Raw genomic sequence first — 61,374 nt, forward strand, 5'->3', positions numbered from 1 at the left:
TCGTACTATTAAATAATTTTGTTGGGGCTTTTAAATGAACATACTTCCTTAGAGCCTACGTGCAAGTATTGATTTAATCATACTATATAAGGGATCTGTGTGAAATAACAGAGAGTAGAGAGAAACTAAAATTCTCATTCACTGAATGAATGGTACAAATGAATTAATTGACATATAATTACTAACTAAGCTACTTATATACAATCCCAGAAAACAGGGCATTACTCCAGGCGCTAAACTAATTAACCGTTTTTCAACTAATCAACCAATTACAATTTGACAGCTAGCTTCCCTTCTATCTAAACTCTGTGTTCCTTTCACACGTGTGTCCTGTGTGACTTCATTAATCAAAACGCTCCGTTTCAAGTCTCCTCTTGCTTCTGTCATTCTGTTCTTTAGCCTTGCTTTTCTTATGTCGTTTTTAGTGCTGTTGTTTCTGTCATTTGTAATGCTTCTGTCTTCAACACTCCCCTCAAGTCCAGAGTATTAGGCTCTGTGACTTGAACTAAGGAAGCTATCTGTAATTGCTTAGATTGCTCCTTTAACAACTTTGGTTGAAAAATGTCTTTCAATCCTAGTTTCTCTGTCAATCTCACAAAAGATGAAAAACCCAAAGCTTTTGTGAAGATGTCTACAACCTGTGAATTTGTAGCAACATGGAAAGTCTTAATCATTCCCTCCAAAATATTATCTCTCACTAAGTGGTAGTCAACTTCTATGTGCTTGGTTCTTTCATGAAAGACCGGATTTGCTGCTATATACAGTGCAGCTTAGTTATCACCAAATGGCATAGCTGGTCTTGAATGCTTAATCCTCAAGTCCTTCAACAATTGCAAAACCTAAGTGATTTCACAAGCTACACTTGCCATAGCTCTATATTAGCTTCAGCTAAGGATCTGGACACGACTCCTTGTTTCTTTGATCTTCAAAAAATTAAGGAATCTCCCAAATATACTACATAACCAGTGAGGGACCTCATTGTGTCTGGGCATCCAGCCCAATCCGCATCACAGAAGGCCTTGATATGCAACTCTGTGTTGCTTGGGAAAAATATGCCTTTACCTGGTGACCCTTTAATGAACTGTAGCACCCTGTGAGCTGCCTGCAAGTGTGGTTCCCTTGGCTGTGAAACAAACTGACTCAACCTATGCACTGCATAAGTCAAGTCAGGTCTAAGGTAAGGTATAAGAGTCGTCCAATTAATCTTCTATACTGACCTGGTTCTTCCAACAGCTTGCCTTCATATTTGGACAACTTCAATTTTTGTTCCATGGGAAACTTAATAGGTTTGCTGCCAATAAACCCAGTGTCCTTGAGGATTTCTAAAGCATATTTTCTTTGGTTAAGACTGATTCCTTCATCAGTCCTATCAACTTCCAATCCTAGAAAATACCTCAATGAGCCTAGATCCTTCAAACCAAACTTATCATCAAGAACTTTCTTCAAATTATTAACACAAGCAACATTGTTTCCTGTCAAAAGTATATCATCAACATATACCAATAAAACTGTGAATGAAGCTCCTTGTGTATGAGTAAACAAGGAATAGTCAGACTTGGATTAGACAAACCCCATTTGTAGAATAGTTGAGGAAAACTTCTCAAACCATTGTCTGGATGCTTGTTTAAGACCATAGAGACTCTTATTCAGTTTGCAAACCAAATGATGCTCACCCTTGCTGTGAAAGCTAGGTGGTAAACACATGTAAACATCCTCAAGCAACTCCCCATGAAGAAAGGCATTATTTACATCCATTTGATGAAGAGACCACCTGTTCACAGCAGCCAATGACAAAACAATCCGAACTGAAACTGATTTTGCAACTAGAGAGAAAGTTTCTGAAATGTCTAGCCCATGCTTTTGAGTGAAACCCTTGGCTACAAGCCTAGCTTTGTACCTCTCAATAGTACCATCAGGTAAGTACTTAACTCTATAAACCCACTTACAGCCAATGGCTGACTTACCAGGAGGCAAAGGGGTTAAAGTCCAAGTATCATTCACCTCTAAAGCTTCAATTTCTTTGTCCATGGCAGCTCTCCACTCAGGAAATTGCACTGCCTACTGAAAAGAGACAGGCTCGGATGGAGTGGAAGAAATAGCCATGACAAAAGAACGAAAGGTAGGTCCAAGATGTGAGTAACTCAAATGATCTGAAAGAGCATAAGGCATACCTGAACTGGGTTTGGTACTGGCAAAGTTACAAGAGTAATCAGACAAGTATGAAGGAGGCTTGTGGGACCTAGTGGACCTTCGAAGGGGAACAATGGAACCAGAAGGACAAGGAGGAGGATCACAAGACTAGGAAGAAGTAGGAACATCAGAATCAATGGAATCAATAGAAGCAAGTTCTGTAGAAACAGGTTCCACAGAAACAAAACTAGGGTCAGGGAAAGGAATTGAAATGGAATGAGGAACGGAGGAAGAGCATGGAACAAGGACAGACTCAACAGAATCTATGGTGGTATGAGGAAAAACAAAATCATCCAAATAAGAAGTAGAGGGTTGAGAACATTCAGCATAAGGAAAGATAGTTTCATAAAAGATAATATCTCTAGAAATATAAACTAAATTGGACTCAATATCAAGAACCTTGTAGCCTTTAATGCCATGAGGATAACCAAGAAACACACATTTTCTGGCCCTAGGTGCAAACTTGTGCCTATTGTGAGATAAAGTAGAAATGAAACACAAGCAGCCAAAAGTCGTTAAATGGTGATAAGATGGAGAAGAATTGAAAAGCATTTCATAGGGACTCTTATTGCCTAATGCTCTAGAAGGAATTCTATTGATGAGATGAACAGCAGTCAAGATGCAGTCACCCCAAAAACATAAAGGAATGTGAGATTGAAATTTCAAAGCTCTTGCAACATTGAGGATGTGCTGATGCTTTCTTTCAGCAATACCATTCCATTGAGGAGTATCAACACAGGAAAGTTGATGTAAAATGCCATTAGAATGAAAAAAATGTTTCAAGAAAAACTCAGTACCATTGTCACTTTGAATGGTTTTGATCTTGCTATCAAATTGAGTTGAAACCATTGATGCAAATTTAGGAAACAGAAATTGAGTTTCAGATTTATGTTTAAGTAAGTAAACCCATGTGCATCTAGTAAAATCATCCACAATAGTCAAAAAATATTTGTAACCATCAATGGTATTAACAGAAAAGGGACCCCATAGGTCACAATGAATCAATTCAAAAGGCTTAGTGGTTACATGAGAGCTGGAGGGAAAAGAAAGCCTCTTTTGCTTTGAAAAATGGCATACATCACAGTAAGTAGCCTTATTTTGAACATCAATATCTACAAAGTGCTTCAACAATTGAAGTTTTGACAAAGAAAGGTGTCCTAATCGAGAATGCCACAAATCTGAAGAAGAAATGTGACTGACATTAGTGGCAAGAGCAGCTGATCTTGATGGAGGATTAGAAGCTTGAAGCAAATATAGACCATTGCTTTGCTTACCCAGACCAATCATGCTCCATTGAGTAAGGTCTTGTATGAAACACCAATCACCAAGAAATATAAGGCAACAAAATTTATGCTGAGTGAGTTTGCTAACTGAAATGAGATTGAAATTAAAGGATGAAACACACAATACATCTGTGAGTGTGAGTGTAGGAGAAATTTGCACAGTGCCAATGTGTGTTACTACAACCTTTTTCCCATTTGGCAAATAGACACAAGAATGGACTATAGAAGTGATTGTGGTTAATTGTGATACTGAGTGCACCATGTGATCAGTAGCCCCAATGTCAAGAATCCAAGAATTAGACTTAAAACAATGTCTATCAATGACTTGGGCTGAAAAAATAGAATGAGACAAATTGGGGGCAATCCAAAAGGGATTACCTAAGAAATTGAAAGAAGATGATGAAGCTGAAGCAGCTGTAGGAAATGAATTAGCTGTAGTAAGAGGAAGAGTAGGTGCCATCACTGAAGCAACCTGTGAAGCAGTCTAAGTACCAATGCTATTTGGAGTACCAAAACCTGAACTGGATGCAGAATGAGCCTTTAGAAAATTGAGAAGCTGTTCACATTGAACCTGAGAAATTGGGCATTGAGGCTGAGTGGTCTGTTGACAATTCTGAAGACCAAAACCACCAGGAAAACCTCCAAAATTTGGCTGTGAAACACCAAAAGGAGTCTGAAGACCAATGTTGAACTGATTAGCATCACAAGGTTGAACATTGGGAAGACCATCAAAACCAAAACTTCCTGTGATTTGATTAGCCATAGCCTTATTTCCACCTTTTGGCTTATACCCTGGAGGGTATCCATGAAGTTTGTAGCACTTATTTGCTATCTGACCAGTGAAGCCACAGTAAGTACAAACTGGTCTCTCCTTCTTGAAGTTACCTCCTTTACCTCCATTATTCCGAGCATGACCTTGATTACCAGCATGACCTTGATTACCTTGAAATGACTTACTACCATTCACATACATAGCAACAGGATCCAATTGCTGAACCACATTAACAGTGTTGCCAATGTTTCTCATTTTCTCTTCTTGTAAAACCAATGAGCACACCTTGCTAAGAGGGGGAAAGGGCTCAATGAGCAAGATTTGCCCAATCAAGGTCCCATAACTGTCATTCAAGCCCATTAAAAATCGAAAAACATGTTCTTTATGCTGTGCATCTAGCTGAGACGACTTAGAACCACAAACACAAGCACAATTGAACACTATGAAAGGTTGATTATTCACAAACTCATCCCATAGAGTCTTGAATTTGGTGAAGTAAGAACTCACCGAGAGTGATCCTTGAACCAAATGTGAAATCTCCTTTTGAAGCTCAAACAGTCTTGGAGTGTTGTCCTGAGATAACCTATTCTTGAGATCAATCCACAAATCTCTTGCTAAATTGATGTACATAACACTAGCCTTAAGATCAGGACTGAGTGAATTGGTCAGCCATGATAGGATCGTAGTGTTGCACCTATTCTAGGAATTGAACAAAGGTGAGGTTGGATCTGCTTCTGAAATTGAACCATTGACAAATCCAAACTTATTTCTGGAACTCAGAGCCAGAAACACAGATCTCACCCAGGTCATGTAGTTCTCAGGACCAACGAGAGGCTGTGATGTAAAAATCAAACCAGGATTTTCATTCGTTGGTAAGAAAAAGGGGTTATTAGCAGATTCATCTGCCATAGCTGCACTTCCAGTTGGTGCAGACGAGGAAGAAGGTGCACTTGATGAGTCTGAGCCATGAGAGACCAAGAAAATGAAGAAAATCAAGAGAAAGTTTCTGTTTGGCAAGAGAGAAAATGTGCTCTGATACCATATGAAATAACAGAGAGTAGAGAGAAACTAAAATTCTCATTCACTGAATGAATGGTACAAATGAATTAATTGACATATAATTACTAACTAAGCTGCTTATATACAATCCCAGAAAACAGAGCATTACTCCAGGCGCTAAACTAATTAACCGTTTTTCAACTAATCAACCAATTACAATTTGACAGCTGGCTTCCCTTCTATCTAAACTCTGTGTTCCTTTCACACGTGTGTCCTGTGTGACTTCATTAATCAAAACACTCCATTTCAAGTCTCCTTTTGCTTCTGTCGTTCTGTTCTTCAGCCTTGCTTTTCTTCTGTCATTTTTAGTGTTGTTGTTTCTGTGGTTTGTAATGCTTCTGTCTTCAACAATCTGCTATATAATTTGTTGTATAGAAACATTATGCTAGTGGTCACGGTTATTTTTGTAATTGTAGCCCCCAAGTTAGTGGTATTTATTTTGTGACCTCTTTAATGAGCTAAGAAAGAATTTTATATTGATTCATTAGAAATCCAATGCTCTCTAAACCGAGCCAGCATGCTTTAGATCTTAATTAACAATGCTTATGCGCAGAACATGATTTTCCAAATGTTACTATTCATTAGATATTCAATAGTAAATGTTTGTCTTAAATTATCACTTAGCATTTCATGATGTGGACCAATTGGAAAAAATTTATTTTCATACATCCTTTAAGTTATTTCATAATGGAAAGTCACATTTTATAAGTTACATTTTTTTTTTTTAATAAAAAACCCCAAAAACTAGATTTGGGTCAACTCTGGGATCTATGCGTAAAAATCCAAGTTGAAATTAGGTACGGCCCTTAACGAATATCGGGATCCAAGTATCCATAGGACAAGTTTTGGGTTGGGTTTGGATATACCCGACTCAAACCTGGTCCATGGCCATCCCTATTTCTCATCAATTGCTTTGCCACCAAGCCACTAATCCATCATCACAATCAAAGTAGCTCTTCTTTGCATTTGAAAAGAAGCAACTCTTGCAATGTACACAAGTCCTGAAAATTCTATGTTGACTAGAGTTTGTCATAACGACAAAATTTCAAGTGTGGTTTTCATAATTTTTATTGATGAACACATTTAAAATGTGAAGTGAATGATATGTATGGATGACATACAATAAGGAGATTAAGAGAATCAATGCTCTTATTGTTGTGGTGATAGAATAGTCTCTAGATCTGATTTTTACAAAACCCTCTTCTTCTCAACCCTTTTTCCTTCAAAAATTTAGAAAATGTTATTTTTTATAAAAAATAATAATAATAATAATAATAATAACAAAGAAATTTATAGTTTTGTCTTGAATTGATCCTCATTTATGATCGGTTTAGATTGAAAGGGAGGGAGGGAGAGTAGAATTGGCTAAAAATTAGTTTAATTTTTATTCAACTTTACTCCACTCTCCCTTGCTCCCCTCCCTCTCCTGAATCCAAACAAGGCCTTGTTGATTGGAGTTCCGCATTTGTTTTTGTATGGCTGAAACGATTCCTATATGGCTGTTATTTAAACCAACACAAAATAGAAGTATTTCTGTCCTAGGTTGGTCCTAAACGTAGGGATGCATATTGACCACTGTAACTTAATTCTAATATCAATTTTATTTCAGTCTTGTGACTGAATTATTTTCCCATAATATTATATATATATATATATATAAACAAATCAAGTGTCGTAATATGCCACATTTCCGTAATGTTGTCATAATGTTTGCAACATTTCAGCATTTCGCGAACCGAATCGCCCGACAAACTGCCTATATATGAAATAAAGGATATTCGGAACAGAACAGGAATAATCAATAATGATATTAGGATACATGTCATAGGATTCATTGTGAATTTGTGATAACAGAGGATCGAGCTTTATTTGCTAAAATACAGACTCTCCTGTCCATAATGTTTCCAAACGACATCGATCACAAACTTACCACATGATCGAATACATTTAGTAAACTAGGAGCAAAGCATTATTACAAAGTCTAGATGCAGCTAAAGCAACAAGAAGGAAAGCACTCCAAGTCTCCAACAAATTAACACTGAACCACCGATTTTCAACGGTGAGAGAAGACAAAAGGCCTAAGGAAATTCGTAAAGGCAATAAATAGGACCAAAATTCCAGCAACAGTTGCGGTGCCTCTCCAAAAATCACGGAAATAGAGACTTGTGAAGGATGCCATAAGTTTGTTCCAACAATTCTCATAGTGCCCATGAAGTTGTTCACTGAGATCATAGTAACGGGAACGATTACCTTCTACAATTTGTTGGGAAAGTCTGTTGATCAGAATTGCCACTGCCTTATTGCTGCCTAGCCAGTTAACAAGCACCTTTTTCTCAACAAGCAAATCCACATCTTCTGCAGTTTTATAAGATGATCTAATAGCACAATATAATTACAGATGTAAGCTTCCTCTAGATAATGACATTGTTCGAAGGCCATGAGATTTCTGTAAAAACGTTCAGTCACGTCCCCTACTGTAAAGGATGGGATTTCCAAGACAGGCTGCATGTTCTCCAAGCATTTGAAGCATGGAAAGCAACTCAAGAGCCAGGACAAATTTAAACATGGGCATTTCTGCAATAAGCGACTCTTCTGAAACTGAATGTCATGGAAGAGTCTATCTGGGACTTCTCTAAATTCCACTCCTGCCTCAGCCAACTTTGTTGCACAACGTAGACGTTTAATACTTTCTCCACATTTCCGATTGCATGGAAGGAGAAGATATCTCAGGAAATCAATAAAATGTCCAACTTGCTTCTCCTTACCGGGAAATATTTTCTCGTCATCATCGAAAGAGCAATTTAAACCGAAATCTTCCCAAAAATGTAAAAAGTAATCAAGGACAAGCTTATGAAAGGACTTATCTTTGTGACCATATTGCTGGTATGTTGTATGTTGATCAGGAAGGTCACCATAGGCAGAATTATACAGGTCCTCGAGAACAAAAAATGGAACCTGATTCTCAAGTAATATCAAGTCCTGAAAGATAGAGTAGCTTAGCCTTGGGTTTTGCTCGTCTAGGAAGCATTCTTCTATTTGAGAAGAGGAAGTGCCATTTGAGCTACAACTCTTTAGCGAGGTTCGCTTAGTCCTCCACAGGTGCTCAATGATAAAAATAGAATCCAAAAGAATCATAGCAATGAAATCTTTGGGGCTGATATCAAAGCTCTCCGCATAATAATGACGAATAGTTTCTTCGTTTTTTCCAATGCATCTGGCAAGCTCCTCCCGGCTTTTCTTGGTTCGATGACAGGCATCCTCAAAATATCTCAGTTTCAGTCTTTCCATGTTCTTCAAATTTTCGTCTTTGTGATGAAATGGGCCAATTGAAATTAGCATTGGAGTGTAGGCATCATGATTTACTTTGCGGAGTTCCGGTGGAACCTTGTAGATGAAACACTTGTGCTTGTCAGGCTCGTACGTTTGTGGAATGTCTATAATCAACTGATCAGGATCCATGTCAAGGACTAGTGGAAATTCTATAATCAAGTCCTTGCGTTCACAATTCAAATTCTTCAATTGAATACGTCAAGCTCTTTCTTCTAGTGACAAAAACAACATTGACTAGCCAGGGTAAGTCTCAAGTGAATAAGTAAAATAACTCTAGCAAAACTTATTTCAGTAGGCACAACTGCATATATAGGTTTCCATCCTTAACAATAATACTACTCCCAATAGGTTTGACAAACGTTCTACAAAACAATTATAAAATTTAATATCCACATACACAATAGAATATATATTCTCATCAAAGCCATAGTTAGCCGTCGACTCTCCCTACATATGCCATGAGCTATTTCAATCACTTTAATTCTTTAAGACAAGATGGTGGTCAAAAACGTTTTTTGGGTTAGAAGAAGGGTGACAGGAATATTCACTGGGCAAAATGGAGCATAGTATGTACCTCAAAATGGGGAGGTGGAATGGGGTTTAAGGAACTAAGAGCTTTGAACTCAACATTCATGCTTTGTAAAAGTTAAATCACCGATTCTCCCAAAAGTTTAAGCTTTAGAGATACGATAAATTTAATAATTTAACTGCATACTTCTAATACTTCCCTTACATGTGGATTCAAACTCCCTTTTAATAAGTGAGACCCAATATATGAGATTTTCAATGAGAGGTAGAGTAGAGGAGACATGATTTGAACTTAGAACCTCTTATTTTGATATCATGTTAAATAACTGATTTTCCCAATAGGTTAAGCTTTTGGGACAGGTGAATTCTATAAAACACCCATACCTTACTACACCAAGCACTCAAGGCTAGGTACTTTGCATTATACTCCTTCATGGTGGTGTAACAGAAACTAGATGCATCCTATGTGTGGAGAAGCATCCTTGAAGCTCAAGATATCATAGTCAAAAGATTGAGTTGCAGGAGAATTGGGAATGAAAATCATTTAAAATATAGGGGAGGGGGAGGGGACAACTGACTACCAACACCCACAACCTACAAAGTTGTTCAAGATGAAAGTTTTGTAACTTAATTGACACTTCTTTATACACAAAGTACTTGCGGTTTAGGAGGAAAATAATTCAAGTTACGGGATTAGTAATATATTGCAATTATCTCAACAACAAAAAAATTGTCACATCTAATGGTAGCTTTTTCTATCTTTTTCCCTACTAGATATACATACATACATACATACATATATATATATATATATATATATATATATTCACCACCACTGGCTTTGTTACAAGAAGCACAAGTCAGTGCCCTAATAGATGATGGAGCAAGGATAAGATCTAGTCATGAAATCCTTATCACATAAGGCAGAAACAATACTTAATACACCATAAACTCAAGATTTTCATGTCTACAATTAATTATAAATAGCTTAAGAAGTCATGTCTATAATTTTAAATATATGTTTTTAACTCAAGATTGGGGTCGGGTTAGCAAATTCTAACCTATTTTGTCGTGTTTATATGCTACCCGCCCCCACATGATGGAAAAAAAGTTCGAGCTCTATTTTTTTAAGCATAAAATATTTTCCATTAAAAAATATTTTCAATTGAAAATATACTCTAAGAAACTACTTATTTTCTAGTGTTAGATTGCATTCTTAAGAATGCTCATAAAAATATTTTCCGAAGCTTGACTTCAATAAAAAGTCACCGTAAATAAGGACATCAATGTTATGACAAATCCAGTTTAAATCAAATACCTTAATAGATGAGGTGGGTGGTGGTTGGGGAGGGGAGGGATCGTCCAAAAAAAGTAGAGACACTAGCTAAGCAACTGAGTGCCTGCCAGATTAGGGAGGGCTTGTGGGCTGGTGGAAGGGAGGGGTGGCTTGGACAAATTTTCTTGATAATTCAAAAATCTTTTTGGTTTTTATCAAATCAAGTTGATATTTGGAGTTTCTATATAATTCTTATCTAGTATTTTTCCTTCTTATATTCTAGGGTGTCATGTTAATCTATACTATTAATAATAGGATTCTTGGTTTGGTTTTCAACTTTTTGCTTACTAAAATATCCTCACACAAATTCTTACTCTCTAAAATACCTCTATCATATAGTTAAATAATTTTAAATTAAAGAATACAAACGGGTTAAAAGAGTAATTTACTTTTTCTAAGTTTTAGGTGTTTTTTTTTAACTTCTCAATTCAGTCAAAAACTTAGGATACTATCTCTATCTTATTTTTAAATATTACTTCATGTTACCTTATCTCTTTCTTCAAAAAAAAAAAAACCCAGTTATTAATATATCACTTTTAAACATTATAACACTAAACCCAAAAGAAAATTATTGCACGCGCAAAACGTGTGTAATGAGTTTAATATATTATATTAAAATGGCTGAACTAATCTTCATCTTAACTTGGAAAAAAAATGCATCTACTAAAACTTTTTTTTTCCAAAGATTAGCGTCTCCTAATATTTGTTAGAGGAGGTTAATTAGTTGAGAAAAAAAAAAAAAAAACACACATTAGAAAGTATAAACTATAAAGTATAATTAACCAACCTTAAAATGTATATTTTTTAATTAAAATTTTTAAATATGAACTCAATTAAATTACTAAATTATAAAAAATAAAAAATAAACTAGATTATCAGTTTTTGGCGAACTTTATATTGTAGAACAAAATTAAAGTGAGACGATGTACTAAAGAACCATGCAAATTCTATTTGAACAGAAAGGATGGAGAAAAGAACCTGCAAATTGTACTTGAAAGAAAAAGCTAGCTATTACAATATGATAGAGATCATGTCCAACGAAACAGGGCTAAGACTATTTGATTCTCTCTCCTCTCTCATAGCTTAAACTCAACCTTCTACTTCTGTACACTTCATAGCAATTCTCGAAACCTTCTTGCCCTCCTATTTATTGAGTGAACCCCCCAACCCTTCTTCTCTCTACGTCATAAGGATGACGTCTTTCTGACAAACACACAACTGTCTCACCTACTTTCATTAATCTATGCATTAATGGTAACAAGGACCATTGCCATTGTCTTTTTTTCCTCAAGGCAAGAATGATTAAGGCTGTCACTTTCAGCTTCATAAGCTGGCCGGTGAAAACAAACTGTCAAGATGAAGGGCCACACCTCATGAATGATTAACATTATCTTGACTTGTTTTTAGTCTTTGTGACGAGAAACATAATCCACACACATGACCTGATTTATTTTAGTAAACATCACATGACCTTATTTACTTACATCTTAATCACACAGAATGGTAGCTAGAAGCATGACCCGGGTGTGACCTATAAGAGAAATATACACGTGGCATTATAAATGCATTTGATTGGGGGCTAAAAATGGGTGATTAAAAATATGAAAGGAGATTAAAAAGTGGGTGATTGAAGAGATCTTAATTTTTTCTCATGATGTTTGGTTTCAGGTTGAAAAGTTGAGGAATAGTGTATATATATATATATATATATATTTTTTTTTTTTAATTGAGAAGAAAAATGAAATGATGGAAAAATGTAGTTTGCGAAAATTTATTTGCATACCCCTATTAGATTAAAATAAAGTAATAAAATATTTTTATTTAAAAATTATGTGTGGAGGCATTTCATTAACAAATAATCAAAGTATTGTGAAGTCGGTGGCCTGACTTATCCTAATCCATAATTTGTTTTGAAGTGGCATACAAGACTTGGAGTCTATTCCAAGTGCAACTCTATTTCCTAATTGTTTTAGGACTCTTGTTATTGGATTATTTTCAAACTGATTCCCAACCGACCTTAGATAAGTTCAACTTGGAATTGGTGTTTTGGACCTCACGTGCTCAAAATATATTGACCAGTTTGGAATAGTAGCAACCAGATATCCTTGAGATTTAGAGTTCCACTTGAAGTAGTCTTTGCTTGGATTAGTATTTGCATGCGGAAATAAGGAAGTTGCATGGAATAAAATTCTAGTGCTTGAAGGAATAGTATCTTTGCCGACTTAATATCCTATATAAGGAGAGGTGTTGTGGCAATTGTAGAGAAGGGAAAAGAGCGTGAAATAGAGAGAATTGTAGAGTGAAATTGGTTGTTGCATATTATTGTAAGAGTTCTCTAGTTTAGAATATGATGCAAGTTTTTTTTTTTTTTTTTTTTTTTTGAGAGATATTGGGCGTATTGGGGATTGGGTGTGTGTGATAATATTGATACACTAACTTGTATATCTTCATATTTGGTTAGTGGAATTTCTTCGTTATTGCCCGTGGATGCAGGCCAAAAGCCGAACTATATAAATCCTTGGTATTCTTTTGTTTGTGTGTGTTTGTTTATTTTCAGATTTTAGGTTTGCTTCATTCCTATTGTTTATTCTTGGAGATCTTTCTATAGTCATAATATTTTTACAATCAATATTGAGGTGGGAGTGCTATCCGAAAGCGCTTTCCTACAACAAATTGGTATCAGAGCCCAAGTTCGTTACCTAGGCAGTTTGGATTTGTTCTCTTTGGAGATTTTGGTGATTGATTTGTGAACTTAATTATTGAGGAGAAAGATGTCAGGTGATTCCTCTACAAAATCTTTGGCAGATTCCTCTAGAAAAGCTTTAGCAGAGTCTTTTGCAAAACCTTCGGCAAGTATTCCAGTATCGTGCAAGTATTTCTATGTCTGAGCACTTGAATGATTATAATAAAATACTTGCTGATTTGCAAAATTTAGAAGTTGAGATTAAAGACAAAGATAAGCAGGCCTATGTTGACATAGGTAGTGAAGCAATGATAGTTAGAGGTAGGTCTGAACATAAGAAGTCTAGTAGAAGAGGTAGTTTGCGCTCAAAGTCAAAAGGATCTACAAAGAGGAAAATTGGGAAAGATGAGTGTGCCTTCTGTCACAATAAGGGGCATTGGAAGAAAGATTGCCCACTTTTGAAGAATAAGGGCAAGAAAGATTCTAATGCTAATGTAGCACATAGTACTGATGAAGATTCTGATTTTGCATTGACTAGTTCATCATTTGTTTACCATTCAGATGAATGGATCATGGATTCTACTTGTACCTTTCATATGTGTCCGAAGAAGGAATGGTTTTACAATTTGGATGAGTCAATACATGGTTCAATCCTTATGGGTAATGATGAAGCCTGTGGTTCATCATTTGTTGCATGATGGAACATTTTGCAATTTGTCGAAAGTTCGATATATACCAGATTTGAAAAAGAATCTAATATCTGTTGGCTTCTTAGAATCCAAGGGATTTAAGATTACCATGGAGAATGGAATTTTGAAATTTTCATATGGTGCATTAGTAGCATTGATGGCCACTCGTAAAAGGAATATGTATTTCCTTGATGGGAGTGCTATTGTAGGTGGAGCAACCACAACTTCTAATATTACTAGGGAGGTTGCTTCAGATACTACTAGACTTTGGCACATGCGTTTAGGGCATGCCGATGAGAATGCATTGCAAAGTCTCGTAAAGCAAGGTTTGCTAAAGGGTGCCAAGACCTGCAAGTTGGAATTTTGTGAGCATTGTGTTTTGGGGAAGCAAGCTAGAGTCAAATTTGACACTGCAGTTTATCAGATAAAGGGTACACTTGACTATATACACATAGATGTGTGAGGGCCATCTAAGGTTGCTTCTCTTGGAGGTAAGTATTATTATGTTACCTTTGTTGATGATTACTCTCATTGGGTTTGGGTTTATACTATGAGGCACATGGATGAGATTCTTGATGTATTTTTTGAAGTGAAAGAAATTAATTGAAACTCAAATAGGTCATAAGATAAAACGACTCAAATCTAATAATGGTGGTGAGTACAAGTCTGATTCATTTTTGAAAGTTTTTCAAGATGAAGATATTGTTCGTAACTTCACTGTTAAAGGTACCCTACGACAAAATGGAGTGGATGAAAGAATAAACCATACTTTGCTGGAGAAGGTGCAGTGTATGTTGTTACAAGCAAAATTGGGTAAAAATTTTTGGGCTGAGGTAGATACGTATGCAAGTCATATCATCAACCGTTTGCCTACAACTGCGAATGAGGGGATAACTCCCCTAGAGGTATGGTTTGGATCTCTTGCTACTAATTATGATTCCCTGCGCATATTTGGTTGTCCTGCATATTATCATGTGAAGGATTCAAAATTGGATCCTAAAGCCAAGAAAGTTATTTTCTTGGGCTTTGGTTTAGGTGTGAAAGGATATAGGCTTTGGTGTACCGAGACAAAGAAGATAATTCATAGCTGAGATGTTACATTTAATGAATCTGAGTTTACAAGCCTATTAAGCAGGTGGAGGAAAGCACAGTTAAGAGTGATCCACAACAGGTGGAGTTTGAGACTCCTGTTGTTTCTTCAAAGTCTGTTAACACAAACAATAATATTGTGGTTGATGAAGGAAATAATCTAGATAAGAGTGAAGCTCCAGTTTTGACACCTTTACAGTTGACAAAGTCCATTGCAGTGAGAAGATCCAGATAGGAAATTTGAAAACCAGCTAGATATGTTGATACTGTAGCTTATGCACTTCCCATTGTTGAAGAAGACATTCCATCCACCTATAAGGAAGCTGTGTGCACATCTGAGAGTAGTGAATGGAAGAAGGCAATGGATGAGGAGATGCAATCTCTTCACAAGAATCAAACTTGGGATTTGGTACAGCTTCCTAAAGGCAAGAAAGAGATTAGGTGCAAATGGGTCTACATAAGGAAAGAGGGACCTACAAGAAAAGATAGTGTGCGGCTCAAAGCTAGATTCGTTGCTAAAGGATAAGCTCAAAAAGAAGGGATTGACTACAACGAGGTGTTCTCTCATGTTGTTAAACATTCATCTATCTGTATTTTGCTAGCTTTGGTGGCACAATTTGATCTTGAGTTAGCACAACTTGATGTGAAGACAACTTTCTTGCATGGAGATTTGGAGGAAGAGATTTACATCTCTCAACCTCATGGCTTTGGAGTTGCTAGTAAGGAAAATTGGGTCTGAAAATTGAAGAAATCATTGTATGGACTAAAACAGTCTCCTTAACAATGGTATAACCGGTTTAATCGCTTCATGATTGGGCAAATGTACACTAGGAGCCACTTTGATCATTGTGTATATCTTCGTAGGCATTTTGATGGATCCTATATCTACTTGCTTTTATACGTAGATGACATGTTGGTGGCATGTAAAAACAAGGCAGAAATTGAACGATTGAAGACTCAGTTGAGTTCAGAATTTGAGATGAATGATCTTAGTGAAGCAAAGAAGATACTTGGAATGGAGATTGCACGAGATAGAGTGAAGGGCACTGTTCATTTGACTCAGAAACAATATTTGACTAAAGCACTACAATGTTTTGGTATGAATTCTAATACCAAGCTTATGAGTACTCCTTTGGTGCATCATTTTAAGCTTAGTGCTTCATTCTCACCATGCAACGGTTAGGAGCGTGAGTACGTGGCTCATGTGTTCCATATGTGAGTTTGGTTGGTAGTCTCATGTATGCAATGATGTGTACTCAGCCGAACATTTCACAAGCTGTCAGTATGGATAGTCATTATATGCATGATCCCAGAAAAGGTCACTAGCAAGCGGCTAAATGGATTTTGAGATACATTTTGGGAACTATTGATTTGGGTTTGAAGTTCGAGAGAGATGATAACGTTGGAAGCCATTTAGTTGGTTATGTTGACTCAGATTTTGCTGGTGATCTAGATAAGGCCCGTTCTACTACAGGCTACATGTTTACACTTGCTAAAGCACTAATGAGTTGGAGGTCGACACTACAGGCCACTATTGCATTGTCAACCACTGAAGCTGAATACATGGTTGTGACTAAAGCCATCAATGAGGCTATTTGGCTACATGGTTTGGTTGAAGACTTGGGAATTTATCAAAAGCATGTCTCTATATTTTGTGATAGTGAAAGTGCTATTTATTTAGCGAAGAACCAAATCCATCACTCTCAAACTAAACATATTGATGTTTGCTTCCACTTTGTTTGTGAAATTATTGATGAAGGAGATATTCTTCTTAAGAAGATTAGGATTGCAGATAATCCAGTTGATATGATGATTAAACCAGTTCCTTTTCACAAGTTCAAGCATTTCTTGGACTTGACTAGCATTTGCAGTTTGTGATAGCCCTTAGGGGCTTTGGTGGTGATGATGGAGAAGTTCCGTTTTTGTGGTTTGATTGGATTCAAGCCAAGGTGGAGATTTGTGAAGTCGGTGGCTTGACTTATCCTAATCCATGATTTGTTTTGAAGTGGCATACAAGACTTGAAGTCTATTCCAAGTGCAACTCTATTTCCTAATTGTTTTAGGACTTTTGTTATTGGATTATTTTCATACTGATTCCCAACCGGCCTTAGATAAGTTCAACTTGGAATTGGTGTTTTGGACCTCACGTGCTTAAGGTATATTGACTAGTTTGGAATAGTAGCAACTCAATATCCTTGAGATATAGAGTTCCACTTGAAGTAGTCTTTGCTTTGATTAGTATTTGCTTGTGGACATAAGGAAGTTTCTTGGAATAAAATTCTAGTGCTTGAAGGAATAGTATTTTTGCCGACTTTTTTTATTTTTTTTTTTATTTTTTGTATAAACTTCAATAGCATTAAACATCAAAAGAAACAAAGGGTGGGCAATCCACCTTACAAACAAACTCTATAACTGGCGGAAGATTACTAGAACGGAAAGAAAAGGATCGAAGGGAGGTTAAAGCAAATTTAACAACCTCATGAGCTGCTATATTACATAACCTCCTAACCCAACAAAATTTAACAAAAATTAAAACAAGTAGAAATATGAAAGTTGTTGCAAATATAGGTACTGATACTTCAGTCTGGGGTGGAAGTAGGTGAAGATAGGGGGTCAAGACAGGCCTTAGTGTCTCCTTCAAAGATCACTTGAAGCCATTGCTCTCGACTAGCTAGCTCAACTGCCCAAAGGAGGGGTAGCAACTTTAGCTTGGAGTGAAGAGCAAATAGGAATGCACCTACCCCAGGTTCTAATCACATCTCCCTTGTGGTTCCTAGCAATGACTCCAAGAGCAGCATGAGAGTTGGAAATTGTTGTGTTTACATTGACTTTAATCCAGCCCAAAGGAGGGGGGGACCAAGCTGTGGGACATGCTGGAGCGAAGTTAGGCTGCTTGCCTGTGAGCACTACAACAAAATGTATTTTCAGTGACGAATTTTAGTGAGGAAAATTTTTTCGTCACAAAAAGGTACCATATAGTGACGGAATTTATATTTCGTCGCTATTTATAAAAAAATTAGTAACTTTTAGTGACGAAAATTAAATTTCGTTGCTATATGTTGTGTTGAACTAAAGGTGCCAAACAAAATTAATCTACAACGATAAATTATTTCGTCGCTAAAAGTTTAAGTTTTTTGTGACGAAAACTTTCGTCGCTAAAGGTATTGCTAAGAACACTATTAGTGACGAAACTCGTTTCATAGCTAAATGTGACAAATAGTGATGAAAATAAGTCGTCACTAAAAATAGGAACATAAAATCAGATGGGAGTATTAGCGATGAATCCAAATTTTCTTCGCTAAAGGTAGCCTATAGTGACAACATACAAGTCGTCACTAAAAGTTTAATACTTAAAACACTTCAACCCCCACCCCTTTTTTTTTTCCCCCCACTTTATTTTCCCTCCCTTACCCGATTCTCTCTTTCCCTTACTCTGTACCTCACAGCCGCTTCACCCGATCTCAGCCGTCGCTGCCGATCAAGCTTGCCGTGTCGCCGTTGGCACCGATCGCAATGCTTCAGCTTGCCGATAATTAGCTCACCAAATGTTCGCGACGTTTCAGCTTGCCGAACGTTTGCAACGTTTCAGCTTGTCGAATGTTTGCAACGCTTCAGTTCGCACCATCTGGCAATGCTTTTGGCGACCCTTCGCCTTCCACCCAGCCGGCGACCCTTCGCCTCCCAGCCCCAAGCGGCGACCCTTCACCTCCCACCATAACTGGCAACGCTTCAGTTCATGTAATGGGTGTTTTTTTTTCATTTTTTTTTTTTCTTTTGAGTTAATTTTTTTGTTAATTTTTGTTTAATGATCCAAATTTGAGTTTGTTTTTCCATGTTGGAAATACATAATTTGTTTTTTTTTTTTTTTTTTTTTTTTTAATTTTTTATTGTTCTAGTTGAAACAACAATGGGTGATTACTTATGTGTTTGCTGCAAAATAAGGGAAAGATTACTTGTTTATTGTATTGTGTTGCTTGATTGATTTAATTGAAAATGTTAAACAATTTCTTGTTTTTTAGTAGAAACTTAAGGTAGTGTTTTATAGGATTTGGATTCATTCTGAACTCTATGATATAATAATAATAATGTGTGTTACTCTTTTGCAAGTTTTAGTGATATAAATGTGGGATTTTTGGTGAAAGCTTTTGTATTAATAGTTGGTATGTTGATAATGGTTGTTGAACAGGGGGAAATCTCTAATTAAACAGTGTTAGTTGCACCATCATTATGTTGGTGTTGAATTGGGTGAATCTTCACAATTAGGTGAATGGTTGGTATTGTTTCTCTAAAGAGTTGTTCAGTTGAATGGTTGATTTTTGAATCTGATTTTTCCATTATAGTACAAGTAGTGTTGTTTCTGGATTTTGGCTTTTGTTTGCTAGTTTTCATGTGGGGTAGTGATTTTGAAGAATTAGATATTTGTGCTGACATTTGGTTGTTTACAAGCTTTTCATTCTCCTGTAAATATCTTTCTTCATTGGCGGCTCTAATTATTGTCTTATCTGCTTGTTTAACTTTTTTTTTAACTTTTGTACTTATAAATTTAACTTTTTTTTTTTTTTTTTGCAGACTAAATACACATTGTTTGCAGTAACTTTGGATTTTTTTTGAAAGTTGTAAACTTAGCTTGAGCAAAGTAAGTAAATTCTAGTTAAAAACTTATAAAACTCTATACTTGTGATGTTGGAAATTGGATTTGTGGTGGTATGTTGTGTTGGAGCAAGCGGGTGGCTTGCATGGTGTTATAAGGTGGTTTAAATACATATTAGGAGTGTTTTTCATTTATTACAAATGTGAATGAGTATTGTTGATTAGATGTGAAAAATTGTATTTTCTTTGATTTAAATACTTGTAAAACTCTATACTTGTGATGTTGGAAATTGGATTTGTGGTGGTATGTTGTGTTGGAGCAAGCAAGTGGCTTGCATGGTGTTATAAGGTGGTTTAAATACATATTGGGAGTGTTTTTCATTTCTTGCAAATGTGAATGAGTATTGTTGAATAGATGTGATGAATAGTATTTTATTTGATTTAAATACTTGTAAAACTCTACACTTGTGATGTTTGTGATTGGTTATGTGGTGGGTTGTTGTGTTGGAGCAAGCGCGTGGCTTGCATGGTGTTATAAGGTGGTTTAAATTCATATTGGGAGTGTTTTTAATTTTTTGCAAATGTGAATGGACCTTTTTAATTAGATGTGATGAATAGTACTTTAATTGATTTCAATACTTGCAAACACTCTATATTTGTGATGTTTGTGATTGGTTTTGTGGTGGGTTGTTGTGTTGGAGCAAGTGGGTGGCTTGCATGGTATTATAAGGTGGTTAAAATTCATATTGGAAGTATTTTTAATTTCTTGCAAATGTGAATGAAACTTGTTAATTAGATGTAATGAGTATCACTTTATTCGATTTCAATATTTGTAAGCATTGTACTTGTGATATTTGTGATTGGTTTTGTGGTGGGTTTTGTTGGATTTTTGAGATTGATGAAAATTGTATGAACCTTTTGAGGAGGGTTAAAGTGTGATGAGTAGATTAGGCACTACTTCATTCATTTCAATTAGTTTGTATATACATGATATGGGATGTGGATTTTTGAGATTGGTGAAAATTGTATGAACCTTTTGGGGAGGGTTAAAGTGTGATGAGTAGATTTTCACAAATGGGGTATTGGGTTTTACTTAGACTTTGATGTTTTGGCATTTGGGTGTTTGTTTCAAAGTGTGGTTCAATATTTACTTATAATTGTTTGGTTGTTAATTTCAAGAATTAAGGTTCAAAGATTATTAGTTGTTTATGGGGGATTCTTTGGTTTTACATTTTTTCAAGGTGATCTAATGTAAGGGCTATATACATAAAACTTGGATAGAATAGGTTAAAATGAGTAGGTAAAGAGGCGTGTTCTTGTTAAGTAATATTTTTTTTCCAGGAAAAGGGTCCTCTTCATTTGTCTTCAAAATGGAAAATGTCCATTTAATGGTGTGCATGGTGTCTTGTCCTCTAAAATAAGTATTCATTCCTTGGTGTAGTAAGAATAGAATTTTAAATGATGTGCCACCATGTACACCTTTACATCCGAACACTAAAATGGAAAGTATAAGGGAGTCCTATAATTTGAATGTATATGTCACCAAAAGCCTTGTACTTGGCAGCATTGGCACATTGTCCAGTTCTCTATAGAGGCAGGAGAACTTGAGTTTGAATCTCCCTCCCCAACTTAATGTTAGCAAAAAAAAAAAAAACTTGAACGTGTATGTCATAAATGTTAAACAATGTCAGTTTTGAGAATCTAGTTTCATATTTGATGGTAGATGCTAAGATTTTGTTTGTGGTAATATGTAGGTTTTTGGTCCCTCAACTCAACAAAGAGATCTTTATGATCAAGTAGTGATTCCAATATTACATGAAGTTTTAGAAGGCTTCAATTGTACCAAGAGGAACGAGCTAGGGACCAAGAGGCATGAGCTAAGTAAGAAGAGATCCCAAAAGAATATTCTTAACTTTTTAAGGAGCAAGGGTTATGATGATGCTCTTACCTATGGGGGTGGTACAACTTCAAGTTAAAACATTTTTTTGTTAGTACTTTATTTTAGCAATTGACCCACACTACATGGTGTGACTACTTTTTTTGATGCATTATTTGAAACTAATTGTATTATATTACACTTGAAAATCTATATTTGCTTTCTACAACTTATACATTAGGAGTTGTGATTTTAATTCATTGGTGTGACTACTCTTAATGCATTGTTAGAAATGTTTCTTATATTATAGTTAATATTTTTACTTTACAATTTTAATGTAGTATTGTTTTTATATTTGTGCAAATTTCTTATTGGTGACTTTTCGGGATTTACTTTTGGCATTACTTGAAGACATATAAGGACATCTTCCGTTAGTTCTAATTATATTATGCTATACTTTTTGTATTGTTATAAAACATCTTGAGTTATTGTATGTGTTGCAAACAATTATTGTATGGAAGGAGTTTGAATTGGATTCTTGTTTTATTTTTTACTTGTGGAATGTATGGATCTTTTTTTATAAATTTTTTGTTCAAATAAATGTGTTATTCAAATGTGAGGTTTTAATAATGTAATAACAGGTTATTGGTTAATATCAAAGCCATGAAAAAAAATAAAAACAAAAAATAAGTTTTAGCGACAAATTTTTTCGTCATAAATATAGCAACAAAAAATTGTTTTAGTGACAAAATATTTCATCGCTAAATGTAGCAAAATTTTGTAAGAAATGGTTTTAGTGAAGAAAATTTTTGTCACTATATGTGCCTGGATTTTCTTAAAAACAGTTTTAGTGACGAAACCCAAACATAGTTTTAGTGACGAAATTATTCGTCACTACATATGATTTAATAAACTAAAGTGTTTTTAGTGACAAAATATTTTTGTCGCTAAATAGTGTTTTAGCGAGGAAAACATTTAGTGACGAAACGTTTTCATCGCTAAAAGTTGTTTTTTTTTTTTTTTTTTAAATCAAATTGGACTTTTAGTGACAAAATTTTTCGTCGCTAGAACTTCTAGTGATGGGGTTTCAGTGACGAAATGAGTTTCGTCATTAAAAGTCCAATTTTTTTACTAAAGGTCCTTAGTAACGAAAAACTGGACTTTTAGTGACGAATTTTTTCATCACTGAAAATACAGCTGCATTAGGTTTAGGGTTTGGAGGTTGATTTTATAGAGTTAAAAACCATATAATAAACCAGTTAAAAAAAAATAATAAATGGGAAGGGAAGAGTTTAAGGGTTTTTGTTACTAACTGAAATTTGCAATAATAGTTTTGTTACTGATAGAAATAACCAAAAGTAGGCATATTTTTATTGGAATTGGAATAGAAAATAAATAAGGGTTAGAGTGTGTGATTGAGTTATCACGAATAAGGAGGTATAAAAACAACTTAAAAATTAATATAAAAAAACATTGTAACGATGTGGAAAATTGTAAGACCTCGGAAGTGACGTGATTGCTTAAAAAATTAAACAAACTTATGTTAGAATTTGTTTTGTATTTTCTTAAAAAAATTTGTTCATTGTATTTGATTGCTTTATTCCAATAAAACAACAAACACGTGTTGATACTTGGTAACTTTTTTTTTTTTTTTTGAGAAAAGATACTTGGTAACTTAAACAACCAAACTACTCTACATTGGGAAATTAATACCATATAAGATCCAAATCTGAAACCGGTAATATCACACTTAATAGTGCAAATATCTCACGCTACACTATATTTAGGTTTATTCACACGTTGACATCGCTTCAAAGATAAATTTACAATACTATTAAGACTAAAACTAAAGTATTTCACTGATTTAAATTATTACTAATTACTAGTTTCTAAGGTTATTCAAGTGAAGAACATATATACAATGTGTTAGGTTCATATTTTTAAGTAGTTGGCATATCTATTGATAAAATGCAATTTATTTGTATGTGAGTAGTCTTAAGTGAATTTAAGAATGTCATGAAGTATGTTCAATAAACTTTACAAGTTGTACTATTGAAAACATGAAGATTTCATAAAGAAGCAACTGTGAAAAGCTGAAAATTGTGAACCTTAACACGTAACTTAATACAAGCTGCTATCAAGAATTAATGAACCTCCATATCTCTCGATCTATTGAGCTTCACAGATATCCACAATCTCTAGATTTGATTTTCAACCCATGATGACTTGGTTTTCTAGGGTTCGTTCACTAACCTACTAGGTGATATAAAATGATTATTTTATAGCCATCATCACACACAAAATCTCACACAGAGGATATATACACTTATTATGAAGCAATTGCGTTCTTATGCACCTTAGGGTCTTGTGATCAAGTCGCTTCCTCTTCTTTAAGAGTATTGAAGAACTTTGCATCCAACAACAAGCTTCAATTTTTTGGAGTTTGTTACGTACAACAGGGATTCGTACAAGAGGGTAAGATTCCTTGTACTTATAATCTCTTGATTTTGATTAATGATTCTTAAGAGTGGTGACTTAAAAATCACCCAGTTGAATTTTTGCCTCATGAAAGTTTTCCCCATTAGTCAACAAATCATCGTATCAAATTTACTTTCGACTGCACTCTAGATTATTTGGTGATTTGTTGGTACATTCATGATATTGCATGTAAATGGACCTAATTAATTAATTTGGGTAATTGAATTAATTAATTGGAGTCAATCTACAACCTCACAATAGATAGAGTATACATGATTATAGTACTAAGTATTGGCTTCTAAGGATATTATTCAAACAAAGAACATAGGACATAATAGATGGAGTGAATACCTAATTGAGAAAGTTTGGATCCTCCTCCAGCCTTGTGCCTCTTCTTTAGCATACATGCATAATAAGGAATTATGTTAGTTTAAATAGCCCACCGAAAGAACTCCTACGATTTTTTTTTTTTTTTAAGTAATAGATTAGGAAAAAAAAAAAAAAAAACACTCCTAAATTGAGCACAGAATTCCAATGCTCTTTTATTTTTTTATTTTTATTTTTTATTGTAAAAGATAAGGAAAAGGAACCACTATATTAAACCTATTAAAAAAACCAAATAATAAACCAAATTAAAAAAGTTCTCCAAGTTGAACAAAGAACTCCTACGAATTTATTTATTTTTATATTAAAATATTAGAAAAAAGAACTCTTATGTTGAACCTATTAAAAAAACCAAATAAGGAATCCCATTGGCAGTCAGGTAATCATCAGATGCAACTTTTACTGTTTGGTAGTCATGAGCTTTCAATACAGTTTTTGCATCTTCTATTCCGCTAACAAATCAGCATAGACTTCAAGGCAAATTTCAAATTGCACTTTCAATTTGGGGTCTGCGGTCTTGTTGACGAGTGAGGCAATAAGTGTAAAGGTTTTATTTGCAACAACATCTGTTAAGTGAATTGAAATATTGGTAAGGACAACAAGGTTGACTGAGGCTATAAGAGGATCGGATTTGAAAGACTACAAGCAAAGAGGAGGATTTTCGTGCTAAGAGCAAATATAATTAAGCACATTCTTTTTTATCTTTACATTTAGAGCGTCTTCAACAGTCTAGTTAAACCCAAAATACTCTCTACTACAATAGAGTGAAACCATAAACCATTGCTCCAACAATCTCTCTATAACTCAAAAAGTTTTTTACTCATGAGCAGACCTCTCCAAGCGTGATGTATTACTATAAATTAGCAATAGAGTTTCTTTCATTTAAAAATTCCCACATCAGAATATTTTATTAATTTTTTCTCTTTCTTCTTCCTTTTTTTTTTTTTTGATAAGAAACTTGTAACTTTGTTAAAACGAAGATAAATTCAATATATCATGAGTAATAGTTGACTCAATCAACGATGAATTTTCTTCTATCCATATTACAAAATTATCACTATTGACTATATCTTTGGCATGCTTTGCCAATATATGTGCTGGCCTATTGCCTTCACGCCTAACATGAGACACTTAAGCTAATCAAAAATCCTGAAACCTAAGAGATACCCTGGCCAAGATATTTGAGATAATCATAAGTGGAGTACATAACCCCAAGAGAGCATCAGATACAATCTTGGAGTCACATTCAAAGATCACCTCCCTTATACCCACAACTCAAGCAAATGAAACCCCAACCTCCATAGCTTTTGCTTTTATTTCCAAAGGTCCCAATGGCTGGTGAATTTGTTTGTTTAAAGCTGCTATTACCTCTCCTTCATAGTCTCGGATCACAACACCCACCCCAGCTTGGCAAGATTGACTAAAAACCGCCCCATCCACATTTACCTTGTAGCTAAGTGCAATCAGAGCTGCTCAGAATTCTTACATGTCTTCCATCGGTTGGGAAATAGAGTGGTTTGTTGTTTGAAATTCATCCAGCAACACCCGAGCTTTTTACACTACCAAATTTGCAGATTATTGTGGGCTCCCATGTCGAGTTGCACTTTGATTATGCCACAACTCCATGCAATCATAAATAGCATCTCTAAAAAGTCAAACCCACATGTTGGATACAAATGAGATACTAGACCAGATCAACAAATTCATTGTACCTAACTCCTTGTGCTTTGAAGATAATCCAATACTGGACCCCTACTTTATGAGCTACCTCACACTCTCAAAACATATGCCCATTGGTTTCTTTACCCAACCCACATGCTTCACACATATCACCATCAATAACTTGCCTATGACATAAGTTCACCTTTGTAGGAATAATATTTTGATACACCCGCCAGGCAAAGGACTTAATTTTATTCGGTACAGTTAAGTTCCAAAGCCTCCTCCAAAATGTTTTGTGATCCTCACCATTCGAAGTTCCCTCCATGCATGTCACCATCGATTCAGCCACTGTAATCTTGTACGCACTACGAACTGTAAAGTTTCCCTTTAAGGTGTAAGCCCATACCAACTTGTCTCGTGGCATGCGAACACTCAAAGGGATGCTCAAGATGGACTGAACATCGACCGGGAGAAAAACCTATCTCACTAGTTCATCACACCATCCACTAGTCACCGAATCAATGAATAGGCTAACAGAGAATTGATCTGGTAAGGTATTTGGTCTAGTAAGCACACTTAAAGTGGCCAGACCATTGATCCATTTATCTACCTAAATATCAATTGAAGCTCCATTACCCACTTGCCATTTACACACTTTCCGAACAATATTCTGTGCCGCCTAAATGCTCCTCCATGCATAGGATAGACAAGACCCCAGTCCTACCCAAAGAAAATTGCTATCCAGAAAGTATCTAGCCTATAAAACTCTATAAACCAAAGATGACGTATTGGTTTGAAGCCTCCATCTTTGTTTGGCTAAAAGTGCAAGATTAAAAGTTTTAAGGTCACGAAAGCTTAAGCCATTACCCTCCTTTGGGGTACAAACTTTATCCCAACTAAGCCAAGACATCTTAGTCTTTTCATTTGTTTGTCCCCACCAAAATTTTCGAACCATACCAGTCATCTCATCTCATAGAGTATTTGGAAGTTTAAAAACACTTATAGTGTATGTACGAATTGCCTAAGCTACCACTTTAATAAGAATCTCCTTTCCTGCCTATGACAACATTTTTTGCTTCCACCCTGATAGCTTATTATCCAACCTCTCTTTTAGTTGCCGAAAGGTCTTACTCTTGGATTAACTTACTAAGGATGGTAAACCTAGGTAAGTCTCATGTTGATGGATCACCTCTGCCCCAAACTTGTGTTTGATGTCATCTTGAATATCCTGTGGTGTATTACTATTGAAGAATAAGGTTGTCTTCTCTAAGTTCAATTGTTGGCCTAATGTATTTTCATATACCACCAAAGTTTTCTCAAGACTAGAATAGTCCTCCCTCATGGCTCGGCAAAAAAATAAGGATATCGTCAACAAAGAATGAGTGTGAAATTTCCAGTCCCCTTGAACAAGCAGCTACTCCTTTCATTTGGCCATCCACCATAGATTTCTTTAACATTGGAGAAAGACCCTCTACATAGATTAAAAATAAATATGGCAATAGAGGGTCCCTTGGGTGCCAACCCCAAGTACATAGAAGCAATGTGCCCTATTAGCCTTCCATTAATTTTGATGGAATAAGAGATAGAGTGTACACACCTCATCATAATATCAACCCATTTTACAAGAAAACCCATCTTGAGCACAATTTTCTCCAAACAACCCCATTCCACCCGATCATAGGCCTTACTCATATCAAGTTTAACAACCATCTCACCCACCTTCCCAATCACTTTTGATTAATATGATGCAATGTTTCAAAAGCAATCAACATATTATCAGTAATAAGGTGCTTAGACATGAACACACTCTGATTCTCAGTAATGATTTTTGGAAACAAATGCTTCAATCTATTGGCCAAAACCTTGGATGTGATACGTGAGATAACATTACTAAGACAAATGGGCCGGAATTGGCTATTCTTTGTGGGATTTTTAATTTTCGAGATGAGCACCACTTGTATTTTGTTAAATTTTGGAGGAATAATACCATGATTAAGAAAATCAAGAATGGTGCTAGTAACACAATTACCAACTAAAGACTAATGACGTTGATAAAATAAAGGAGGCATACCATCGGGTTTAGAAGCCCTTTTGGGGTGCATCTGCTTCAAAGCTTTAACCACCTCTACTTCCTCGAAATCTTGTATTAACCCCAAATTCTTGTCAATTGTCACCACAGGATGGACTACATCCACTACTATTGATGCATCAGCTGGGCCATTTGTCTTGAAAATACTACTAAAATAGTCAACCGCAATGCTTTCCACCCGTTCATCATCTTCCTGCCAAATACCATTAGCATCACACATCCCTTCGATCAAATTTCTTTGGTGTCTATTTGAGGCCTTAGCATAAAAAAAAACTGGTGTTTCAATCTCCCCCTACTAACCACATATTTCGAGAGTGTTGATTCCAGATCCAACCAACTATTTAAAGCCCTACAGACTTCTTCTACTTCACCATTTATATTTCTCCCACTTTGAAGTTCCAAGATTTGTAATTTCTTTTGCAGCTCAACAATCTTTCTCCCAACATGCCTGAATTCTAGTTTATTCCAAGATACCAAGCCTATCACGATAGCTTTCCATGTAGTTCACAAATGGAGACCCACCCGTTTTGTATAATCCTTCCTGCCAAGTTTCTTCAACAACCACATCACATTGAGGATCTCGTAGCCACATCACCTCAAACCGAAAAACTTTTCCTCTACCATGGGGTTGGTTACTAATACTCGGGAAACACAAAACAAGAAGGGAATGATCAAAGGTTGACATGGAAATATGGTGTAGCATGGCTCTTCAGAATTTCGCCATCCATTCAAACGTTGCCAAAGCACGATCCAGCCTAATCCTTATCTTACCTTCATCTCCATTATTTTTTGACCAAGTGAAAGGTGATCCAATATACCCCAAATCATGAAACGCACAAAGATTGATGGCCCTTTGAAATCTATCAATTTGGCTTACAGGTTTGACATTCCCCCTTGATTTTTCAAAACTACTAGTAATCTCATTGAAATCTCCAATGCATAGCCATGGATATTGATTGTTTTGACCAAGATTCAAGTATCTACCATGTCTCCTCCCTTCGATTTGTATCAGGATGACCATAGAAACCTGTTAGCCACCATATCTCCCCCCTATTATCATAATCTATACAGGCATCAATGTACCATCTTGATAGACCTTTGACCTCCACCTTTGATTCTGGCTTCCAAAGTAAAGCCAAATCTCCACTCTGACCATCGCTTGAAACTGTCAAACCTTGGGTATAAATCAATCCATGCTTTATAAATTTAGACATTCCTTAGGAGCTTCATCCTGTAAGGCCTATTTGTGAGCTCGAACTGTCCGGTGATTCCCAAGCCCCCGACAGTTCCAACTTAAGATACTCATTGGATCCAGTGAGGCTGCTTAGCTGACCCCACCAATCCTAAGTATTGAGCCATAATCTTGCTCAGAGATATTGTTTCAATATCTAACCTCTGCTTCTTTTCCCCATCACTTCCCTCAATGTTATCGGATTTTCTCTTCTGGTGCTGTAACTCTACTTCAATTTCCATTGTGTCCCGTTGCTTTAGAGGTAGACCAATTCTTTTCCATTTTCCTTTCTGGGGCAAAGTGGATTTATTTGAATCCACAATAATATTTTCCTCATCCTTCCTAACACTTCCACCTTCCCCAATATTACCATTATCCTTGTGGGCTCCATGATCTAAATCAACTTTGTCAACTTGGCCCTCTTTCTCATACTCCACCATTGTTGCCCGAAATTGGAAAGAGCTATCCATTTTTACATTCTAGCTCTATTGGATGGTTCAATAAGTTATTATTATTTCCTTCCACATGTGGCACATCCTCCCTCAGAGACTTAGTTACATTCTCAGCCAAAGTTTCAGTGTGAGATGTTTTTGCAAGTTCCTTATCAATATCCTGTAGGTGTGCATCAAACAACTTTAGGTTACCAAGTATTTCTTTGTCTGTTAAGGGATGCTTCATCTCTGTTGCTTTAGCAACCCGTTTTGGTTGTACATCTCCCGGGTCACGGTTGGAAATTCTCTCCCCACGCTCATCAACTATTGCTTCCAGTAGATGTATAGTTGGTGGGACCGTATGGTGGTGAGGTACAAAAGTCTCCAACGATTGCGCAAGCCTATCACGCACTACATGGGCAACGCTGGAAGCAGTCTGTGGTGACAGGCATCCATGCCCCATACTGTTGATCTTCCTTCTTTAGAGTCCCTTGGCTATTCCCCCACATTCGACAATCTTTTTTGTCATGATTCATTACTCCACACCAATAGCAAAATATTGGCATCCACTCATACTGAAACTGTGGCGATTGATCCCCAACGTTCACAAACCTAGCTACCTCTGCACAATGGTTTGTTAATATCAATGCAAATGCGAACACGCATACACCGTCCACGGCAATCCCCCTTAACTTATTCATCAACACACTCCACTGTCCCAAGTGTACCTGCAATAGCTTCAGCATTGGCCGTAGTCATCCGTCTGATCTGAAGCCCATGAATCTGCACCCTCAAAGACGTGAAATCAAACTTTGCATCCTCCACTGTTGCTGCATCATCGGGGTAAAATAAGCCAATCAATTATTTATCAAAGGACCAAGGTCCTTGCATCAGTATTCATTTCGGATCGGCCTCATCGTCAAACAAAAGCATAGTTGTGTTATTCCTTAAGTCTCGGATGTCAAAGTTTCCCCCAAACCACCACATACTCTTCAGTGTTCTTATGATTGCATCCAAACTAACCCTACGCTTCGTAAAAAATTTGGCTACTAAAACCCTACTAAATTTTTTAATTATAATGTGATTATCTTATGAGACTAATAATCTTATACAGTGTAGTAAATTATTTAACTAAAAAAATGTTCATGTTATAACTTATACACTCCGTTTTTTTTTTTAAATAAAATAAAATATTTTATGGAAAATATTTTTCTATTTTCAGTTGTTGTTTGTAGGTATAATATAGTCAAAAACCTGTAAAATTATAAAATTATCATTGAACAAAATGACATAAGGGTAAAACTTATTACATACTAGCGTGTATACACTAAGTGTTAAAGTATACTAAGATCGTGAGTTTAATTCACATTTTTAATTTTGAAATCGTGAGTTAGAGTCACAATTTTAGTATTATTACATGTTGTGTGGATATACACAAATGTGTAATAAACATTGTCCAATGACATAAATACACCCCAAAACATTGAAAGATAATCAAAATACTTCTAAAATCTCCAACATAACCAAAATACCTTTAATATATATATTGGAAATGACCCAACCCAATAAAAATTAAAATGACAAAAAAAAAAAAAAAAAATACTACTAAAATCTCTTAGGTGACTAAAATATCATAGTTGTTTCCAAAACCACCAAAATTAACATCAATACCTCCAAAATACCCCTAAAACCACTTTAATTACTGAATATCCTTAATAACTTTAAAATGAGAAAAATTCCCAAAATCTCTAAATTGACAAAAATTACCTCTTAACTCTCCATATTGACTAAAATGCCCCTCCAAATCAAGAAAATAACCATAATACCCTTTAAGCCTTCAAAAATTACCCATAATACCATTGAAAACCCCAAATGAACAAAATACACAAGAAATCTTCCAAGTTGATCAAAATACCCCTAAAGTCTTTGATATGACTAGAATGTGCTTCCTCAAAATAATTAAAATATTCAAAAATATTGAAAATGACCAAAATGCCTCACAAAACCTCCAAAATGTCCAAAATACCACCAATACATCTAAATTGACCAAAATACCCAAAAATCTCTTAGATGGCAAAAGATATCTAAACTCTTCAAAATGACCAAAGTACATTCCTAAACCTTCAAACTGACCAAGATGCTCATAAAATCTAAAAATGATCAAAATGCCCACAAACTGTTAAAATACTTCTTTTAACTCTAAAATAACAAAAAATACCCATAAAAACTCTAAATTACCCATTGTAGGTAGTGCTCTAGTCTTACTAGTTTCATGTTCGCCTCCAACCTAAGCTCATTGATTGTAGTGTGACTATGTCTAATCGTTTTTCAGATTGTGTATATAGGCCTTTGGGGGTCGTGAGTTTAATAATCTAAGCATAAGGGTAAATTTTTCATCTCATTTTTTTTTTTATACAAGATAGAATTTTCACTCTAGCCTATTGTAAGTGTATATGTGTGTGAAGCTCCCTCCTAGAGACTTGAACCCCGACCCTTGCCTCTCACACCCCACAAGCACTTATACTTGTGGAGTGACTACCGCACCAAGGGTGTGCGGTGGTTTTCATCTCATTTTTAAAAGCCACATGCGATGCAAATGATCATTAAACCTAACATTCCTATACCGGTGTTTTCAAAAACCACCTTTATAGGTCATTTATTACGACAGTTTTATTAACTGCCACGATAGACGGAGGCCTACAAAAAGCTGTAATCTATAGTTAATTTCTATGAATATCATTTCTCTTAGTTGTAAATATAGTCTAGTTTTGTTATAAACTGATATTTAGTTTCTATGAATCTTATGGACTTATGGTCTTTCATAAAAATAAGAAGAACTCAAGATTAAAAATGACCTTTAGATGCTCAATAAGGTGTTTAGCTTGTTAATATTTTTTAGTGTTAATAAAAATTATATTCCTAAAAGATTTCGATATAATAATCTTGCAGTATTATATATGACTTATGACTTACTTTGGATTTAAGATTTAAAAAAATAAAAAAAATAAAATTAATGCATGAAGACCTACATGTATATAATATGGTTTGAGTTTTTCTTGAATTACAAATCAATATGATAGTTTTATCCCAAAAAAAATTATTAGCTCAGCCCTTGAGTGCGATAAGTATGGATAGCCGAATAGGCTTGTCACTTGAGTCCTGCTTTTGTGGTTTTTGAGCAAATAAGAGGTAAGTATCAGGTTGTGTTCTATTTGACTTCACAACAAACATTTTTTTTTTTTTTTTGGACGGAAAAAGGGGGGCGGGGGCGATCATATGTGACTAACCCCCTAGGACGTGACCTAATAAAGGCACCCCCTACTAGGGAATGTTGGATTGAGCCATAACTATTGTGATCGAGACGTCACAGACCTCACCCTAGCACCCCAAGAGAGCCAGCAGGAGAGCCACAATGCAAGCTAAGAACCCTCCTCCCACACGACTCGAACAAGCCCCCCCCCCCCCCCCCCCCCCCCCCGCGCGCGCGGCAACAAACACTATTATATTTTTGGCCAAAATTTTAAATCATTATTTTTTCTTCCTATAACTATATTTTCCAAATGCAATCAATCAGATATGAGGAGTGCAATTTGATTTGTTGTAATGGATTCCTATGCATAGACTGGTCTCTTTTTGCCAGTCAGGATGAGGGTGACACTTTCTGAATTATTTTTGTTTTTGATAAAAAGACAATATCTATGGTCCCTCTTCATTAATGAAGGAATTAATTGCAAGTGTATCGATTCATTAGTGATTGCACCCTGCGGGGTCAGGAGTTTGATTTTTTAGCGTTGGTCATCAGTCTAACATTAATTGTAGCTTGAAACTAACACTACTGACCTGAAGTCCAATTACATAATGATTATCAGTCTGAGAGTGAGAGAAGAGAAAGAGACCGAGGGAGAGCAAATGTCAATTGTGAGGGTGACTTCATTTTACATCTTGATGGTAGACATGGATAAAGATCTTATATGTACTTGAAAACGTGATCAACTAACATTTTAAGTTCTGCCAAAACAAATAAATGTTATTTTTTTTAATGATAGAATATGAAAGGGTTAAATCTTATTTTAAATTGTGCTACACTCTTATCTATATATTCTATATATAATATATTATATAATAAAAATTAGACTTAGAAATTGTGGTTGTGTCAAGTGACTTCACCAAAATGCAAAAAATTTATCAAATTTTTGTTTAAAAAATTAAATTTAGTTATTTGGTGGCATTCAACTACTACACCTGAGAGACCTAATTAGTTTTAATGGCAAAAACTAAATTAACAAGCTATATTTTTTTCTAATTTAACGTAATAGACTCTTTTTTTCATATCAACTTCTTGAGATGAGAAGTTCTATATCCTTTTTGATTTTCTAGACTCTTTATTTATTTATTTATTTTAGTCAACTTCTTCAAGAAGTTTAGGATATATATGTATACACACACATGGTTATTTGATGTATTTTTTCATTCTCTTACCAATTGTACGGTTTTTTGATTTAGTCTTTCCTTCTACCTACAACATCTACAACCTCACAAGTATGTATTTGTTTACTCTATTTTTTTTTTTCCTTATAATCAAATTGAATAGGTATTATGTATTTGTTGTTTAAGCTAATTTTCTTAAATTTGATATATTGTATATGCTTATGGTTTGAGAATCAATGATTAAATATTGTTAGACATGCTTTCATAATGGTGGATCTTCCACAAGAATTGATATATTAATTTATACAAATCTCTTATTCTCCTTTTGGAACTTCTTATTTCTGATAGTTCAATTTATATTTTCTTAAATTAGTATTTTGTGAACTAAAATATTTTAATATGTTGTATTTCAATACAATTTTGAAGAATCCAAATTCAAACTTGATGAGAAAGAGAAAAAGATTTAGTCATTGCACTTTGTTAATTTTGACCTTTATAAAGATTGAAAAAGAATAGCTAGGTATATATTTACTATTGGTTAACTTTGAATATATATAAATATTAATTGATATAAATGGAAAAGTAATATTTCAAATACATGTTGGACATGCAAGTTGGAGACATAATAGAATTTGCAAATATGCAAGTCTAAATAAGTATAAAGATATGCCAAAGAATCAAATGCAAGGCACAAAAGCAAGGGAGACAAAGAGAGAAAAAAGTACTTGCAACGCAACTTTCCAATATGGAAGAAGAGGTAAGAATGATAGAAATATGTTATTTGTTTAATAAAAATTTGATAGGTTTCTCACTATTGTTTTGAATATATAATTTTTATGTATATATATGTGTGTGTGTAGTTTTTTTATGAACAAAAAATGGGTAGAAAGGGGCGACTTGAGTTAAGGTCTTCCACCTCAAATTCTATTAAATGTTTCAAGTAATTTAAAATAAATTACATATTTTGATTATATATCATAATTTTATGTTTTAATATGTAAAATTTATATACTACACACCATGTATACACAAAGTGACTCAATATATTTATGCGTACATGTTGCTAAAATTAATTTTTTTTTACTGTGTGACTCATAAATTATTAGTAAAGTTTCAACTTTCAACATATATAATTTTTAATTAAGCCGTGCATCACATGGGCATAATATTAGTATATATACATACATATATATATATATATATATATAACCGAAGCTTTTGAAACTCTCACAATTTTTCACGTCGACACAATATTTAAATAAAATTATCATTTATATAAAAAAATGATAATTTTTGAAATTATTTTTTTAAAACAAATTTAACAATGATTGAAACTCTATCTCTCTAACAAGTCTAACTTAAACTCAAACTTAAACGTTGGTAATTTATCTCCAAATTTGCAAGGTTTCATTTAAAAATTAATTAATTTTCTTAAAATTTACAAATTGATTTCTTTTTAAAGGAGAAAACACCTAATTGTAAACACTCAATAGTTCTCAAACTATTTGTAGCCGCCTCCTTTGTTTTTGAAACCCTACGTTATTTTGTTTTTTCTTTCAAGAAGATTGCCTCTATGTAATAATAGCACCATAGTGAAAGCTCGAAAATGTGTTAAAAACACAAGAGCTGTTTAGACCCCCAAATTAAAATTACGGTTCGATAGATTTTACACTAACTTAATTCTAAGTGCGGAATAGTGTAAATGCGAGCGGATAAACAAACAAGCTACTCTAATCCATAAACAAGACAACACAACAGTAAAAAGGAATGTAAAAGAGTAGGGAAGAGCGATGCAAACACAAGATAACACCCTGATGTGTTATTGAAGAGGAAACCGAAGAGCTCGGCAAAAAACCTCTCCGCCACCCTCCAAGGGGTAATCGATCCACTAGAAAATCAATTGGGATACATGGGTTAGCAAGAGACCCTCCAAGCCTAATCTACCCGATGTACCTAAGCCCTCCAAGCTTCTACTCCAACAAGGCTTCTCAGAACCGTGTCTTGTCTAGCTCTCCTGATCCCGCAACAAGCTCCATGTTGCATCTGCCATTCTTGGCTTCTTCCAATACTTCCCAACAACACCAAAACCTCACTTGACACTCTGAAAGGGTGTGGTAAGGGTTTGGGCTATCAACCTCTCAATGGTATGGAAATGGAGAGGTAGGAGTTGAGGAAAATCCACAAGCAATTATGTAGAGGATTGTGAGTATAACAATCTCTAACTCTCAAGGTGTTTGGCTAGGTTTTTCTCTTAGAAGCACTCCTCAAGATTTGTGGGTAATGTGGGTATATATAGTGTAGGCACAGAAAGTGTCTATCAGAATTGACAGTTTGGCAAAACAGAATGTCTCGCGGGTGTCTTGTGGGAAGACCTTACCTGCGAGATACTCACGAGACACAACTGTCTCCATCCTATCCTGATTCTTCGCATTCCAGCATGTGCAAGTCACATGGGTCACTTCGCGGGATGCTTAGTCATAAGATACCTGCGAAAACTCTTTAGTCTTCAATTGCTTGAGTCTTCACACTCTCTCTCTATCATACAACCTTTACAATCAAATCCCACAATAAATATAGGATACAAATGATTGAATAAAATTACAATCAAATTTGGCACGGAATTAAAGCCAACAAAACACATAGTTGTAAATTACAACTTTACACATAGGAACCTACAAAGAACATCTCATGGGCGAACACATCATCGAAGACGCTAAGAAGCCTAAGATGGTTACAACATGTTTGTGTGAATGTAGTTCTCTTTCATGTAAAGCGATAAGCTAATATAACAAATAGGTTTGTGGCAAACTCTTCTTCCTTTTTTAAGTTTAGACCCATTAAAATTTAAAACTTATTGCTTCATGGGTACTTGTACTTTTTTTTTCTTATACTTCTATTATGAATAGTCATATATATATTTTTGAATTGTTTCAATAATTTATTCTTTAATTATATAAATATATATATATATATATATATATTTATTTATTTTTATATTTATATATTTTTGGCATTTTTGAAGTTTTAACATCTGAATTTATGTTAGTTTTTGCAATATTTGAACATGTTTAGCAGATTTCAATAATTATACCATGCATTATTCTTTTGAAGGTAATCAATTTTTCTTTTATATTTTTCTATTGTGTAATCATATACATTTTGTTTTGTTTCAAAAATTTATAGAAAGTAAATCTTATAATTCTTTAATATTTTTTGGTCTTTCAAAAGTTTTAACATCTGAATTATTCTTTTTATGGTAACACATCTTTTTATTATATTTCTCTGTTGTGTAATCACACACACACACACACACATATATATATATATATATATATTATCTACAATTTGTAGATCCAAAACAGGCTAAATATGAAAGGCTCTGTTCTATGGACTAGGCCTCACAAAATCTCACATTTAAAGTCATTAATATGATTCCAAATCAGGTCAGGTCACAAACATTGATGCACATAACTAAGCTCCACATAACTCAATATCTATTTCTACGAATAAGATGCAAGTAAATAATGCCTTGTGAAGTTAGCAAAAAAAAAATTCAAGTCATGTGTGAATCGTGGTTTCGAAACCCGGACCGGACCGTACGGTCTAACTAGAAAAACCGCAAACCTCTCAGTTTTGCTGTTTTTTTAGCTTCAAGAACTGCTCTATGGGAAAAAAGCAGGGACCCGTGCGAACCGTGGTCGGACCATATGGTTCTGAGAACCATGACCGGTTTTTGAGGTTCGGACGATTTCTTTTTGTTTCAGCTTTTCCCGTGAATTTTGGCCAATACACCGTTATGAAGTTATGATCAGATCTAGAAAAAATGTAAAAGAAATGAAAGAACATGAAGAAGAACAAAGATCAGAAGGAGATCTGATAATTTCAGATCTTGAACAAAGGGATTTGTAAGGAAAAAAAAAGAACCAGAGAAGAAGAAGACAAGTTCCTAAAAAAAAAAAAAAAAAAAAAAAAAAAAAAAAAAAAAAGAAAAAAAGAAAGAAGAAGAAGAACACAACGAAGCATGGTCTGTGCGTAGTTGAAGTAGCAGTTAACAGGTTGCCAACACAGTCACCGATCACGCCTTCATCTTCTACTGCTGCTTCTTCTTCTTTCTTCTTTTTTTTCTTCTTCTCTTTCTTTTTTCCATTGATGGAGCTTTGTAATTTCCTCTTTTTAGCTGAACTATGTGTTTCTCTTTCTTTCTTTAGACTTTTGTTACTTTTTTACTCCTTTTGAATTCCTAAGTCCCTCACGTGGCTAACATTGGAAATGATGAAAGGTTTTAATTTTTTAATAAAAGCAAAAAGATTTCAGCCATTAGATTTAGATCTTTTTTTCAGCTGCCCAACATGACATGACATGCATTGATAGGTGCATTAAATATTTTAAGTATTTTTAAGAGTAACGTAGTATCACAATATTTTACATAATTTTTTGCTATAATTTGACGCATGGCAAAGTGTGAGTAACGAAAAAAAATTATGGATTTACATTTCTACCACTCACATCTCATCACGTGGCAAATTGTGGCAAAATTTGTATAAAATGTTATGATACTATTATTGCTCTAATTTTAATTAATATATACAGTTAAGTATATAATAATTATTAAATAATTATTTCAATTTAAAATTATTAAATAATTTATTTTATTTTATTTGAGTGTCTTTCTAATTCTTATATAATAATAATAATAATAATTATTATTATAATTATTATTATTACAAGTTTAACTAATCAATATATTAATAAATAAATAAATAAATAGATATTATATTTAAATTTGCTTAAGATTTGATATTTCTTATTTGTCTGGTAAAAGTTATGATATGAAAATATATATTTGAAATATAGATATTTATATTTAATTGGATTATTTTAGTTAATTTTTCTATTTTTTATTAATTTAATATTTATATATATATTTAAAATAATTATTAAATTAATTATGCGTCATCACGGTTCAACTCCAATTCAACCTCAGTTCGACCTCAAAAATCTTTAATATCTCTTTTACGGTTCAATGAACGATCGGGTTTCAAAACAATAGTGTGAATAGATCATGGCTCTTTTCTTGCCACAAAAAGACTAAATGCAAGTCATGACACAAAGCAAGTCAATCCCAGCAATCGAAAGATTTTGACGTGCCATGGGGCTTCTTCATTGGCAATGGTCCAGTATGGTACTTGTCTGTTTATGAGAATGACGTCGTCGTTATGACATGTGCTGTGCTTGTTCTGTTTGAGAGAGAGAGAGAGAGAGAGACAGAGAGAGATCACTCAATAAAACACTATTCTATTTTGGCCAAAATTTTAAATCATTATTTTTTTCTTCCTATAACTATATTTTTCCAAATGCATAGGCACGTGGATCTTATAATATGATGTGTAATTTGATTTGTTGTATTGGATTCCTATGCATAGGCAAGCAAGTCAATTCAAGTAATGGCAAGATTTTGACGTGTGACACTCGACTCATCTCTTGTTGCCTGTCACGAAGAGGGTTACACTTTCTGAATTATTTTTGTGTTTGATAAAAAGACATTATCAATGGCCCTGCTTCCTTAATGAACGAATTAATTGCAAGTGTATCGTTTCATCAGTGGTTGCACCCTGCGGGGTCAAGAGTTTGATTTTTTAGCATTGGTCATCAGTCTAGCATTGTAGCTTGAAACTGACAGTACTGCAAGTGTTTCATTTCATTACTGAACTGAAGTCCATTTACATGGTGATTATCAGTCTAAGAGTGACCAGACAGAGACAGACAGAGAGCAAATGTCATTTGTGAGGGTGACTTCATTATTACATCTCGATGGTAGACATGTATAGAAATTTGTGAGGGTGACTTCATTATTACATCTCGATGGTAGACATGTATAGAAATCTTGTGTATTTGAATAAGATGTCAGTAAATCATTCTCTTCAAAAAAAAAAAAAAAAAAAAAAAAAAAAAAAAAATTAGTGCAAGTCTTTGTTTACACAGCATAAGAATAACACAGTATTATTCACAAACCTTCCATCAATTTTGCTTTCGCAAATAAGTTGTAATTTAAAGCTGGAAAAGGTGAGAATTAAGTTGGTATGTTCTTTTGTAAATTTGTGTGAATGACCTCATCATAGCATGGTGTGTTCTGTGCTTTTCCTGAGAGATAGAGGGAAAAAAAAGATCTTCTCTGTTTCGAGTCATGCCCATTTAATCTATTTCATGATTTGGATTAAATTTGACAAATTTAAAAGTATATAGAATATCATACTATTTAAAATTTCAGGATAAATTTCATTCACACCCCCCTAAGGTTTAGGCTAATATCAACCAAATTCAAGACTTTTCAAAATTAACTAATTTGATCCCTAAAACAGTTGAGAAAAAAATAACTAACTGTTTAAGGACTAAATTGGATTTAGGAACCAAATTGACTAGTTTTAAAAAGTTTTGAACCTAGTTGGTATTAACTCAAATCTCAAGGTATGTTAGTGGAATTTATCCAAAATTTTAAAATGACGTGATATTTGGTAAATTTCTATATTCAAAAAATCAATTATTTAAGAAATACACCATTTGTCACAATTTGTTAAAGTGGTTGTTAATGGTTAACAATCACTTACACATTAACCTACTACTTTTTGCTTTGTCCTTATACTATTTCTTAAAAAATAAATCTGAACCACTTGAAATGGTTTTTTTTTTTTTTTTGGGGGGGGGGGGGGGTGTAAAGTTTCTCTCCAAATTGGTTTGGAGAGAAATTCTACAAACTCCTCATATATCTTTATATTGAGTGTGAATTTTGAAAATCTAACCGTTAGATTGCATGTTCTTATTATATTCTTCATGCATGTAAAATTTCAAGAAGATCAAAGATCAATTGTTATCTCATCAAACAAATGTTAAAATTTCAAATTTTTATGATCTAAAAGTGTGTGTACAAAATAATTTTATTGATCGAATAGTAAATAATATCCAATTTGAACGAAATTTTATATGTATGTTAAGAACATAAGAAACATGAAAATCAACAGTTAGATTTTCAAAATTCACAAATATATATATATATATATATATATTCACAAATCATCAAGTGCACAATATATTTTCCTTCATAATTGAGTTTTAGTTATGAGTGGAGAGAAAATGAAGTAAAGCTTGCTTCATCAGGCACCATCTCTAGCCAACTGTGCTGTCCCTCCGAATTAACAAGCATTCACTTCAAAAGAAAATTTGCAGGTTCTTTAGTCCGTCCTTTCACTTTATTTTTGTTATTCAATATAAAGTTTGCCAAAAATTGAGCATTTACTAATAATTCAATTGAGTTCATATTCGGTAACGTGTACTTTGGAATTTTACTAAAAATTTACCTTATAATTTGGGTTCTAAATGCTTGTATACTATATTAACTAGTCGCTAACTCGTGCGATGCACGGGATAATTAACAAATGTTAAATAATACACTACAAAATTCTCACCCAAAAAAAAATAAAAAAAAAGAGTCCAAAAACTCTCCAATCTCCTCCCCTCCATCGACTTCTCTCATGTTGCTACTCATTAAGCCATGCTTTCCACATACCCAAAACCTTGTTAAACTCCTCAACCTCTATTTATAATAAGTTATTGTCTCTCTTATTAATCATCTGTCAATTGCATATGAGGATCGGATTTCTCAACTAACCCATGCTTGATAAACCAATTAAAATCTCAATTTGATAATAAAAATAATCAAAGCTGACATTGAAGACTCTCAAATTTGAATAAGATGCTAAGCATTACCTATGATGCTATATACTTTGTACCACAAATTTCAAGGGAGCTAAACAAAGACTAAAACTAAAGAAAAGCACAAAAAAAGAAAAAAAGAAAGATAAGATATTAAGAAAATTACCTGTATGCATATATTTCGATGCACATAGCATCTGATAAAGAAAAAACTGATGCTGTTCACAAGTCAAGTCATCATTAGCAACATGATGCGCTTAATTTCAACAATATCCAGATAACGTAAAACCCTGAGCAACTTGACTTTACACAGGATCCGTATGGTTATATATATATATATATATATATATATATTTATAGATAATGATTTTATATTATATATCTAGTAGAGTTTTATTTACCTAAAATATGAAAGAAAATTAATTCTAAATATAACAAAAGAATAAGATAGAAAGAAAATCACAGGCACATATGAAAGCAAATAAAAAATTCGACATAAAAGATAAAATTCATTAATAACAATATAAACAAATATCCACATATGTTGAATTGAAATTTTATTAATAATAACAATATAAACAAATTTGACATAAAATTCATTAATCAAAGAAGAAAGTTGAATTTTTGTTTTTGACTCTTATCAGAATCTTTGTTTTTATATAGATTATCAACGTTTGAGTTTGAATTTAAGTTGGACTTATTAGAAAGATAAAGTTTTACTCATTGTTAAGTTTTGATCAAACAAAAATAATTTTGTTTTAAAAAAATGATAATGATGAGTTTGAGTTTAAGTTGAACTTGTTAAAGAGATAGAGTTTCACTCCTTATTAAGTTTTGACTAAACAAAAATAATTTTATTTAAATAAAATGATAATAACGAATATATATATATATATATATATATGTGTGATCAATCCTAACGAATATCTTAAAAGATCTATAACCGACCACAAAAAATATATTAGATCATGATTTAGTTGTTGTGGTTGAGGATTATATTTAAAAAAATTAAAAACAGTACTTAAAAATTAAAAACCAAGCCTACAAAACCTCTTGAACAGCTCAACTTTTGGAGTGGCTTGAAAACAATGGTTAACGTTTGGTTGTGTGAATTCATATTAAACTTAAAATAATTAAAAGTTAGTTCTTCTTATCTATATATAAATTATGAGGAAAACAGTTTTTGAGCACTGATTTTTATAATACGTTATAGTGAAAAAGTGTAGAATAAAAAACAAAAACAAAAAATGGAAATCATAAGAGTATGAACTTTCAATTATGTCGTCTTCGTCTTTGTCATCATCTCTTTTAATTCTCTGTTTCTTCTGAACCTTCATGCTTCCTACCATGGCTTTAATTTGCCGTGTGTGTTTTCTTTGTGAAAATTTTAGTGAGTATGAAGAGTTTTGACCTTGGCAAGGGTTTATATTTGTTGAAATTTTTGTTATAGAATTTTAGTTGAATTAGAATTTTCAAGCTCTTGAACCATATATCTAATAGAATTTTATTTAAACTAAACTATTGTAACACTTAATAAGATAATTACACATTGAAGAGAAATAATAAATATATAAGATATAAAACCTAAAATAAAAAGAATCTAAAATAAAAATAAAAATAAAATAGTGATGACGTGGAAAATTATGGGAGCTTGAGAGGCTTCGGTTATATATATATATATATATATATATATATAGATTAAGATAGTGTTTTGTGTGGAGTAAAATATTTTTCGGATAATTTTCAATGTTTTCAGGTATTCATTTGGTGCTACATAAATCTTGGTCAAAAAAATTGAAAGGATTTTAATTTGCAAAAAAAATATATATAAATATATATATATATATATATATATATATATATATTCATAGTTACTTAAATACATGTATTACACCATACGGTGGCGGAGCCAAGATTAGACTTCAAAAGGTGCAAAATTTTTATAAACATATATGCTCATGTGCACACATGCAAACATGCACATAATACTTGATACAAAAACTAAAAGCAGTCCAAGTGAATATTAAGTGATGTTTGAATGTAATAAAACCAACAATATAATCTCAGATTTATTATATTTTGTTTACCTATAAAGGATTTTTTGCATGAATAAGTTGTAATATAGACACCAAGCTTACTAATGTAAATTTATGTTACTATGTAATTATCCCAATTTTTTTTATTGCTTATTGTATAAATTTTATGAAGGGGAATAAATTATTATATAAAATATTTAAGGTTCTATTAGGTTTTTTATATTAGTTTTTAAAGATAATAGTAATAATAATGTTCTTTTTTCCCATTTTGTTTAAACCTTATCTTCTTCATAGAAAAATTAATATTTCAATTAAAATGACAAAGTTTAGCTACAAATTGGTTGTAACCTAAACCTACAACCTTACACAATATCTTTTTATAGGAGGTGAATTTTGAAAAATCTACCATTAGATTATATCTTCTTCTTATTTCCTCCATACTTGCAAAATTTCTAGAAAATTAAAGATCAATAGTTATGTCATCAATAAATTGTTTCAATTACAAGTTTTTGTAGTTTAAAATTATGCATAAAATATAAACTTATAAATCATATAGTAATTAATATCTGATTAACACACAATTTGACATGTATATTAAGATCGTAAAGTATATGCAATTCAATGGTTAGATTTTCAAAATATGTAGTAATTTTTATTTTAGTGAGTTAGGTTGTAGTCTCAGGTTTTAACCAATTTTGTAACTAAAATTTGTCCTAAAGAAAATACATTAAAGAAATTCACCAAGAAAAAAAAGATGAAAAGAAAACAGATTATATATAATTAGATTATAATTGGAGAGAAGAGGCAAAGTTATTATAATTATTATTATTGTTTTGGATAAAATATAGTAACTTTTATCTCAATATATGGATAAAAAGTAGATGTAAGTGTAAATTAGCTTTGTTCAATTGATCTAAAAAACTATATAAAAACTCCATATATCACCTCGGCTTATTTAAGGTTACAGTTTTCGTCAAAATAAAGCTTCATACAATTTATTTTTTTAATTTGTGATTAGAAAGAAGATTTATTGATGCGATTTCTATTCACCATTTCATACATAGAAATGCTAAGTGCACAACATTTTTTACAATACTTTCATACAAATTATAGGTGGTAAGTTGTTATTAGTTCAAATTTAAACCCTTCACTAAAATTACTTTTTTGTCAACTAATAACAATCCATAACAACTTGCTTCTTAGAATTTGTTGTGAAAATAACGTGGACATAACATTTCTCTCTCATAAAAGTCATTTTAATAATAGAAGTCATTTTCAATTCATATGGGGCATCCAGAATAAAAACATTAATAAATTTAGGGATATTTAATTTTATAACATATTGAAACAGTTGATTGTAAGTGGTAAATACTTTTTGTTCACTACTTTTTAAGTGGATTTACCATTATTTTTCACTACTCACAATTGACTATTCCAAAAAAAAAAAAATCCTCTCAAATATTAGAAGACTTTCTTTGTTTTTTTATTTTTTCATTTTCTCTTAATATTGATTTATTCATGTCTTCACTTATTTGATACTATGCTATTGATTTGTTATTACATAAAAAGCTCCAATAGGTGAACAATTCTCCTGCTCTAACATGAACTTGTACCTTCGAAATGTAAAGTTGATTTTTTAAGATTTCTTGTATCTTTTACATTTCTTGGCTGAATATAATGTTCATATCATCATATTATAACCATATTTGTCAATAAATTTCTCATGTATTACTTATTAGACAATTGTGATGCGTACATGAAAAATTAAAACCATTCTATTATAGAATCTTAACAAAATTTAAAGTTTTTTTTTATGGGTCTAGTTAACTGGTGTCTCTAAGGAATTTTTTAATAAAGTATTTTAGGAAAGTTTTGATATTACTTTTATAGGAAGAGCTTGCTTTCCCTCCAGTACTTTTATAACTGTTTTTTTTTTTTTTTTTTTTTTATTAAAGAAACTACCATATCACCACTAACTAAATAAAATGTGGAGAAAAACCCACTACCACATTATTTAAGGCTAAAAAATGTTAGTTTTTTTTTTTTTCATAAAAACTTTCTTAAAATAGTTTACTAACAAATTAATGCCCTTGAGACATTCGATAACAAATCTTTTTTTTTTTTTAAATAGTCAAATGTAAATTTACAAATTGGATAACTTTTAATAAGACCAAAGTACATTTTTGAGCCTTAAACTTTGAGATTATTTTCATCTTTGACCTTTTACCTTTAATATATATATATATATATATATATATATATATTGTAGCCCAATTAGAATTTCATCCTTAATGGTGGCAGGTGACTACGAGTTTGATAATATGATTGTTACAAACTTACAATAACAGGGGAGGGAAATTTGAACCTCTGTTGGAAATATCAAGCTACAAGGCTCTTCACGAGTTCATCATTATTATTTTTGTGTTTTAATTGAAATAAGCTTTGGAATTAATGATTCTATTCTAGTGATTATGATTGTTGTTTATTTTATTTTATTTTATTTTTGATGGGATGATTGTTGTTTATTTGTCACTAGGAAAAGTGAACTTGTTGATTATTGGAAAAGATGGCCAAGCTTGTTAATGCTGCTGATTCACTTAGAAAAGAAGTTCTTTCGTTTCTAGATACAACTGCAAAAGAAATGAGATGCGAAGAGTTGGCCATTGAAATTCCACTGGTCATGGAGCCAGCCCAGTGGAATGAATGTAGCATCTACAAAGTCCCTAAGAAACTTCGCAGGGTAAACAAAGAAGCCTACACTCCAAAGTTAATTTCTGTCAGTTTTTAGACCCCTTAAAACAATTGATTTAACCTAGTTAATTAGTCAAGTTGTTACTTAGTCCAATTTTAAGTCTAGGTTATCACAATCAAACAATCATATCATGCATAGGAGCGGAAAATAAATAAGACAATGATATGATCACCCAGGAAAACCAAACCGGTAAAAAACCTGGGGAGGATTTAACCTACCTATCCTCAAGGTAAAAAGCAAATCCACTAGAAAGAATCGAAGTTCATACAAAAGGACTTACAAGCACCCCCGCTTGACTTCCTAATGCTACCAACCAGTAGAACTTACTGACACGACCACGTGCAAGCTCTAAATCCACGGACTCCTTCTTTCTTTGGCCTTTGCAAAACACAAACACCCCCGTTCGTGACTTTGAGATCCCACTCAAAGGTTTAGCAACACAAACTCTCCTGTTTGTGACTCCAAGACCACCCTTGAAGGTTTAGATCATCAACACCTTTGATGACAAGAGAAGGCAACAACTTCTACAATACCGGATCTTGAGATTCTTCAAGGAATAGCACCGGTAGAAAACATAAGAGAGCTTTTTAGGAACAAAACCCTAAATACAAAAGAGGCACACTCTTTTCTCTCTGAAAAGCCCCACAAAAACGTGCTTAGGGTTTCCTTTATATACTGAGAGAAGTAGATTAGAAATCATAATCTTAAATGGGCTTGAATTGCTATTTGGGCTTAATTAAAATTCTGCAGATACGACTTTCGATCGGTCGAGCCTGTCTTTCGATCGGTCGAGCCAGACAGATTATGAAATCTTCTTTCTGCAGCTTGTATGTTCTTGAATCTTGACTTAAATCACCTTGAGCATTGTCTAATAAAACCTATAGACTCTAAGATCTATATCTAGACAAGTTTATGTTCATGATTTGCCAATTGTTCTAAACATTTAGAACCTAACAAACTCCCCCTTTGGCAATTCGTGACAAAACTTTCATACAAAATTAAATGCTCAAATACAAGAACAACCCAATACAATAAAATGCCCAATTACATCACAAATCCCAATCTAAGACTCCTAACCTAGAAGTTGCAAGAAGAGGTAGAAGGTCTTGATCAGAATGCACCTGTCTTTCCTGAAACACTCAACAAACACATCACCGCATGTGTGGAAAGAAAGACATATAAACAATAATATGAAACAGAATATAAAAAATAAAAGTAAATTCTAACTCTCCCCCTAAGTTAGATACATCAAAAAGTTTTTATATTCTCCCCCTTTGAAAAACAATTTTTTCTCCCCCTAAACAAAACAAACAGGTCATCTATGTCTCCCCCTTTTTGTCACATATTGACAAAGACTACCTAATCAGAAGGTAGACAGAAAACATATGCAACAGAGTAAGAGAAAATAGAGACAACTCCCCCTATGAAGAGCAACAACTCCCCCTAAGAACAACAAGGGTTAAAAAAAATTTCTCCCCCTATAAAAATAGGAAAAACAAAACAAGTTTTGGGAAAAATAGTTTTGGGGGGAAATTAGGGGTATGGGATAAAGAAAAAGACACAAACCAAGTTCAAAAAAAAACTAAGTTAAGGATACACATGAAGAAAAATATTCTCTCTTTCAATAAAATGCAAACATGGCACTATGTGACCCATAAACAGTTGCATGAGTAGAGAAAATATTTGCACATTGATTATCCATAATATCTCTTAAGAAAAATATTTTCTACAGTTCACACATAAAAATAGCATATACTAGAAAGTACATAATTCAAAAATTAATCAATCAATTTTTAAATCAAGTTGAGTACCCAATTTAGCAAAGTGTATGCATGTTATGTGTGAAAACAAAGAGAGATATTACCGCAAAACTGCAAGATGGATACAGAAAACAATGCAATGCATGTGAATCCTAAACATAAATGATTCATGATAAAAGTTTGGTCAAAAACTCAGAAACTGAAAATTTTTCAGTTTTGATCGATCGAGAATCGATCGAACATCAATCGAGTCAGGCAAACTTAAACCAAAAATTTTAATCGCAATTTTGATTGATCGAAAAATAGGTTCAATCGATCGAAAATCTGGAAAAATCAGATTTTTGAAAAACAGAGCATTTTAATGCAGAAACTCCTCAAAGCACATTGTTTTATATAAAAAATAAAAAAAAAAAAAAAAATGCATGAGTATGAGACGAAAAATTTTTCAAAAAAAAACTTGAATACAACCCAGATCTTCCAAAAACAAGTTTTTCAACCAATTGTCCTCAAAAACTCAAACATTAAGCACATTTTGCATCAAAATCAAGGAACTTTAATTTTGGATGGCCACAACAAGATCACACACAATATAATGTACCAAGTTTAACAAAGAGTAACTTGTGTAGTGTGTGCAACTAGTAAAAGCTTGAGATACATGTGAGGTGATATGTGAATAGCAATCAATCACAAAGTCTACAAAATTCATTACATAGAATTTAAAAGAGACTATCACCAAAAGAGTTACATCATATAACTCTCACATCTCCTAGATCATAAGCTTGCAATCATGTAAATTTCTTGTATTTATGCCTCATAATATACATTCCAATTTTAAGTTTATGTGAGTTTGGCATCAAGCCTAATAGTACACACCAATTAAATTTTAAGAATTAAGCACTTTTACTGAGGCTTCACCTTATATTCTTTTTGTGCATGTGCTACACTTTCTCAGGCACAAAATCTTATGATATGCACTAAGGTGTTCATGATTGGCTAGTGAACAGTGGTGAGATGGTTATTTATGCCTTTCTCAAAAGGATCAAGTCCGACAGTCAAATAACATGTGACTTCAAGATTAAGACAAAGTGATAAACACCATAAACATCTTTCCCACACAATATACACTACAAAGTTTCAACTAGTAAAGTGCAATAAGTAAGCTCATCAAGGCTAAACAAGGTACATAAACTTGTTATGTAAAGATAATATGGCCAATCTTTGATTATAAATCCAAGATGTGAAATACAAAATACAAAAATCTTTTTGGTTTTAAAAAATTTATGACCAAAAACAAAAAAGCACATATTATGCTAAATGAACAATGCAAATGTAATGCATGACAGTGCTTAACTAAGCTATAGAGGGTACACAAACAAGAAATATCAATTTCTTAATTGACCCTTGAGTACATGTACAAACTAGTACATACTCACATAAAATCAAAAATAGCTTAGCTCTTATAAAACACATACTATTCAAGTTTCTCCACAATGTCAAGCATGTTCTAAATCAAGAGAGAGATATCATAATTCATGTAATCCTCAAGAAAAATAAAATAAGACTCAAAATAAAATATTTTTGTCTTTTTGAAAATTTTTCAATGTTTTTGGATTTTATTTAAAAAAAAAAAAAAAAAAAAAAAAAAAAAAAAAAAAAAACAACCTAAAAAACAAAACAACCAAAAATAGAATCAAGACATGTCCACAAACAATTGAAAGAATTAAATCAGGGACAAGTCAGCAACACTCACCTTAGAGAATCTTTTCTCACCCATCTAGCACGAGTTTTCGGCTTTGTAGGTGAAAATCCATGTGAAGCAGAGTGTATTTGAGGGATTACACCAATCTTCTGAGAAAGACTGAAATCCTGCAAATTCTTTTCACAAGCCAACAAGCTCAAATTTTTCAAAAGAATATGAAACAATTTATATGGACTTATAGCAAGAGAAATATCATCACAAATCCTAGACTGAAACATAGAATGCTTAAATTTCAGTTTATGACAATTAGGACGAATGTGACCACGGACACCACAAAAATGACAGACAGGAACAAATTTAGGAACATCAGTATTCCTAGTGGGGTTTCCGGTCACAGGCTTTGGTTCTTGCCTCAACAAAGAACAATTTGGTCTAATATGGCCAACAACACCACAAAGGTGACAGGTAGGCACAAAAACAGATTTATTATGCTCTCTAACAGTAGGTTTAGACTTAGGTTTAGAAACTTCAGCGTTTACATCAGAACTTTTACCTTTGTCTAACCTAGCAAAATAAGCATTTTCTTTATTATTCCTCTTAAAAGGAGGGATATAAACTTTCTCAGTTTCAGGCTTAAGAGAAACGGAAATACTTTTGTTATCAATAGCAGACTTGGTATAAGTCAAATTTTCAATTTTAGCTTTAGATTCAACTAACTTTTGTTCCAAGCTTTTCATCTTCTCATCTTGAGAGGAAATTTGATTTCTCAAAAATTCATTCTTTTTATTAGATTCATCTAATCTAACAATCAATTCATCTTTTTCAAGATTAACCAATTTTAACTCTTCCTTGAATTTCTTAGCAATTTTCATAGATTTCAATAATTCCTTACGAAGAGTTTCACAGGCATCAATAAAATCAACAGAAGCATGAGCAGAAACATGATAAAAAAGACACTTCAAATTATCCATGACAACAGGGGTCAAGGATCAGCTCAAAGATCAAAGGATCAAAAACAAAAGAGCTACCTGCTCTGATACCACTTGTCAGTTTTTAGACCCCTTAAAACAATTGATTTAACCTAGTTAATTAGCCAAGTTTTTACATAGTCCAATTTTAAGTCTAAGTTATTACAATCAAAACAATCATATCATGCACAACAGCGGAAAATAAATAAGACAATGATATGATCACCCAGGAAAACCAAACCGGTAAAAAACCTGGAGAGGATTTAACCTACCTATCCTCAAGGTAAAAAGCAAATCCACTAGAAAGAATCGAAGTTCATACAAAAGGACTTACAAGCACCCCCGCTTGACTTCCTAATGCTACCAACCAGTAGAACTTACTGACACGACCACGTGCAAGCTCCGAATCCACTGACTCCTTCTTTCTTTGGCCTTTGCAAAACACAAACACCCCCGTTCGTGACTTTGAGATCCCACTCAAAGGTTTAGCAACACAAACTCTCCTGTTTGTGACTCCAAGACCACCCTTGAAGGTTTAGATCATCAACACCTTTGATGACAAGAGAAGGCAACAACTTCTACAATACCGGATCTTGAGATTCTTCAAGGAATAGCACTGGTAGAAAACATAAGAGAGCTTTTTAGGAACAAAACCCTAAATACAAAAGAGGCACACTTTTTTCTCTCTAAAAAGCCCCACAAAAACGTGCTTAGGGTTTCCTTTATATACTGGGAGAGGTAGATTAGAAACCCTAATCTTAAATGGGCTTGAATTGCTATTTGGGCTTAATTAAAATTCTGCAGATACGACTTTCGATCGGTCAAGCATGTCTTTCGATCGGTCGAGCCAGACAGATTATGAAATCTTCTTTCTGCAGCTTGTATGTTCTTGAATCTTGACTTGAATCACCTTGAGCATTGTCTAATAAAACCTATAGACTCTAAGATCTATATCTAGACAAGTTTATGTTCACGATTTGCCAATTGTTCTAAACATTTAGAAACTAACAATTTCAATAGGCCCTTTGCTATGTGCCATGGAAATGAACTATGTGCCATGGAAATGCTGAAACTAAGATATCTCAGGGAACTTTGCTATCGTACTGGGAAAGACCACAAGGATATTGCAAGTGTTATTGAAGCAAATGAACTAAAGATCCGTCGTTGTTCCGATGAGATTTTTGATATTAGCAGCGAAGATTTCGTGAAAATGGTTCTATTGGATTCTGCATTTATCATTGAGCACTTCTTGAAGTCTACTGCGTGTAGAGAAAATGAAAGCAATGGGAGAGAAGATAGAAACGATTGTATAACGAGTACACCATTGCTGAGGAAGCACATAACACAAGACTTGCTATTACTTGAGAATCAACTTCCATTTTTTATTCTTGACGAGTTATATGCAAAAAATTTCAATCCTAAACAAAACAAATATAGTTCCTTTCTTAGAGCATCTCCAGCAGAATCAGCAAATTTTTGTATTGTTTGAAGAATGAACAGTGACTTTTATTTTTATCTACCAACTTTTTCAAATACACTTTCCAACAGACTCTCTATCTCATTCTCTATCTCATTTAAATATTATTTCTTCATTCATTATTTATTCTTTTTTTAACAACTACACATCTTCAAACATTTTTTTATTCAACACCTAATTATTATAATAGAAAAAAAGGATTTGAAGAATGAACAGTAGCTCATCAGACTTGATGAGCTTGTTCATGAGCAAAAAAAAAAAAAAAAAAAAAAAAAAAAAAAAAAAACTGGTTTTAGAGAGGCTATTGAAGCACAGTTTTCCTCTTTTTTCCAATTTCACTCTCTATATTTTAGCTATGCATGCTCTGTTGGAGATACTCTTATGCTTGTAAGTAAGTACCTTTTTCCCAATATCGAGGAGAAAGAAACAATCATTGATGAGAAGGAATTAGAAATAAAACATTTTACTGATTTGATGAGACATTTCTACTATCCAACCAATTTTGTAAAGACTGGACGACCTATTGAAACTCTTTATAATGCAAAAAAGCTAGATGAGGCAGGAGTGGTATTCAAAAGGGCTGAAGGGAGAAGACGGTTACTCGACATAAATTTCAAGAAAAGTAAGCTTACGGAAATATTTCCTTGCTTCACTTGCTCATGGCTCTTGCATTGCTTACCGTGCTTGGACTACTTTCCATGCTTGGTGAATACGCAAACTTTCTTAGAAGTCCCATGCTTGGAGGTACATGATGAAACTGAAGGCATTTTCCGAAGCCTCATGGCACTGGAGCTGTGTCATTATCCATTTAAAACTTACATATGCAATTATATAGTGCTATTGGATTTTCTTATCAACACTAGAGATGATGTGGAGCTGCTTGTTGAGAGAGGGATTATTGTTAATAAGTTAGGCAGCAACAAAGCAGTTGCCTCTATGGTTAACAAACTTGGCCTAGAAATAGAGCAAAATACATCCTGTTACCATGAACTCGCTCAACAGCTGAATGACTACTATGACAACGATTGTAACCGTAATATGGGATCCTTGAGAACAATATATTTTGGTGATATTTGGAGAGGCTGCAACTTTTATTGGGGTCATAGTCCTGCTTGTAACTTTCTTGAATTTCTTAAGGCCTTTTGTCCTCAAGAATATTTAAGAATTTTCTTTGTGATTTTATCAAATAGTTGGAAGATTGGCAATTGCTTGTAGTTGTATTCGGTATTGTCAATCTGTTTAGTTTGTGATATCCTTTCCTTTCTAGAAAGTTCTAATTTGTAAGGTATTGAAACTTTAATACATATTGAAACTGTTTTTCTTTGAAGTGCTGAAGTAATTGCCTTCCAAAAAAAAAAAAAAAAAAGGTTATTTGTTGAGTTATAGGTTGCCCCCAATTAATTAATTCAGTTACCCAAGTTGATTAATTAGGTCAAATTACATATCATATCATGGAGGCATGAATAAATTACCAAATAATCTAGAATGTAGCGGAAAATAAATTGACACGGTGATTTGTTGATTAATGGAGAAAACCTTTCAAAGTACAAACCTATAGTAAAATTCTCACGCCAATCCCTAATTGGTCTTGATTTTGTAGACTTATTCCTTTTGCACGGATCCAGTCTGTAACTAACTCCCAGCAACTTGAAACTTATTCTTGGATGCTAAGTTCTTCAATACACTTGAATAGAAGGAAGCACTTAGATCACAAAACCCTAAGGCACATAAGAGCACAGTAGCTTCGCAATAAGTGTATATATTCTCTATGTGAGTCTCTATGTATGATGACGGCTATAAAATAATCTGTTTATATTATCTAGAAGTTTAGTGAACGAATTGAAACCTTAGAACTCCAAGTCATCATGGGCCAAAAAAAAATTTTGGAATTCTGGAACTTTGAAGCTCAATAGATCAAGTAGTATTGAGCTTGTATCGAGGTTCATTAAATCTTTGATAGAAACTTGTATCGAGCTTGTGTTGAGGTTCACTCTTTTAAACTTTTCACACTTGTTTCTTGGTACAATCTTCATATCTTTAATAATACCACTTGTTTTGTTTGTAAGACATATTTCATGATATTTTAGAATCTAGTTAGAACTATCCAAATACAAGTAAATTTTATTTTGTCAAAGGATATGCCAACTAATGAAAAATATGGCCCTAACATTATTATATTTTATTTGTATTCCAAATTTGATCATATTGATAGGAATGATACTAGTATGCGGAATTATTATAGAGAGATATTCAGTTCTGCAATGTTTTTTAAGACTATATAACTAGATTATAAATTTTAATTTATATTTTGTAGTTGGAGTAATTTATGGAAAAATCATTCACAGATTCATATATGAAGAGAAAAAGTGTTCAGGATTTTGAGGCGATCACTCATTTCTATATTTCAAATGCTGAAACTTATGATTGTGAAACCCATAGAAAGAGTCAAAGTTAATTGTGAACCTAAATAAATACATTAAAATGTGATCTTAAATTACAACAACTAATATCCACGTTAATGGACTCGGTGAACGTTTCAAAGTTGAGCCATATAAAATTGAAGTTAGGATTAAAATTAAAAAAAAAATCCGAGTCTAAAAATAAATTTATGAAATAAAACATTGTCTCTTATTAACCAAAGAGTAAGAATGAATAATTACAAGTAAAGCTCTGTTTCTATATATATACAAAACCAAAGCATCAAAATGAAGAAGATGAACTAATTAAGAGCATTTACATTAATCTGTGTATAATAAAAGAATATGCAAAATTTACACTATTTTTCCTAAAAATAACCTACATCAATCTATGTATAATTATGTAAATTTACAAGTTTGCTATAGTAACCGAGTAAATTTATACTGACACTATTCATTTTGTATTTAATTGTTTATTCTTTCTTTACGTATTTCAAGTATGAAGAAAGAGAGTGGATGATGGTTGTTGTGTACGAAAAAAAATAAATGATTTAAAAAATTAAGAAAAAAATATATTTTAATAAAATGTAGTGTGAAATAAATAATCTGGTGTAAGATGTTTTGAAAAGAGAATATATAAAATAGAAAAAGAAAGTTTTTACGCTAAAATAAACATAAAGTCTTGCACGAGTTGACGTGAATGCTCTAAATAAATATGTTCCAACTAAGCAGGAAAACTGGAAATACAAAGTTTGTGGTAACTAACTTCTGCCATGTGTCCAAAGCTGATTGGTTTCATATTCACACGTGCTCTAGTCAGTTATGTGAGCATCTTTGTGTTCCTTTGCTTAAACGGCTGTGCTTTACTTTAGTAGAACAACTTTGTTACTTTAGTAGAACGACTGTGCTCTAGTCAGTTATGTGAGCATCTTTGTTATTCCATTAAGCTGACACGGTGTCGTTTGAAGACATAATTTATTTCCTTGCATCTTAACAAAGTCTTCGTTTCATTTCAGTCGAGCATAATTGAGACTTGAAATGACTAATAGTTGTTAAATGTATGAGAGAGGGAGCGAGAGAGTCCATTTTAGGTATTGATGACATGGTTGGAAAATGTGGTCATGTATTGTTTTCTGAGTATGACAGAGTGAGAAATAACCACATTTTCAATTAATACATGGATAAGTATGGATGTGGTGATCTATCATTATATTCCATACGCAAAGAATGATAACACAAAATGAAAAAAGATGAACGTAAACTATTAAATTTATCAGAGGCTGCTCGAATTTGTTGAGAGGAACTCTAAAATCCATTCTAAGAAGGAAAAAAAAAAATTTGAAATTTTTTTAATAATAAAATTTGGTTTTTTTTAATAATATTTGTTGTAGATATATTTTACCGTATAAATAGTTGATTATCGATCTTTTCTGTGGGTCAAGTTTTATAATAAAAAAAATAGAAAGAATATTGTTACTACTTTTGAAAATAATATAAAAGCAAAGGAGGAGAAAAAAGGGAAAATAAAGTAGTATTTTAATCTAGAAGGAAAAATACAAAATAAAAGAACGTTGCTACTACTTCTGAGAAAAAAAAAAAAAAAAAAAACATTTGTTGTTGTTCTTCTTCATGTGAGAATTTGTACAAAACCAATCAAATCAAATCAAATTATATATATATATATATATATATATATATATGTGTGTGTGTGTGTGTACGTATGTATATTAATTAAGTTCTTTTTGGTTTCTATACATTAGTGATTGTACACTTTCTTATGAGATATGTACATTGTGATATTTGCTACATGATAATCACTCTTTATTATTAGATCAAGATATCAATTAGTTTTTGTTATAGTAGGGATTCAAACACAGATCACTTCTTTGACGACAAAAAACCTTTACTAGTTGAACTAACTAAAATTCACGAAATGATTGTTAGACAACATCAGATTATATTTGCAAATGTTCATGTCTCAAGACTCAGGAGCTACTTTCTCCTTCCCTTTAAATGCATTATGTGTATATATAATTTATTATTAAAAAAATTTATATTAATAGTCTTACATCTTAATCCTGATTTTTCTTTGTTTATTTCTAATCCTAATTGTTCTTTTTGTTGAGGGTTGTTTTTTAACCAATACATGTGCTGTGCTTCGATATGTTGGCAATTAGACCCAAGGTTGTTTAGGAAGTCTAGACTGGAACTTGTGCCAACGGGTCACCCTTTGGCATGCTATATTGCTATGGCCACGCTTTCTCCTAAGCAATAAAATAACATTGTAAGTGTTTAAATGTTGTAAAATGACTTTTTTTCCCCTATAAAATGAGTAAAGCAATATTTTATAATATTCACAATAGAAAGGAGATTAAAAATAGAATATTTAAGGCTTATCGTGTATTTTATTGTGAAATAATTTTGCAATAGAGCTCCTTTGTTGAACTTTGATATGGTACTATATGACATTCTTTAGCGGTTCCTCGGCAACGATGTTGTGGTAGTTCCTCTACAAAATTCTGATATGGTATTGTTTTGACATTCTTTAGCGGTTCCTTGGGAGTGATGTTGCGGTTTCCTAAGAACGATGTTGCTGTGGTTCCACCACAGAACTCTAGTGGGGTACTATTCTAACATTCTGTAGTAGTTCTTTGAGAGCGATGTTGCAGTGGTTCCTTTGCAAAACTCTAGCGTGGTACTATTCTAATATTCTGCAATAGTTCCTTGGGAGAGATGATGCAATTTCTCAAGAGTGGTGTTGTAGTGTGGTATTATTATGATATTCTACTAAAGAACTCTTATTGTAAAACATTTAAGTTAACATGGTCCATGGAAACTTCTATTGAAGCACCAAGAAATGTAAAATATAATAAGGGAAATGCTAACGAGTGCCCTTAGAGCACTAGTTAATAATCCATATAAAAAAAGTTTTTATGGGAAATGAAAAAAAAAAAAGTAATTAATATTTTGACAGCTTTTTTCATTTCTCATAAAAGTGGTATTAAAACTTTCCTTAAATAGATTATTAATGAGTACCCTAAGGGTACTCATTAGCAAAACCCATATAATAATATGCATAGTAAGAAGAAGATTTTATTTTAATGGGAGAGAGTGAGTACTGATGTGTGCATGTTTTTGTAGAAGGTCTTTTAGAGGCTAAGTGATATTTTTGAAGATTTGGAAGAGGTAGGATAAAGCCATCTCCTCTTTTGGACTTCCCCATTTCTTCTTCCCTCTTCTTCTCCCTTTTGTTATTCTTTGGTGTTTTTTTTATAGTAGATATGGTTTGGTTCCTCTAGACAGAGATGCCTTTGGTTTGCTGGGTAAACTATGGCTTTCTGCCATGAATCTAAAGTAGTTCAGTAGACTTACATTGGACAGAGGGTTGCCTGCAAACTTAGCTTATTTTGACAATTATAACTTGGAAAGAGCATTTGGCTTTAGCTACAAAAGGAAGATGCCTTCATCGAAAGTCAAAGGAGTAGGTAGGGCATTCAATGTAATAGATGACAACTTGATTGATAGGAAAAATTGAGAGGGAATAGTAGGGAGATATCATGCACGCGGTAGTCAAATCATTGGTTCATGCATTCCAAGCTAACACATTAACTAAGGGAAAAACTACAAGTTCCACCATTCACTGGAAACCACTCCCCCATTGACTAAACCACTTCTTTCTTACTGCAAAATTGAGATTTTCCATGGGATTGGACCATGGATTAGAGAGATGATGCCCTTGTTTGGTCTTTTTCAGTTCCATAACTCATGATGTTTACTTTCGTCGAACTACTTTTGTGGATCTGTTTTTGTGGAATTTCATTCATGGAATTGAGTCTTAGGACTTATTTTTACTCATTTTTTTGTCTTCCTCTTCTTGGGTCCTTTACGAGGACAACTAATTCCATTTGTAGGTTTTTTCACACTCATTTATGGGCCTTCGCACCCATTTGTGTCTCCTCTTTCTTTCCTTTCCATGGGTTTGCTTCCTTTTTTGCTGGGGTTTTTGGGATCCCTTTCGAGGACAATTTCATTTGTACCATTTTCTTGGGTCTTGCTCACCTTATACATGGTTTTTTCTTTTCTTCTTTCATTGTTGGGCTCTTGCCCACTCTTTGTGATCCTTTAAACTCTTTTGTGTTAAGTTCTAAGACTTTAGGAACTAAATGTATTAGAACTTCAATTTTTATTATGTTGACAAATCATGATCAAAACATTTAGTCTAGATTTAGACTTGCTCAAAGTATGTTTATTTATAAAATTGGAATCGAGTGATTGCAGAATTTATTGGACTAAATCTGTAAGGCTCGATCAATCGAAAATTAGATTCGATCGATTGAACCACGTGTAGATTGTTAATCTGCAGAATTTCCAATTCAACCCAAGCCCATATGACGTGTAGGGTTTTATTTTTTACTCCAAGTATAAAAGGAAAAACCCTAGCTACGTTTTAGAAGTCTTTGAAGTACTATGTGTTGAATCTCTTGTGAGATCTAGATGTGTTTACCTTCATACACACTTAGGTTATCAAGATCAAGATTTATGTCAAGAATTTGGTGATCGCTTCAATTGCTACATAAGGAACTTAAAGAAGATTTGAAACCTTTGAGTGGAGTCTCAAAGTCACAAGTAGGAGAACTTGTGGTTGCAGTGGATCAAAGAAAGAAGTAGTCTGTGGACTCGGAGCTGTCACGTGGTCGTGGTAGTAAGTTTTCTACTCGAGGTAGAAATAGAATGTTAGTGGTCTAAGTTCTATTGTACAAACTTCAATTTTTTCATAGTGGATTTGTTTTACCTTGAAGATAGTTAGGTCAAATCCGCCCCAGGTTTTTTACCGATTTAGTTTTCTTGGGTTATTATATTGTGTGTTCTTTATATTTCCTCATTATTTACATGATATGTTTTTATTGTGTTAACCTAGATCTGAATAATTTATCTAAGTAATCACTTGGCTAAATAACTAGGTTAAACAACTTGTGTTTTAAAGGATCTAAAAACGTACATTTTGTAAGAGTGTTCTCATAGAACCATGGGTCCTTTGGGTTCTCATAAGGCCTATGATCTACTAATAAGAATAATACTACATCCACAATATTTTCACAACAAATCTTATGCAACAAGTTGTTATTATTGGGTAAAAAAATGATGTATGTATTGAGCTCAAATTAGAATATCACATATGATTTTTTTGTGAAATTATTGTGAAAATGTTGTGGATGTAGCATTATTCTTATTTTTGTTGAACTCAAAATCTTGTGATTCTCAAGTCAGAGTGTTCAATATTTTTATTAGGGTGGTCAAAATAAGTTAATTTAATATATAATTTTTTGTAAATAAATATATACATTTTTTTTTTCCAAGTTAGGGTGATTTTATAGCCCATGTTCCAAAGAGGAGATCATGCCACATCTATCACGTGTCCTCAACTCGAATCAAGAAAAACCGAGACAATTTTTATTTGTATTATATAGAAAGTGGCCGATAATATCAAATATACTATTTTGCATGCCATTATGTACATAAATATTTAACTAGACAATCTCATAGTAGATGATTAGAAACAACCACAAATGTCTCACAAAGATAATACATATTTTTATTCTCTTGTGGGAGAGGGGGTGCACTAGTTGCTAATGTATCACTACAGGTTTCAGCATTAGTCATGCAACTATCAGATGCAACATTTACTGTTCGGTAGTCATGAGCTTTCAACGCAGTTTTTGCATCTTCTATTTCGCTAATAGAAATATCATAGATTTTGAAGCAATCATCTAATTGCTTTCTCGATTTGGGGTCTGCAGTCTTGTTGATGAGTAAGCGAATAAGGGCAAGTATTAGCGGCAATATATACCAAGTGAATTGAAATATTGGTAAGGCCAACGAGATCGACAAAAGGTGTATGTGGATCAGATTTGAGGGCTTGCAAACAGATAGGAGGGTCTTCGTGAGAAGAGCAAATTTCTTTAAGCACATTCTCTGATACCTTTACACTTAGCCGAGCATTTGTTGGGCAAATCAACAGGATTGCTAGCAAAAGAGAGAGAGAAAGAAGGAGGCACAAAAAGAAGGGGCCATTTCTGTCATCCTTCACTAACGCCAATTGTTGGGTTTGATTTCTTGAAAGGAACGTATTGTGAAATAAAACAATGGAAGCATTTAAACTCAATCTTTGATAACGGGCACAATTTATTATTAAATAGACACAATAAAATTTCGATTTATGATGTCCACTCTCAAATTATTACATTTTATCATCAGGCTAAGAAATTAATTAGTTATTGTAAGGATTGAATTTGGATTGGACCTAGTACAGGATTGAGTTTCAGCCCAACAAGCCCAAACAATGAATTTGTAGAGCGTGGATGAAAGAACTAGATCTAATCCAGAAGAAAGACAATGAAAATTTACTAATTTAAGAGCATTAAACACAAAT

General features: G+C 33.4%; 2 protein-coding genes across 2 annotated transcripts; one reads left to right on the forward strand and one right to left on the reverse strand.

Annotated features, from left to right (window-relative positions):
* Nucleotides 1-7,134: 7,134 nt before the first annotated feature.
* LOC115983303 (putative UPF0481 protein At3g02645) lies at nucleotides 7,135-11,598 on the reverse strand. Its single transcript, XM_031105948.1, has 2 exons — nucleotides 11,477-11,598; nucleotides 7,135-8,846 (listed from the first exon to the last, which is right to left on the reverse strand). Exon 2 carries the CDS (start codon nucleotides 8,761-8,763, stop codon nucleotides 7,612-7,614), a length of 1,152 nt encoding a protein of 383 aa, XP_030961808.1. The 5' UTR covers nucleotides 8,764-8,846; nucleotides 11,477-11,598; the 3' UTR covers nucleotides 7,135-7,611.
* Nucleotides 11,599-52,107: 40,509 nt separating this feature from the next.
* LOC115985065 (UPF0481 protein At3g47200-like) lies at nucleotides 52,108-53,742 on the forward strand. The gene is made up of 2 exons (XM_031108036.1): nucleotides 52,108-52,445; nucleotides 52,881-53,742. Exons 1-2 carry the CDS (start codon nucleotides 52,108-52,110, stop codon nucleotides 53,740-53,742), a joined length of 1,200 nt encoding a protein of 399 aa, XP_030963896.1.
* The last annotated feature ends 7,632 nt before the right edge of the window (nucleotides 53,743-61,374 follow it).

This window comes from Quercus lobata, chromosome 4 (assembly GCF_001633185.2).
Source record: "Quercus lobata isolate SW786 chromosome 4, ValleyOak3.0 Primary Assembly, whole genome shotgun sequence".
Taxonomy (NCBI): domain Eukaryota; kingdom Viridiplantae; phylum Streptophyta; class Magnoliopsida; order Fagales; family Fagaceae; genus Quercus; species Quercus lobata.

Coding starts and splice junctions, on each gene's coding strand:
- LOC115985065 (XM_031108036.1), top strand. CDS start 52,108: ATGGAAATGCTGAAACTAAGATATCTCAGGGAACTTTGCTATCGTACT. Junction 52,446..52,880: donor CCATTTTTTATTCTTGACGA/GTTATATGCAAA, acceptor TCTATATTTTAG/CTATGCATGCTCTGTTGGAG.
- LOC115983303 (XM_031105948.1), bottom strand. CDS start 8,763: ATGGATCCTGATCAGTTGATTATAGACATTCCACAAACGTACGAGCCT.